Source organism: Periplaneta americana, chromosome 5 (assembly GCF_040183065.1).
Source record: "Periplaneta americana isolate PAMFEO1 chromosome 5, P.americana_PAMFEO1_priV1, whole genome shotgun sequence".
Lineage (NCBI taxonomy): Eukaryota > Metazoa > Arthropoda > Insecta > Blattodea > Blattidae > Periplaneta > Periplaneta americana.
Window position 1 is genome coordinate 152,150,285 of NC_091121.1, and position 72,089 is coordinate 152,222,373.

The window sequence follows — 72,089 nt, forward strand, 5'->3', positions numbered from 1 at the left end:
GTTGTTTTGATTCCACCAGTAATGAGTCTGAGAGCTTGGTTTTGAACATATTCTATTTCGTTTATGAAAGATGAAGTAATTAAAATTTCTCCACAGTATGTCAGCACTGGCTGTATAAACATTTTATATGTAGTGTTCAAAGTATTCCTAGAGCATCCCCATTTCTTTCCTGCTAGTCTTTTTAGAAGGGAGAATCTTTTACGAGCTTTTTCAGAAATGTATTTCAAATGGTTGCTCCATGTTAACTTACTATCGAAAATAACTCCAAAATATTTGGATTCATAAGTCCTAGGAAGGTGTTGGCCATTGTATTGGATATTGAATTCTCTTTCTTTTTTACCAAGTGAAAATATTTGGTAGTTACTTTTGCTTAAATTGAGTGTCATCAAATTTGATGTATTCCATTCATGTAGTTGATTTAGAGCTTTAAGAGCAGAATTTTGAATTTTGTTTCTATGTCTGTAAGATCTGGAAGTCCACAAAACTATATCATCTGCAAATAGTGCTGTTTTCATGTTTGATTCCTCTAATAGGGAGGGTAAGTCATTTATATAAATATTGAATAAAGTTGTGCTGAGGACAGCGCCCTGAGAAGACTTCGATATGTTTGCCTGTAACTAGAAAGTGAGTTATTTAATTTAGTGGCAATAAATCTTTGAGTAAGGAATTCTGATATCCATCTGAACATATTGCTGGAGATACCTAATTTCTGGAGTTTTAGTAATAATTTATTTCTCCAAACAGAGTCATATGCTAACTGAAAGTCAATAAATATTGCCAAGGTATCTTTTTTCTTGTTAAAACTGTCTTTTATTTCTTGGCCGAGGTGTATGACTTGTTCATTGGTAGAGTGTAGTTGTTGAAAGCCGGCTTGTCTTGGTGATAAAAGTTTTTGAGATTCTAAATACCAAGTTAATCTGTTGGAGATCATGGACTCCATGGTTTTTGCTATCATGCTTAATAGTGCTATTGGTCGATAACTATTAACATCATGAGCAGGTTTCCCTTTTTTGTGAATTGGTACAATGATTGCTTTTTTCCAAGCTGCAGGAATTGAGGTGTTCCACGTTAAATTGAAAATGGATAAAAGTACAGACTTGGCTTTTTCCCCCATATGTTTAAAAAATTCGGAATTAATGTTGTCGGGGCCAGGAGATTTCTTGGTTTTTAAATTTTGTATAGCTAGAGTTAATTCTTTGGAAGTAAAATTTTGATGAAATATTTCGGGTTTTGTACTAGTAATATTGTTTTTATTATTTTTATGTAATTGTCTTTTGATTCTTTTAGTTTTGTAATTATAGTATTTACAATTTATATTTCATTTTTTTTTTTAATTTGACAATAAAAATTATTATTCGGAGTAAAAGCAAACTTATACAAAACCAATACTTGAAACTGATCTAGGACATGGTATCTGTATCCGCAAAATTTCATAAAGATTGGCTAGTTTATTAACGCTTGCAAAGACAAACAACATGCATGTTTCGAATACACGTGATTTGACCAATGAAATACAAGCAAGTCTGGATAAACTTGAATTGACAAATACCGACTCCTCTGATCAAACATACCATCTTTACGAAAACTTCTACGTTGCCTCAGAAAGGAAAGGGAGTCATTCTATACAAAAAAATATACACCTGGTAATAAGTGGCTATCTAGACCGAATGGATTGACCAGCACTGAATGAAAGGACGCTATTAAGATGACTGCCAATGTATGCTCAATATGTGCTCTACCAGGTAGATCTCAGAATGGAACCCAATGCTGACATTGTCGGAGTGAGAAAGAAACACTTGCTCACATTCTGGGAGCCTGTCCTCATGGAGGAATAGTCGTCACAAGATTCGATCTCTCCTAGCTTCGGTCCTACTACCAAGTAGAAGAGGAGGTTCATGGTTTGTCCACAAATGGATCTACAAGGTGTACTGACATCATCGCTATTCCGAAAAGATCAACAAGCGGATTCATAACTGACCCAACTGTAAGGATGGAAACATACGGAAATCAACTTGCTGAGTACATCAGGAAAAATGCGATATATACAACCTCACTATACCATATTATAAGGAGAAATATCATCTAACATCGATTCAAGTTATTGGATTACTTGTTGGGGCTAGAAGGACTATGACAAAAAGATTCGCGCATTTTTGCAAGTAGTTTGGTCTAGGACAAACTCTTGTTATGAAATATCTCTGTCAGAAGTAAAGGGATTATAAAAATCCTAAGAAACCATCTCTGAATTTCAATAGACTGATCTCTTTTCTATTGTGATCTGCTCACTCTTAAGTTGGGTCCTGCAACTAGTGCTGAATAAATGACTGCAATCCCTTGATATGATGGATACTGGGAAGAATTGATGTTCCTACTGGTATCAGTTGTTTAATAATTTTCAGTTATTTGTAATTGTATTATTTTCTTTCTTTTTCCCCCTTTGCCATTGTTTTCTCTTTTCTATTATATTTGTTTACCTTTCATTTTATCTTTTTCATATAATTTTATGGTAAGCTTTGTCTTTTAAACAGCCTCCATGTGGAGGAAGCTGAATAAGTTAAGTTTATTCAAAATAATATAAAATACAGGGCAGCATCTGTACACACTATAATAATTTTATTCACAGTTGGGTGTAAATTTCTGCATTCAGTTAGTAAGAAGTAGTGGTGTCATTCAGCCAGGTTGCTCGAAACACTTGTTAAATTCGTCGTAGTTCGCAGAACCGATTGTTAAATCTGTTAAATTAAAAAAAATAGCTTTCTTTACAGAAAGAAAGAACATTAATTTAACAAGAAATGCTCCTACTTCTTATATTTCAATAAACACCACTCCTAAATGCAGAAATACAGCTCGAAGCAATCATAAAAAATATATTCTTACATTGTTATTTCTTGTCCAATTGTGTATTGCATTATGCTATGAAGTCAGTTCTGTGAACCACTTCGAGTCATTTGCTGACAAAATATACTGCTTTTATCATACTTTCAACAAAGAATAAAGGAATCAAAGAATATTTTCCAAGATTTAGAAACAGATGTCCCGAAAATTGGATGTGTGTTTGTACCTCGATGGGTGACATATAATACCAGAGCTATGAAAAGTATGCCAAACTTGTTCAGTTCTATATGCTTTCTCAAATAACAATCATAAAATAATTAAGAAAAAAATGGTGGAATATAAATTTGGTCTTAGACACACATACTAGAAGAACTTCCTTCACTATTGTTAGCATTACAGAGTAAGGAGGTAACGTTAATGGAATCCGATCGCCTGATTAGGTAGGAGGTGTATAAGATTATGCACTGCAATGCAAAGTATGAAAAGAGTCTACCCATAATTAGGGAATTAAAAGATTATAAAAACATTAAAGTTGTTTATAACAACAAAGATAAGAAAGGGAATAGCTGATTCAAAGTGTTATTTTTCATAACATGAACAGCAGATTGTTAAATTTAATAATGAGAATGAATCATATACAAATCTGCTACGGATGTTCAATGTACTGCACCCCACAAAGTGGCCAGCAGAGATTATTTTTCCTTGGAGGGATGGAGAAGACAAATTTAATTATATGAGTTGTGTAAGTTACTGAAGTACACCATACCTGTGAATGATTTTAGAGACTTGGTTGAAAAAAAGAGACATTGATTTCTGAAAGATATATACATACTGTGATTCTTAACATACTCCAAATATCTATCTGGAAATGTCCTTAATTCTCCATACAAATGATGAAATTCTAAAGCAGTGGTCGTCAGCACTCACTGAAATGTGCAATGGGTACACTGTGCCGTCCCGTGTGCACCGTCGTGGAACAGGGAGAGATAGAGAGCATACCCGCTAGCAGCTACGAGAGCACTATAGTGCACTGCGTTTTCAGCGGGTAAGAGAGGCTAGCCCCAGCGTGCTCTGTGCTGACGACCCCTGTTCTAAAGTTTCAAATCTCTTCTTAAATGGATGAACATAAAATTCTCATCCTTTCCTATTTTAAGCTGCTCTTTTGAGATAAGAATTGCCTACAAGCAAACACGGCCATGATCTCATTTCCATGCCACACTGTGCCACTCACCGACTCTGCGCTACATGGCCACACCAATGCTCTTTCCTCCCCACTCCTCAATTTTTCGAAAGTGGTAACGCTACTACTGTAGTTGCAGCCTAAGAGAGAAAGAGAATGTAACTTTCTCCTTTCGTATAACCTGACCCACAATAATATATCGAAAGAAGGCGAAATTTGATCGTATATTATTTCTAACATTACTCTTTCTTGTAGGTTTATAACCATAGGGACATTATTGCGATCACTGCCATTTTCCTTCAGGGTAGGAAAATCTACAGCAATTGTAATGGCAAGAGAAACACGTGAGGTAATCTAGAATGACCCAATTAAAGAATTTCTACCACAAACAAATAAAGAAAAATTAAACAACGTGGTCAGTGATTACTACGAACGTTGTGGTTTCCTAATTGCTTCGTAACAATCGAAGAACAGCATGGTCAGATGAAGGGTCCTGATAAACTCGGTTCCAGCTATTTCAATTTACGTAGTACGAGTATTACTACAGAGTATTGCTGGCGCAGACAAAAAATTTTAACCATTGATTTGGTGGAAAGAGGAAAACAGAGTGACGGAAGCATTTTCACAACTTTCACACTTCTGAATTTGTTGGAGACCAAGAACTAACAAACTCACATGTAAAGGTATCACTGGTACTTATTGGAGATAAAGCCTACCCTCTAAAACTTTATCTTATGAAGCAATATCTAGTGAGAGAACTAACGCCTAGAAGGGAAAATTTTAATTAACGTTTATCTAGTATTCGAAAAATATAATATGTGAAATGTGCTTTCGGAATACTGTGTGCTAAGTGGCGATTCATGAATAGAAATATTGAGACAAATGTGAAAAGAGCCAGCACATATTCCATTTGAGAAAAAGATTGCGACAAACAATGATCTGCATTATCATGAAACAGCTTTACAATTGACAGAAATTGATGATGTGCAAACTCATTAGAACTCCGATTGCAGGAATAATAGTTGCAGTGAATTTGCTAGACAAATAAGGGATAACTTCACTCATTATTTCAATCGGTCGCAGATGTTAATATAACATTATAATTTGTACTTAATAGACTGTGCTCTTTCATAACAAAAGTGTCAACATTCTTGTATGAGATTGTAAATAATTACTTTTGGCCTAATAGTTTTAATCGCACCAGTATTTCTTTGCATTAACGATGGTTTATTGTATCGTATCCCCAGCCAAAAGGGAAATGCCGGGTAATATTTTAGCGAATCCTCTGACCTCACCTCATCATCGTAGAAAATTACTAAATTGTAAAACTGTAAAAACTGTAAAATATTGTAAAAATTGTAATTGTAATATTGTAAAATTTTGGCTTGTTCCACTTAAAGCTTCATTGCTCATGTAAGATCTATGGAATATAATAAATGAATGAATTTAAATCATATATTTTACCTTTATTTCGGAGTTGGAATATATTTAATACTGCACGCCAGCGTTCCTCGAACTTTTTTGAAGAGGGGACCACTTTTTTTAAGTCAGAACAGTTATGCGGATCACCTTACTCTTGTTCCCTTCGAAAGCAAATTTATCATTTTTGTAGCATAATTTAATATCAGTATATTTATATTTTAAAACAAAATTAATTAATTAAAATTAATTTAATTTGTTTAATGTTATATTAGTATTAACTAATTAAATTAATCTCAATAGAAAAAATTCATTTTCGTTTTTTAATAAATCAAGGCTATTAGAGTTTGGATAATCTTTAACTTATTAACTAAACAAAATAAATAAATATTGGTACTCACATTAACGAGATGGACAAGCCTGTCGATTCTTGCACAGTCGTGCTATATTTTGATGTATGCTGGTAAGCTTAATTCGGAGATCGTCACATACATCGATTCGATTTCGGTACTTTGTTTTAATAGAGTTAGTGATGAAAACCCTTTCTCACACAGATACGTAAAAGCAAACTGAATTATAATCTGTAAAGCACCATTGTACAGTTCACTATATTCTTTTTTCACTTGTGATAAGGTCCAGAAATTAACCATACATTCCACTTGGAATTTCATTTTAAGTCTGGTGGCATTTGAGAGTTCAATTAACTGTTCTCTTTCACTCAATGAAAGTTCGTTATTTTCAATATCGCAATGAAAGGGGTCACAAACCCATGAAAATTCGTCATATTTACTTGGAAAATAAGTTTCAAATTGTGGCAGTACAAACACATTTTACAAGCAACAATAATGTTGCCTTTTTTTAACTTCCAACGACATATTTTACAGTGCTTGGAAGGAAAATACAGAACATTAATAAGTAACACAATTTAAAATTTAATTTTGATACTGGTACTCTTTTTTATACATATATTTGCCAATGCAGCATTTCGCTCTAATAATAATTTAACGTATTTAATGTACATATCGTTCACTTCAAGTTACTGTGATGGAAGAGAAGATTATTTTCATGTTAGGATGTTACTGTTCATAACAAATGCTATATCTGAAAAGTCGTAGTTTTTTGTATACCTAAAAAGGGTAGCTTACCGATGCAAAGCTGTAGTTTAGCTCCACATCAGAACAGAATAACATAATATATGTACAGCATAACTGTACAGGCCTGGATATGACGACACAACTTATCCTACTTTCGTAATTCAAGGTCAAGAATTAACTCAACCCAAACCCAGCCCCTGCTCATCTCCACTTTCATCCCAGTGCAAAAGCCTCCTATACTCGGTGTAACATAAAGTAAATTAGATTATTTTCTTAAATTCCGCTCATTTTTTAATCAGTAAATATTTTCTCAAATTAAATTTGAATGTGTGTACACGCGAGACAATAAATTAATATAAAATTCTGGAGCAGGACAATAAAGATAATTACAAATATTTAGACTTTACTGCTTTAAGTTAAGAATGACATCTGAACCAAAAAAAATACAGCCATGTTAGGAAAATTGTACTAGAGCCTTAGACCTGAGTAAAATAAATAGGCCTACCATACATTTGAGTTTTTAGGCTTTCATGGTGACTGTGAGCAGAATTAGGTACTCTTGGGTATTCTACCATGTCCTGGAACTTCACATTTCCAACATTTCAGAACTACATACAGGTTCCATCATCAGGGCAGACAGGTAAGACGAGAAGGGTTGCTTACTTTGATGGGCCGTTATGCCAGGCTCAGTTGTCTGGGTTAGCCTGGTATAATGAGCTCAACCTATCTGTCCTGATGTTGAAACCTGTATCTAGTTCTGGAATGTTGCAAATGTCAAGTTCCAGGACATGGTGAAATACTAAAAAGCCTAATTCTGAATACTGGATAGCTCATAAATTAAAAGACAAACTAAATATAAGCTTATTTCGTAACACCTTACTTACTTACTGGCTTTTAAGGAACCTGGAGGTTCATTGCCATTGGTCCCTATCCTGAGCAAGATTAATCCAGTCCCTACCATCATATCCCACCTCCCTCAAATCCATTTTAATATTATCTTCCCATCTACGTCTCGGCCTCCCCAAAGGTCTTTTCCCCTCTGGCCCCCAACTAACATTTCTGGATTCGCCCATACGTGCTACATGCCCTGCCCAATTTCGTAACACCACTGAAATATTTTATTATATTTATTTCACCAGCATTTTAAACACCTTAAAAAATAGAATGCTTAGAGAGATGAATAAGTACAAGACATTCACCAAAGACATTGATACAGCCCGCAGTGCAAGCAAGGGGCTTATAATGCCGACATCATATTGAATGAGCATTGCGAAGCACGTTGGCTTATTTGAGTCCCATTTGCCCGTGTCTGTTAGATGGTATGATCACAAGAAAAGAAATGGGAGACAAGAGTCGGACTAAATAAATCTTATATTGGTCTCCAGCTCGGACTGAGTGCTGCAAAATAATAAATGTCTTCACAGGTAGAAGAACAGTACACATTTCGATAGTACCTGGCACATTATGGCATCATTGTGAATCAGTAGCAGCTCGTGCCTGAAAAAGTAGGTGAAGCGCAAAATTGTTGCAAGGTTTTCAAAGCCCATGTAGTTAGTTGCATTGATAATAATCGGAACTCTATGCAACTAAAGTAATTCCCTCCCATAAATTTCCATTATATTCAATCGTGGAAAGTGATTTCATTGTATTTATTTCTGTCAGCTATCAGTGCACTTAACGGTATATGTAAATTAAGATATGCTTATTGCTTACCTATCTTTTGTACACTAAGTTGATTCCCCATTTCTTCAGGGCTGCGAACCTGCCAATAACATTCTCATGGAAGGGCTGTGATTCCATCATCTTGTCCAACGTATCTTTTTGGAGTGAAATATTCCCTAACGCTGACAGTCTCTTCTGTGATATTGAGTTTCTCTATTGTGTTTTTATTCGTTTTAAACATGAGGAGCTCCTCTCGACGGATACGCAAGTAGATGGTAGTATTAAAATGAGGGAATATAACTTATACACTTCTCCAAATACATCTTTGTTGACATTGTTGTCACGAAGAAGTCTAGCACTTTCTTAACTGGTATATTCCTTTATTCACTGCTCTGGTACAAAAGTTCAAGTTTAGTTTTTAGAACCTACGTCTTTTTTTTTTTTTTTTAATATGCTGAAATAGCTAGCTTACAGTGAAGAAAGCGGATCATGTGGGAAGTTTCTACTATACGTGTCAAATTTGGAAGTATCAGCCAGGCTGACGAAACGAAGTTATACATCTTGATTACACAACTTTTAACACTATATCACTTCGGAAAATGTATTATGTGTCTTTCTCGTGTTAAATTTACATTAAGTCGTTAACATGTTTCAGCCTGTTATCATCCATCTTCAGAACTGGTTGTTGCTAGTCTTGGCACCTTGTATTTGTGTTTCCTGTGGGGGGTGTGTCTGTGTAGTGTAATGTAAACTGCAACACCTGCAACAACTTCTACACAGGACAGACAGGCAGATCATTTCAAACATGTTACAAAGAACACATCACAGCCATAACAAAACTACAAAACACTTCCACATATGCAGAACACACCACAAATGCTAACCACATGTACAGAGACATCAACACACATGTAAATTCTACACATTTAACCAAAAAGCCAGAAACTAAACACACTAAAACAATACGAAATACATAGGCACATAAAAACACATCCAAATGAAATTCTCAACGCACAACTCAATTTCAGAACACACACACTCTTTGACTCCACATTACACTACACAAACACACCCCCACAGAAAAAACACAAACAAAAGATTCCAAGACCAGCTACAACCAGTTTTGAAGCTGGCCGATAACAGGCTGAAACATGTTAACGAGGTAATGTAAATTTAACACGAGAAAGACACATAATAAGTTTTCTGAAGAAACAAAGTTTTTCTAAATCCCCAAATCTTTTATCAATCTGCATGATGATGTCAATGATCTCAAAGAACAATATCTTGTAATTACGAACATGTTCTATATCACTTTTTCCACTATAGCAGCAGTCTGTACTTCCTCCCTGAGAATTCACTTCTACTTTTCTCTACATTCAAAATTCTAGCATGGTGCAGTATCTGAAATTTCCACGATTAAGCAAAGAAATGCTTTCGTCGTGGCTCCGAAATAATAATTCCTGCTTGCTTAAATACAAAGCAGTGTCGATGACTGACCACTTAACATGTCTGTTTAAACGAACATTTTCAATATATTGCACTAACAATAGCCTAGCATTTTCTTTTAGAACATTCCCAATAGTGTTCATATTCTTCTGTAAATGTTTGAACTGCAGCACACACTTTAAATGTTCCACTGAATTTTCATCTTTTTGTAGAGCATGACTAACATTATTTTAGAAAATCACTGAATCCGGTTTCATTCCACATATGTTTTTTAACTCCAAGTAGTAGGCATGACTAACAAAATAGTAATTCAATGTAGTGGCTCCCACACAACCACTCACTGATGCTTGCAGTACCATGAAGTTTTAAAATTAAGTTCGTATGTTTTGCCAGCTTGTGAGTTTAACTTTTTACAGTTTATGTCTAAAATTGGTTGAGTTATGTCTAGAAACAATAGATAACTCCTATCCTGCTCACACAAGCGATTAAACGAGGTTTGAATTGAAGGGCTCGGTGCAATAAGGTGCTAACCCTCACTTTTGTGAAAATTAAGATTTATACACAAACATACGTGGAATAATATTGTGCACTTTCTGTCAGAAGATGGCTCTGGTATGAGTATAAATTTCGCAGCAGTAAATGCATATCCTTTTTCTAATCAATGTTAAGAGTCATTTGTTTCGAGCAATAAGGCGCCAACCTATACCAAGTTGGAAGGAGAAAGTAGCCAAATGAACAGATTCTAAAAAAATAAGTTAAATGAAACGATGACGTGAGTAACTAAACTGATGATAGCATCGACGACCCAGATTATATTATATCTGACTGGAAATGAAGGCACATCGGAAGAGGTAAGGATTAATTTAATTTCTCATTATTAAAATAGTATTGAGGGATGACACCTTCTTGCATCAAAGGTAAACGTTATAAAAGTTACATATATATATATATATATATATATATATATATATATATATATATGGCAACTATGGTATCAACTATACGGTATCCACCACATTTCAGACTTCCAGTACGCCAATGGTTAGATCACCATTTTCGAAATAGATGGATTGAAAGGGGTGGTCCCAATCCCTGGCCAGCCCGGTTCCCAGACCTAACACCAGTGGACTTCTTTCTCTGGGGCTCCATGAAGGAGAAAATGTACCAAACGGAGATAGCAAGCAGTGAAGAACTCGTTGCAAAAATTAACATGACTGCAATGGAGATACACCAGCACGGATTGGATAATGTGCAGCGAGAGGTCAGAAGGCGTGCTGAAGTGTGTATTCGTGCGAAAGGGGGACATTTTGAGCATCTGCTCTAGACTACTGACAATTAGCCTACCTTCTCTCAAGCAGACAGGTCCATTAGGTGTGGAATCAAATGGGAATAGATACGGTACGTGATATTCGTGAAACTCGGAAACGGGGATGAAATGTTGAAAAAATATATTAGGATTTTTGTTGCAAATAAGGTCCTGAATCACCGCCTTAAGGCTTGACCTGACCTTTTGATACACCTTGTATAATCTTAAATGCTAATACAAAAAAGAAGTTTAGAGTAACAAGATGCATCAGTTGGACTTTAAAAATTTTCGTCCATTGACTTATTCAATACTGAAGAAAACAGTTTCAGATTCAAAGAAACCTCTCCAATTTTCAAATGCTTCTTTGTTTAAGATTGACTCAGCTTTACCAGGCATTTTAGATGTTGGTTACACTTACTAGCATGAACTGTCATTACATTCAGTACACTCTCAAGAAATGGGGTCGTCATAGTTCAACAATTTCAATTTGTGATTTACAACCTAAATATTCAACACAACTTCCTATAGAGAGTCGAAAATTAGCAGATGTAATGTTACTTCTGGAATAGATCCCACCAGTACATCATGTTTTCTACAGGAATCTCGTTACTCACGGTACTGCAGGTGAGAACATTAATCTGAAAATGTGGATATACTTGATGATAATATATAGTGCACGGTAAAATTGAATTGCTGTAATGCCATTTAAATTTCGGCCAATGTATGGGACCAATGCCCACTCAGCATCGTGATGCACAAGGGGAGCTGCAATAGGTAGCGAAATCTGATTACGAAAGCCGCTATAACAGCTGTGGAGGATCACCGTGCAACGACACGATACCTGCATTCTGGTTGGATGATCGTCCACCTCTGTTTCGGCATGTGGACGTGAGATCAGCAGCCGGCTGGACGATCATGGTCCTTCATGGACTGTCGTGCCACGCATTATTATTATTATTATTATTATTATTATTATTATTATTATAAGCAAATCTTGTTGTAAACACAGTATAATACAACGTTAAATTAGAATGTCCAAGTGTAGAGGACAAATTCAGATATTATTCATTATAATTCTAAGTTAGTTAGGTTGTATAAGTGTTCAGAATAAAATTATGTTTGCAATTCATTCGTAATCATTCTCAAAGCAGTGTCCAACCATCTGGTGCAATAAGGTGCTAACCAACATAGACATCCCCGATTATCAAATATGCCTGTAATATAGGTCTTCCAAATTCGGTAAAATGTTTCAAAATTACATAAATGTAACTTAAGAGTCACAGCTTCACATTGAAAGCAGTTTCAGCATTTAAATTTCGATATTTGGAATTATGCCTTTTTCTAAACTTTAAAATGCTCATATCTCAGAAGTAACTACGTGTGGGTTAACACCTTATTGCACCGAGCCCTTCAATTAATGTACAAACTGTGTTATTCAACGGATTCATTTTCACATTGCAACATAATAATACAAAAAATGATATAATAGGTCCTAACACACTTATTAGAAATTTATTAAAAACTGAAACGCACTTAATGTCTTCACCTAATAAAGTAATAAGTAAAATAAATTATATTTTAAAAATTATCACAACTGAATAGCAAGAGTCGAGAACCGACACAAAACACAACGAAAAACAGATTGAGGTACTGAGGAAAAGCAAAAATTCATTCATAACTTGCACTAACAAGGCTGTGTTCAGAATATCAAACTTTCTTTCCATTGCTTTCATAGTATTAATTTTAGTGGAATTTTTCTATGAGGTACAGTAAAATTGTAGCAAGAAGAATAAAAAATTAAAGGAATGAAGACAGCAGCACAAAAATTAAAACCCTAAAACATAATAGGATCTATATAGAAAGACTTGACAAAGCAGAATTTTAAGGAAAGAATTTTCTTTAGGATGGGCCATGTTGCTGGACAGACAAGTAGTCATAAATCTCCGTGTCACCTATTATAGAAAGCGCATTGACTGGGCCGAAGACCAAATACATGTTCATCACAGCAACACCCAATAAAACTCTTCATGATTGACATGGTTAAGTGCATGATCAAGGAGACTGAACAGTTATCTTCCGTGCCGCTTTCAAATGACAGAGTGGCTCGTCGCATTCAAAACATGATACCTTATGTCAAGAAAGAATACAGTAAAACCGTCGGCTCATATCATGTCAATTTGCACTTCAGATAGACGAGTCAAGTAATGTAGAAGAGCTGGCAGTTGTAGTAGTGTTTGTCTGTTACCGGTACCATTATGAAGATACTATTGAAGAAGATATACTATTATGTAAACTGCTGCCCGCTAATGCAACAGGATCTGAAAGTTTTTAGACATGTTAGTGAGTACTTTGCAGAAAATCATATACCCTGGGACAATATTGTGTTCATGTCTGCACGGATGGTGCAAAGGCAATGGTTGGGAAAACAACTGGTGCAGTATCGCACATAAAGTCAGTTAAAAAAATTGCAAAAGCAGTCAATGTATTTTGCACAGTCAAGCTTTGGCCACATCAAAAATGCCACTTTCCCTCAAAAATGTTCTTAATGAAGCAGTAAAAATCGTTAATTTTATCAAATCCAGACCACTAAATTCAAGACTCTTCAAAATCATTTGTGAGGACATGGTAAGCCTTCATAAATCTCGTCGCCCTGAGTAGCGCAGTTGGTATAGTGCTGGCCATCTGTGCCCGAGGTTGCAGATTCGATCCCGGCCCAGGTCGATGGCATTTAAGTGTGCTTAAATGCGACAGACTCATGTCACTAGATTTAGTGGCATGTAAAAGAACTCCTGCGGGACAAAATTCTGGCACACCGGCGTCGCTGATATAACCTCAGCAGTTGCAAGCGCCGTTAAATAAACCATAATTTTTCATATAGGCCTATCTTTACTGGGTACTTCTCCATACAGAAGTGAGATGGCTTTCTCGCAGAAAAGCTTTAAGTAGACTCTTCGAACTTAGGGCTGAGGTGATGACTTTCTTAATTGATCACCATTTCGAGTTGGACGATCGTTTGAGTGACAAACAATGGCTCTTGAGACTTGCCTATTTAGCTGACATTTTTGTCAAAATGAACGAAGTAAATGTGTCATTGCAGGGGAAAAATGCTTATATATTTACTGCAGCAGATAAAATCATGGCTTTCAAGAGAAAATTCTAGTTCTGGATGAGAAGTCTAGCCGGCCATGAATTTGAGAACTTCCCTGCTTTGAAAGATTTTCTTGAGGAGAATGAAGAAACTCTCCTAGAACTTGATGAATTAATTGAATTTGTAAAGCATTTGGAGGATATGCGCCATATGTAGAGCAGTAATTTCCAAAACAGAAAAACTGAAAACAATTCTCAAAACTTGTGCATCAATAATCCATTTGACATCAAAGAAAAACCTTCTTCCGTCGCTTCTGAAGAATACGAAGCATTACTGGAATTGACGTCTGATTCATCCTTGCAACCTCACCTTAAGAATCTCCTTATGATGGACTTTTAGCACAGCCTGAGAAGAGAGTATTCAGTGTTATCAAAGAAAGCTATTACAATTCTACTTCCTTTTGTAAGTACTTACCTATATGAAACTGGGTTTTCTGTGTGTACGTGTATCAAAACTAAATACCGAAACAGACTGCTTACAGAACCAGACATGAGACTTCAGCTTTCCAACAGTAAACCCGATATTAAAGAAATATGCAGGCGTAAACAACAAAAACACTCGTCCCAATTATCTATTTCAAACAGGTGTTCTTTCTGAAAAAAAAGAAGATTAAGTTCCTGAAATTTAGTGTGAATTACAGTGTTAACAATGCAAGTGGACGTAATTTCATTTATGCTTGTTATATATTTACTGATCTCTATAACAGTAGCAAATATATTTCAGAAAAAATTATAATTTTTAAATACGAGTATGTATAATGCGTGAGTTCAAAAAACATGTTTAATGTTAGTTGTAAAAATAAGCCAGGATTACTAATCTTTATAATAATAACAAATACAGTTCAACAATATTATTTATAGGCCTAATTTTTAAATATGTATAACATGTGACATCATATGTAATGTTAGTGGTAAAAATACATTTGGTAATTTAATATTTGTCTGTAATATATTATATATATATATATATATATATATATATATATATATATATATACACACACATCACTAATATTCCGCTGGGTTCCACAATTTAATTTTGGATTTAAAATGATCACATGAGTAGAAAAGTTTGAGAAACGCTGCTCTACACCATTGTAATTGTTCAAATGAATCTAGGATATGGACGGAGAATACTCCGTTCTAAATGTATTTGGAGGCCACAGCCACTGCCATCGTGATCTAGACCAGGCCGTAATGCAGGTTGTGTGACGTCACTCGATGAGTCGGGCTTTTCTATTTGAGTATACGGAGCTGAGTGAAATATATTACTTTAATGCGTGTCGGCGCTCAATTTTATTTAGTGTAATGTGTGCATAAGACCCCTTCACACTTCTTATTGCATAATATGTTGCAGAAATAATTACAAAACTGTGTTATTTTAATGTGAACGGAGTTTTACATGGTAACATAACCTGGTTGCATCAACATTTTAAGTTTGGAATGGAAGCTATTTTGAGATTTAATAAAGAAGAATTATTTATATTGTGATTTTAATTTAGCACATCTACCGTCCTTACTTGTAGGTACAAAATTTACCACAGTCCCTCCTATGAAATTAGTGTATGTACAGTTGTGTATTAATCTGGTAGGTTAGATAAATACAATTCATTACAACTCAGTATAGTAGGGAACAAATAAATAATACAATTAAATTTTTATTCAATGTAATATGTGCATAAGTGCCATTTATGTGTTGCATAATGTGGCAGGAATAATAAATAAAACTGTTATTTTTATGTGAAGAGAATTTACCATGTTAACATAACCTATCTGCGTCAACATTTTAGGCTTAAGTTGAGAACGATAACGGTTTTGAGATTTAATAAAGAAGAATATATTTTTAGGATAAACTTCAGAACACGGTTACCGTCCTTACTTATAGGTAGAAAATTCACCACAGTCCCTCCTATGAAATGTACATATGTTATATTACTTAGTAGCGCTGAGGTATAGTTCCGGTAATTTCTGAACTGAAAACAGTTGAATTTATTTTTTGTCGAGATGCGTTTGATCCTATAAGCAAGGCATATTAAAATCCTGAACGAACCGAACTAATTTGTATATGCAAGATGTATGAATACGAAGGGAACTACCTCAGCGCTAGTTTAGCCCTAGTAACATATTAAACTAATCAGACTTCAGACTGGAGTACCGTCTGAAACGAATAAATACAATTGAAGTGTAGACAAATTGCATTTATGAGTTATACGTAGCGTTATGCTTAATTATAATGCATAATTGCGAATATGGAAATAAGGCAAGTACTGATAGAATAAACATAACCTATAACTTCAACACATTAAAATATGCGTGCGATGCAACTGAAAATTGTTGAAACGTGCATAAATGAATGTGCAAGAATTTCGTAATGAAGCATAAGTGCTTTATTTCAACTAATTACAATTCTAGATACTGTAACAGTAATGAAAACTATAGGGTATAATTTTTCGTAATATACTAACTATATGTATCTCGTTTTTAGTTCAAATTGTGTATATTATCAAACGTCGTATTATTTACTCGTATAATGTAGGTTATTCACAAATAAAAAGGGCGCAATAATTTAAATTTAATAAGACAAATACGGTAAACTAGCAATAATGGATTAGACAAGAGTAACATCGGTAACGCTGCACTTAGGCCCAATCACAACTTACTTTACATGCCAGTCAATGTTTCACTTTCACGTATATATTATTACACATATTTAGCCTACTGTTTATAAGACCAAAATTTCACTTAACCACATTAGGGCGCAATATTTAATCGAAATAAATGCAGGTATTACACATACGAACTTTGCCTGCAACAACGTAATTTTCACACCAAAAATAATATACCTTAAATTGCAAGTAAATTGTGTCTCAAGTGTCTCACAATCACAGTTTAAAATTTTACTGACGCAATTACACTGCATTTCAGAGAAATATATGTTATTCTTCATGCACTGCAACTAATTCATATGGTTGAAAGACCGCCTTTCGCGATCAGCTGTTAAGCGAGTCACGTGGTCTGCCTTACGGCCTGTATTAGATCACGATGGCAGTGCCACAGCCCCTACTAATATAGGAACAGTTCACTATCACTGAGTTAAGCAGATGTAACACCACAAAAGGGCATATACACTAACACTACCACACACACAATAAAAGCATTGGTTGTAAACTTCAAGAGCACGAACGCCGTACGTCCTAACATAATGAAGCTCGACCCGTACTGACTTTTGTTTATGTTATTTTGTTTCCAAGGTTACCAACAAACTTTTTACAGAAATGCCAACACACTTATTTTCCCAATAGTTGAAATAAAATACCAGTATGAACATTGCCCGCTATATTCAAATTATAGAGTATGTCTAGAGATGACAGCAGTCAGCTTGGGAGCCATTTAATTAGCAAAATAGCATGAACGCGTTCTTTTAAATGATCATGTGACAGCTTTAAATGGCCACTAGGACGAAAATTAAACTAGATTTAGAATCTAGAGAGATTATACTTAATTAATAATATAAAAACAAAAAATCATACTTTTTTTAAGATTTTGGTCAATTTTCACCTATGCAATCCCTTAAGTAAAAACATTATAGCTTTAAAACATAAAAACAAGAAAACTGACAGTGTTATCTCAATTAGCAGCAGCAGCAGCATGCGTGCATGTCTCGTAACTTACATATGTATTCACCATACATTTTCACACAGAATGAATTCTGAATAGACAAAATCTTTCTACTTATATATTTTTATTATCCACAATGTCAAAACACCTCTGACTGAGGTTCTGGCTGATATGTACATCTATTATCAGACAGTACATCTCACTTGATGATAGGTGTCAGAGGAAGAACAATAATTATTGTATATATTTTAAGTCTGATTAGCGAAATATGTTACTAGTCAATGATGTATGAAATGAAGAAGGAAAGGAACTGGCCACCCTACCCCATTATCTCATAGCTTCGTTACCTCATGAGTGTTACCTTATTGGTGTCACTTATGAGGCTCCAACCTGTCTTCGGACAGTTGACTAAACTGACAACAATGTAATAAAATTCAAATTAATTCTCCAGAAAAACATCAAAGGAGGTACATCTTTCTTTCTCTTCACTACTAAATACCAACATAATACGTGAGAGATCCAGAACGAATTACTAGGAAAATGGTCCGTTTCCCTAGTATTGCGTCCTGAACTTCCTGTCTGTTTAACAAGAAGGGAGCAAATGCAGATGTGCCTTCTTCGATGTAGAGAATTACCAAATTCATTTCCTGTCATCAGTACATTTCAAAACCATGTACAAAGTATCAAGGCATATAACCTCAATAGGTCTAATTTATTCAAAAGTTGATTATTTGTATGTTTACAGCAAAACTCACTACTTTCTTTTACAAAACTTTCTTTTAAGTAGCTTACAAACTCTTTTTAACATATCAAGAATAAATAAAAAATATAAATGCAATTTCAGTTCATAACACTTTGGACTATAAGCTATCCCCATACTAGTCGGATGATCGTTCACCTCTGCTAGCAGTCGGCTTTGATCCTCTACAGGCTGTTTATTAATATTTATTAATTTTTAAACTTGAAGTTCAGGTTGTAAATAAACAATACGAGGGGCACAAATGACATTCTAAAAACCAACATACAGATGAAACCATTTTAAATGTAAAAAATATTCACAGTTTAAAACGTACTATTGCACTACACAATGAAAACTCAGAAAGAACAATGAGAAAGAATAGCCCTAAAAGAACCAACCAAACAATGTTGTTGTCTAGTGCCTTGCATTTGGCAATGAAGCTATTAGCAGACCAACCAAGCAATGAATTCACATATTTAATTATATTATACAAGTTGTCCAAAATATGGTCAGTAAGAAGAATGTGTACTTCAACATATCACTAGCACCATACAAAGACTGCACTATAGCACAAACATCAAAGTGAAAGTGAAGTAGTACATAGGAGCCACAGAACAATAACAAGCATGTCTCCTTTCACCTATTCTTTTTAATAATTCTATTCACGAAGTCACAAGGGAATTGTATAAACCTACAGAAAAGGAGACATCCAAAAGAATTCTTAAGCATACTTATGGCTTTCAGAGAACCTGGAGGTTCATTGCCACCCTCACGTAAGCTCACCATCGGTCTCTATCCTGAGCAAGATTAATCCAGTCCCCACCACCATACCCCACCTCCCACAAATCCATTTTAATATTCTCTCATCTACGTCTTGGCCTCCCCAAAGGTTTTTTTCTCTCCAGCCTTCCAATTAACACACTATATGCATTCTGGATTCACCTATATGTGCTACATGTCATGCCAGTCTCAAACGTCTGGATTTAATGGTGAAGAATACAATGTGTGCAGTTCTGCGTTGTGTAACTTTCTCCATTCTCCTGTAACTTCATCCCTCTTAGCCCCAAATATTTTCCTAAGCACCTTATTCTCAAACACCCTTAACTTATGTTCCTCTCTCAAAGTGAGAGTCCAAGTTTCACAACCATACAGAACAACCGGTAATATAACTGTTTCATAAATTTTAACTTTCAGCTTTTTTGGAAGCAGATTGGATGACAAAAGCTTCCCAACTGAATAATAATAATTTCCGATATTTATTCTGCATTTCGTTTCCTCCCGAGCGTCATTTATATTTGTTACTGCTGCTCCAAGATATTTGAATTCTTCCACCTCTTCAATTTTTATATTTCCATTTCATACTATGTTCTGGTCACGAGACATAATCATATACTTTGTCTTTTCGGGATTTACTTCCAAACTTATCTCTTTACTTGCTTCAAGTAAAATTCCTGTGTTTTTCCTAATAGTTTGTGGATTTTCTCCAAACATATTCACGTCATCCACATAGACAAGCAGATGATATTATATAGTCATTAAAATATATAGTTGTCGCATTACATAGAATATCCATCCTGGGGAAATGACACTGTTCTGCTCTCGGAGGAGAAGGCCTTTTGAGGGCCAAACTAAAATCTCTGTTGCCGAAGTGGTTCTGTTGGAATGTCTTGTACAGGTATCGAATCTCCGAAGAGAGACTTTCTTGGTCCGAATCCCCCTCGCCCTGTGCAGAAAAGCTCGTTTATGTGTCATTGATGGTGACTGGTTATATACTGGCTAGACATGGTCTCACAGCACTTGAATCCCTGAAGATGACACAGCTAGTCATCGAAAGCTTGAAAGCAACAATCCAACTCACCTGGCTGAGAATCCGAGAAAAAATTATTCCATAAGTTGTTCTCTCTCAGTAAGGAACATGTGTGCCTATCTTCTATTTCTGAAAGTGTATATTTCCTACTTCTGCTGTGTTTATTTAATTTGTGCGTAAAATACAGTGTGGTCGCGTCACACTTGATCCGAAGAATGTTCCCACATGGGTGGGAGCAAGCCTATAGAACACGAGGTAAAACATGACATTTTAGATCCGTAATCTTCAGCGTATTGCATTCACATAACTTTCATTAATTAATGACATGCACACAGTCATCATTTTATTTCATTAACCTGTGTTACAGTAGTTGCTAAAAGTGGTGTCCATTAGCATTCAGACATTCCTGATATCTTTTGATGAAATTTGAATGCACACACAAAAGTTCTTCTTTCATTATCCTTCTAATTTCTGTTATTATGTTGTCTTTCTTTCTTACCGCGTGCGATTATTATTATTATTATTATTATTATTATTATTATTATTATTATTATTATTATTATTATTATTATTTGTGGTGAACATCTAAAAAATAGAGTCTATAGAAATACGCCAGAGATTATGGATCTAAAATGCCGCGTGTTAACCATTTTAATGGACAGCACAAAATGAACAGTTAATCGAAAAAAAAAAAAAAAACATATAATACCGGTACTTATTATCAATTTTAATGGACATACATCTATCTGATGCCATTAAAATATTTTGAAAAGTCGTTATTTCTTCTGCATTTTCCTACAACTAATTTTCTTGTTGTATGTTCGTTTTAAGTTTATTAATCACTAAGAAATATACGAGCAAGTGGGTTACTTAATTTACTTACAAATGGCTTTTAAGGAATCCGGAGGTTCATTGCCGCTCTCACATAACCCCGTCATCAGTCCCTATCCTGAGCAAGATTAATCCATTCAATACCATCATATCCCACCTCCCTCAAATCCATTTTTATATTATCCTCCTATCTATGTCTCGGCCTCCCCAAAGGTCTTTTTCCCTCCGGCCTCCCAACTAACCATACATATCCATCAACTCATTATTATATCTTCTTCACCAGTTAACACCATCATGAACTGCTTCCAATATCTTTCTCAAAGTCTTTCTTTCAAAAACTGCTAGCCTGTTGCACATTTCAACATTTAACGTTCATGTTTCTGCACCATATAAAACAAGTATTAATGTTTTATATATGTTCTTTTCCACCTTTTCAAAGAATAAATTCCCAATTTGTATATTTCCATTTCGTACTACATTCCAGTCACGAGACATATACATATATACTTTATCTTTTTGGGATTTACTTCCAAACCTATCTCTTTACTATGAGCAGTATGAACAATTCAGGAACTAGAAAAGAGCAGTCTAAAACCATCACTCTATACCACTTAAAAAATCGCGTTCTTTCTTTTTGATGCAAATAACTCACAGTACAGTAGTTGAGATGGATAATGGATATTCTATTGTCCTCTCCAATGACAATCATAGTGAGCCTTAGTGCTCCCGACTGACTAAAGTTTGTGCTATCAATGAAGAAAAAAGAAGTTACAGTTAAGAGACAAATTCTTGATGACTAAAACATTTACTACATTTCAAGCAAATCAGCAGTCACTTTTTTTTTTTTTCTGAAGCCACAGTTTCTATGCATTCCCGTTCCGTAATTCAGTACCGTAAAGTGGGGTGACTTTGAACGCCGAGGTGACTTTGAACAGTAATTTAGCGCCTTTCTAAATTAAATGCTGTACCCAATTGCGAAAAAACTGAACTAATTTATTGACAAATTAAACAGTTTTTTCGCAATTGGGAACAGCATTTAATTTAGAAAGGCACTAAGTTACTGTTCAAAGTCACCCCACTTTACGGTACTTTGTTTCAGAGCTATCTGTTGCAATAAATCGATTCCAAGAAGTTTGTTTTCTTGAAGCATTTTCTGTGATATATAAGGCATATCCAATACAGTCACATCATGATCTTCTGTCAAGCTGTGGGGAACAAACCGTGTACAATCTGGATAATTTTCCTTTACATGTTTGACATCAACTGGCAAGTGTGAGTTGTTACTACTTATAGTTTATATTGTTCTGTGTTTTTTATTGTGATTTCAAATCATTCCATTGTTCCTATAAAGGGACACTGGGACTGAGCTGAGAAACTTTAAAAATGTTTTATCAATTGCTTTCAAATTCGTTGTGTTTCTTGTGTCTGTACATTTAAATGATAGTAACAAATTTCATAAAGATTCGTTAGTTCCTTAGGTAATAATTTTCACTTATTTTAATTAAATTATGTATAAATTCAAAACATTCCTCACAGCTTCAGATTTGTTAATTGCATTTTTTTAAATTACATCTCACGATTAGGAAAACTGTGCATGGATTTTTAGATTTGAGTATTTGTCAATGAGATAAAAATGTTAATAGAAATCATAATTTTTACTCAATAATATTCTTTGACTTTTTAAAGTTAAAAATCTATATCATGAAAAGTTTACACTGAAGAGCTGATTTCATGCACAACTTTGTGTACGGTACCCATTGGAGTATGCTGAAAAGTTTCATATAAATCAGAGCAAATAGAAGCCCCTAGGGACCTTCTATTGATCACAAACGTAGTTTTGAGAAAACACAATTTTTACTGGGTGTGACAGTTTAAAAGACCTGCGCATAGCATTTTAAAAATGGCTCTCAGACCTTTAAAAATGACAGATCAAGGCTAAATTTAGGACAGAATATTAAACAAATATATTTGCCTTTTTGTAAAAAAAAATTTCGTCCAAATGTTTTAAGTACTAGATCACACAGTGCGGCAACTGAAACACGGGACTAGTGTTACGAGACATCAACTGGTGTTGTCATCTACCAGAGGTGAATATGAATCCAAAGAGAGATTGTTCTTAAAAGTGCTACGCTGAAGGTCATCAAAAACTGACACCATTTGAGAAGGAAATGTGTGAGAAGAACTATAGGTCTGTGTGTGTGTGTGTGTGTGTGTGTGTGTGTATGTGCGCGCGTGCGTGCGTGTCATAAACCAAGAATGAAACAAAGAAAGAACATAAATTTTACTGTTTAGCCAGGCAGAAGTGTCACACAGGCCCTATTGTATGTCAAAAGCAGTTAATTCTGTCAATGTGATTCAAACTTCAAAGCAAACAACAGTTGGCTACAACGTTTTAAAGACAGACATGGGATTACTTTCATTAAAGTGGTAGGTGTAGAAGAAAAATCAAAGAGAGTGCTGGTAATCAAATTGTGAGTAAATGTTATTTCACAATATGTAAGGTTTCATAGTTATTTCTACTATACTCTCTCTTTCACAACAGAAAATTTGGGAAAAATTTCATAATCCTTCAATACAAAATAATACAATTTTTTCTAGTCCCCAGAAAACTGTTGTGTTGAGATGGTGAAGAATCGGTAGAACAGAGAAAAATTCTCTCTTCTCTCTGTGGCTTAGTGGATAAAGCACCAGCACATAAAGCTGGAAACCCGAGTTCGAGTCTCGGTGCCAGAGAGAATTTTTTTCTATTCTACCAATTTTTCACCATATGGAAATGCAGAATTACTGCACTGAAACTCCATATGTACTTAGCTCTTTCATCAGAATACATTTACTGGTTAAATTCTCAACAGAAATAATAGGCTATATTCTATATAATCCTTCCCATTGAAGGCTTTAAGGAACCAACCTGGACAAATACCCAACGTCCCATCCCTACCTTCCTGTGGTGCAGCTGTTAGTAAGCATAATTTTACAAGCTGAACTAAAGGAAGGGGCTACTCATCAATTAGCACTGGTCAGCTTGATGAGTTAATGACTGAATTTGGTATAATTTTCCTCTATTCAATACCTAATTCCCTCTTTACCCTTTCCTATCCAGTCCTCTGACTGAGCTCTTACTTTCTTCGACCCCGACAGCATTAGAGCATTCGAGGCCTAGGGGTTCATTTCCCTTTCCTTCCTCCTCTTTCTACTTTTCTGTTCCTACTGCTGACCTGCTATGGCACTAAAATCGTCCTCCAGTGGCTTAAGGAGGGAAAGCTGGTGATCAACAAGATCTCCCAGCTAGGTCCAATGGACCCGTCGACCAACAGCAGGTGTGGTCCTCCAGACATTCTGGGGGTTGTGTGTGAATGAAGTAGCCACCAAAACGTTAAAATATGGTGTTCACTTAAATCGGCTACAACTTGCCATTTAACACCTCAAAATCTGTGCTTCAGTGGTTGGCCATGATAATATCTTTGAAAAATATTGGAGTGCAAGAGGTCAAATGACTTTATTGTCAAATGCCTGGCATTAGAAAACAACAACAACTTTGGTAGATCATAGTAATATGTTGTATCGAGGTTCCGCTGTATAAAACATAAACAAGACTGTAAGTTATTTTGTATGACAGCAAAGGAGTTGTGCACAAAATGCTTGTGACCGGTGACCAAACAGTTACTATTATCTGGAAATTTTGAAGTGTTTGTTTCAGAGATTCCCTTGTTTACAGTGTAAGTGTCAAGAAGAAAACAGTTTGTTCCTATTGCCTGACTACACACTAAGTCATAGGGCTTTCATTACTAGGAAGTTTCTGATCAGCACAAAAAAAAAAATGTGTGTTGTCTCATCTATTGTAATTCGATAATCTTAGCACCATGCGACTTATTTTTATTCCCAGAAATCAAAGTAACCTTGGAAAGGTGTTATTGTGATGTGGATCAAAGTTCTGAGTAAAGACAGAACAGAATTCCATGGCCTTCCACCATTCCTTTCAATTGCTTCACGATCATTGTCTGCAGTGTGTGAGTGAAGGAGAAAGAATGAACTTAGTAAAAAATGCTTAGATTGTTCATACATGGAATCTTCACTTTTTAGTCCCTTTTTTCAGATGTCACACTGAGTGAAACAATCTTCACAATTAACACTGCGTAACAAAATTTGAGCAACTTTTTGTTTACCTTATTTTTTGGTGTTTATTGCTTAATTTGGTGATGTTGATTATGAATATAGGGGTGGTTTTTTTCCCAATGTCGATATTTTGGATGTAATAATCCATTCTTCAATATTCTTAAAAACAACCAAAATTACATGTTTACTTAATATAACTAGAGAAATAAAGTGAAATCTAATATACAATACATTCTATAGTGGTTAACACAAGTTCAAATAATACTGAATAACACTGAAAAAAGGAAAACAACAATACCATCATTCAGAAATGTACACGAGAACAGCTTCTCCTTTTATGTTCTGTTGACTCCTCTGCACATACGATGCTCCATATATAGTCTCCCATCATTGCACAATCTCAACGACCCTGATACCTTCTTTCCATAAGCTGAATGTCCTGGTGAAACCGTTCCCCGTGTTCCTCGCTTACATCTCCTAAATTTGGTCTAAAGAAATTAATATGAGAAAACAAATAATGCATTTTGACTGACATTCTGCACCCTAGCACACGGTAATTCTGCATCAAATTCTTAATCAGTTTCTTGTAATTGTCACTTCTTTTGTTGTCAAAAAACCATTGCACTACCATTCTAAACACTTCAAAAGCATTGCATTCGTCAAGAGTCATAACATCTACAAGTTCTTTAGACTGTAACATCACTCGAATCTGTGGCCCGGTAAAAATTCCACCTTATATTTTTGCTTCAGATAACTTGGGGAACATTTGTCTGATGAGAGCTAGAGCCTCAGAGTTACTGTTCATACTTTTGATAAATTGTTTGATTAGTCCAAGTTTGATATGCAGTGAGGGTAACAGAATCTTCTCTGTAGACACAAGAGGTTCATTTATTACAATGTGTGTGCCTGGCTTCAATTCTTTTCCTTTTGTCCAGTGTTTCCTGGTGTAATGCTGACCGTCTGCCCTGCTGTCCTATAGGCAGAGGAAGCAGGAATATTTGGTGTAGACACCTTGAAGCCCAAGAAGAAACCCCAACATTTTAAAATCATCACTAATATCCCACTTGTGGCTTCCATAGTTGAATTTTTCCAAGAGCAGCTTGACATTTTCATACGTTTCTTTCAGCTGTGCAGAATGAGCCACTGGAATGGAAGAAAATTTGTTCCCATTGTAGTAGGACAACTTTAAGACTACTGCTTGAGCTGTCTATAAAAAGACGCCACTGGTCTGATTTATGAGGAATCTGGATATATTGAAAAAGAGCATTAACATTGCTACAAAGACATAGATTTTCAGATATTTCATAGAAGCACTCAAAATCCTTATGTCTTACTCTATATTTTGTTTATTTTGTATCCTTTAGCAATCAAGTTATGTTCCTTAAGACAGGATGCAAGGAGTTCGGCCTTTGATTTGGTTAGTTCCAACTCCCTTATAAGGTCGTCCAATTTTTGTTGAGTGAAGAACTGTGGTTTATTTGTTTGTCTTTCGTCATTATTGCAGAAATCACTGTCATCACTAGGATTTTGTACATCTTCATCTTCAGATACATTCTGTTGTGGTGGCGATGGAATTGGCAACTCCTCAGAGTGCGGTACTGGAGCAATAGATGACTGTATGCTAGGATATGGAATGTGCTCTGTTCTTTGTACTTTTATAATGTGTAATGTCAACCATGCAAAAGTAACAGTTGTCGTGATGGTTGGTTGGCTCTCTCCATATTCGAGTAACTGCAAAAGCCATAGATTTTCTTTTTCCATGTAGCCAACTCTCTAAGGTAGACCTACAGCTATCGCAAGACACATGAGAAGTCCATCCAACAGTTTGGTCTCCAACCGCTACACTGAAATAAGCTTGGTAAGCGATACAGAACTTTGTCCCAAACACAATTTTATGTTTCACTTTTTTAGATGCGATATAATGTCCACAAACATAACAAAATGAGTCTGCAGGCAATTTACAACGTCTGGATACTGACATATTTCACCAAAAAACAAGAATCAATCGTTTCCATAATCACTGAACTGCAGTAGTTGCAATTTAGAATTTCACAAACAACAGCAAGACGTTTTGTGCAAAATATCGATATACATAGATATGACAATTAAAGATGTCGATGTACACTGATGTTACTAATGAAAAACGCCATTGCCATCTACTGATAATCGCTTTGAACTACTAAGATTATCACAAAAGAGCGGAAAATTCAAAATTACAGGGTTGGGCAGATAAAACCGGCCCGTCTCATCTCATTTGATTTGAAAGAACTATTCTTATTCACAAAACAACTCTTTACATTGCAACAACAAACAGAACAGTTTATAAATCATTTGTAAGTTATAGCATGTAACAAGCAACAATGTAACTAAACATGCGGAATAAAAGATAGACAACATAATTTGAAATCAAATGAAATGAGGCGGGCCGGTTTTATCTGCCCAACTCTGTATTAGCAAATTATTAAAAACCATAATAGTTGTTTATTTAAAAAAGTATCGACATTTGGAAGAAACTAATGGTATAGCTATTCGTGTTCAGCAGTCGAATTCATCCAATAAACACTAAGAAATGAACATAAACAATTTTTTGTTACGTATTGTAATTAGAATTTCTATGGTTCAGGAATAATTTTTATTATACATAACAGAGAAATGCTACAAATGAAAGATATACTTTAAAAAGTCATAAAGTACGATCTTTTTTATCCACTAGAACCAGTGCATCAGGCCCTTCATGTGATATGTTGACTGTTTCAGAGAGTTACCATCTGGACACCATGTGCAAATGGAAGTACAAGAAATAATGAAAATTTAAAACAATATAATTAATAACAGTGGTGACTCGTGGGTATTGAATTCAGAGGGGCTGCATACATTATAAATCATGCAACTTGCCTTATTTAAAGATTAGTTCCATGTGCCTTGTCTTGTAGGTTGCAAACTTTTGAATCACCTTCTTATTAAATTCTGAGATGTCGTTTAACATAGTCTTTTCAATGGACAACATGGCTAATGCAATCAGTCTCTCTTCTCTCATCGTATTTCTAAGATAGGATTTTACTCTTTTCAAATAAGAAAAGCAACGTTCTGGTTTGGAAGTTGTCATTGGTATGGTGATAGTTATGCGTAATAGTTTCACAACTTCTGAAAATGAGGCCTGCAAATTCTCAGATAGAAAAAACTGCAAGAGCTTGACTGCGTCACTGATATTTCTGAATTTTTGTCTCTGATACAACACAGTGAGGTCCGGTTTTTTAGTTTGTCTTTATCAGACATTGGAAAAAGCTTCATATATACATTTAGGTTATTTTCAGGAAATGATCTTTGGTAGCATTAAAATTTTTCTTGACACAGAAGAGAAGGTACTATAAGATGATCTATGAATTGCAATCGAGTGTTAGCTTGTGTGATAATGAAGTCACACACTCCTTGGCTGCCGCAACCCTTGTCTGATTCCCTTTGACCTTACGACGCTTGCTAGGGTTTTCATTTTCACAGTTTTCGCTGCGAGCCTTTGTATTTTGTTTAGCGGCTCTTTCCATTATGAGATTCAACCAATGGGCATAGCAATGCACAAAATATGCATATTTGTAACAATCTCTAACTTTTGCTTGTGCTGCATTTAATACACCACTCATCATAGCTGCTTCATCGTAGCTCTGTCCAATAAGCTTATCTTTCTTTGTTTTAAAATTGTTTCTAGCTCTGATATTGCATTTGCATCTTGTTCGGTTGTGTTAAAGAAACCCCAGAACCTCTCCACAGCTTTTTCTTCTTTGTTACAATACCGAACTACAACCACAATCACAAATTTCCAGATATATCTGTGATCTCGTCAGCAAGAACAGAGACAAATTCGGCTTCCTCAATCTCTGCTAAAATTTCCTCTCTGAATACGTCCAATATACATTCCAATAGCTCATTTTACAGGCCTATAAATGGCGAAGAGGTCTCCAAATGGACTTGAACATCGAATCTATTTCACTTGTATATTTCACCAAATTGAGGAATATTCCTTGATTGTCAGACCCTATCTTTTCATTATGCCCTCATAATGTTAACTTGTTGGTTCCACAAAACTTGATACAGTCAATAATTTCTAGACAACACTTCTTTGTTTTTTCTCACGCTGTTGTTGTTATGTTCAACAGCTTGTTTATGAGTTGAACTTAAACTCTCCTAAATATTCACTCTTCTCAACCCAGCCAAGTTCAAGGAGTTACTTATCTGTTTCGCCGAATTTACATGTTTATTAATCTTTTCATTTCTGAGTCCAGTTAGAATCGCTACCAAACAAAAGACATGGAAAACAGAATAGCGCATTTTTAATATCACAGCCTTTCAACCACACAAACTTCTTATACACATCACAATTAAACCTCCTCGTATATTCTTTTTGTCGGCTTGTCAAACAGAGTTTTATATCTAGCACAGGTGTAGACTTCTACGGCACTTAATTTCACATTTTTCCTGAATTGTTAAGGTACTTAACTGAATAGACTGTAAATATTGTACCGGTACTTCACATTTTATTGTGACTTTTAAAATTAATTTTTATGTACTTTTCACCATATGAATTCAAATACTACTCATTCTGTACTCGGTATTGAAATTCAGCTGACCATCAACCACACATTACTAATTATATCATCACTGTGCCTCCAAAATCTGCTGTGTTTTTTTTTAAATAATTTGCAAGAGAAAAAGAAAAGCAAATGTCACTTTTAATTTCCTTGATTTTCAAACCTATTTGCGGTATAATTTAATCATTTTTCTTGCATTTATTGAAGTTATACTGAAAGCAGCTTTGAAAATCAAGAAAATTAAGAGTAACGATGCTTTTTTCTTTCTCCTACAAAATCGTTTTAAAAACACATAGAGGATTTTGGAGGTGCAGTGACGATATATGGAAAGCACGATTTTTAAAGTTTGAATCTAACTTTGTCTTCAAGAGAAAAAAAGCGGAGGAAATGAAATAATACATGTTGAGGTCATTAGTAATGCTGAAATCTGCTTGAATGACTTGACAACAGAACTGGAGGCAAGTAAATGTAGTCATTTAATGGTTTCAACAAATATGATTTCTTTTCTCTCTCTCTTCAATTGAAGACGAAGGTAGATTCAATATAGACTGGAAGAACCTGGTTAAAGCCCAGGTGAAGGAAGCATTTAATTTCGTCACAACTTCCAGAATGGTTCTGGTGTTCAATGCCTGATTGAATACCAGATCTTTCCAAAATATAAAAGGTGGTCAAAGCAATATACTGACTATATTACCTCTTAATGCTGAGGTCAAGCATGGAAATTATATCTACGTGTATCCTATGGAATGCACATAGGAGTGTGTCGTTGGTATGATGTGGTGCATTATAATGTGCATACAGAGTAGCTCACATAAAGTGTTACAAGTCAGTATCTCTTAAATGGATCAATAAAACTAAATGCTTCGTAACAGGAAGAGGATCTGTGAGAAATTCCATCGACAACTTTTCAGTAGTGTTGAACCGTCACTGGGTCTGGTTGGTCTTCTTTGTTAATAGAATAAAAGATAAATATCTTAATAATACCAAATAACCCTGCCATGAAACGTTATGATCAGGATGGTAATCTACGTGTCAAGGTAGTTAAGTAACAACACACACTCCCTATGTTAAACACAACCATTTATTTAGAATAAACAACAAAATAAATTCCTAGCACAGAAAATATCTTCTTCACAGAGTAATGTTAATCAAATCCAGCTAATTACCTTACATAGGCAGGTACTCCCCATCGCTGGCATCCATCTTGTCATACAACCTTGATGTAACCAACACTCAGCACACACATAGCCGTTACACTCAAATTGGCCACCCCTCAAACGTCACACAACAATGGGTGCCTTCATTGTGAATTTCATACTCGTCAAATTCGTTCTGCTGCAATAACTAAGTAAAACGTAAACCAAAACCATCTCACTGAACTCCTTCTAGTTTGTGGTAGACTTTTAGTTATATCACAGCTAGAGAAAAAATAACCTGAAATAAAAATACCGACCGGTATTTAACCAGAGTTGACTGCACGCTAGTCAGACAGAAAAATGAATGCAGTTCAAGATAATTAGTACATCACAAAACTCTCCGCTAAACTCCACATGAATATCTTCTGCGATACACTCGCAGGATCCCACAACACGTTGGACTACGCAGCTACTAGTAGACTTATCGAACCCAGTTCGATCCCCGGCCTACATAGGAGCTCGTGCCCTTCACAACACACGTTCTACCTCCAAGCCATCCCTCTAGCGTACTGACGCCACTGTTGCAACCTCTGCGATACACTTGCAGGTTCCCACAATACGTTGGACTACGCAGCTACTAGTAGACTTATCGAACCCAGCCTACATAGGAGCTCGTGCCCTTTACAACACACGTTCTACCTCCAAGCCATCCCTCTAGCGTACTGACGCCATTAGCCCGAACAACTCGCTTCACAGGCGAAATACCAAACGGCGTCTCTATCTTAACCAATCAGATAACATAATGAAAAATACTAAATTCTCCCCAGGGTATCAACCAATCAGCAATAAATACTAATTCTCCCCAGGGAATCAACCAATTACTCGCCAGCCATAGGCTAGGCCCTTGTTTTCAACTCACCACAGATTACAAGAAAGAACACCATAGACTACGGGAAAACAGAAAGGTGAGAGAAAAGAAGTCATCTACGAGAAGTAAGAAGAACTAGATCAGAAACAAAAAAACTACCAGTCATCTATGAAGAGTTGGAATAATTAAAACTAACAGAGAAAAGTATAAAGATAGAAAAATGTAAAAGAAATAGAAAGGAAAAGAAAGACGTGCCGAAATAAAACAGCACAGACTCCCCCCCCCTCCCAAAACTGGCGCAGTTCCTGAACAGCGCCAACTCCAGGTCCAAAGACGCTGTGTGGACAAGTAGGCTACCAAAAAGGGAACTCATCCCCAGCTATGTCCCATCACAAGCCACTAGGTACTGTATCTTCCAAGTGCACAACCAGCACTGACGCCACTGCTGCAACCCATCCAGACGGTCGAACATAAATCGTTTAGGCACCGAGTGTCCACGGGTAGAGGCGGTATCCCCACCGTGCTCCCCCGCGACCCACTTGGCCCTTCGGAATGACTGCAGTCCGTCGCAGTAACCCCAACCAACTAAATTCCTTCGATCCACGGACCTCTGGGTTATAGTCACAGCACACTTCCACCTTTGGCGCAATCAGTAAATATATCCACCACAAACGTGATCGATGCAACAAAGCCAAACAAACATAAACGGCAACATCTTAAAGTGACAGAAAGGAAGAAGAGAAACAAGTAGAGAAAAGAAATTAGAAAGAAAGTAAGCTACAAATGATAGAGGACACGAAAGAGAAGAAGATAAAACATATAAAGAGAGAAGAGAAAAAGGAAAAGATAAATTTTGCGAATAAACGACCCCCAAAATAACTAGCTCGAGCTGTGATGATACATAAAAGCCAACCTAGAACTAAAAACACACGTAACAATATAGAACTCAAAAACATAGAAATACTTAATAATACAACAATGTCAAAGTGAATAAGATAAACTTGAAACGAAGGAAAACACGTGAACAATACAAACTTTTAAGTGATGTCTATAACTTGCTCCACATATGACCATTTCTGGTATAATAGTCTTTTCAGCCATTTTATCACTTCCTCTTGATGATATGCACAATCATATATGTGTCCACTGCCCGTTCATGAATATAAAAGGTAACACACTCCTTCGTGACAAAACCAGGTTAGTACACAGTACTCATCACACCGTCCACTCATGATACACTCTAGTACAAACTTTTACTGGGTAGTTTTAGTAAATACCACCGTTTGGTGCAATGTACCTTACTATTAAAACAACCCTTAGCTCACTAAATGAGACATTTAGGCATACAGCTCTGTAATAACAGAGTTATCAGAAACCCAAACCAGTTCTGATCTGAACACAAAATTCCGTCTGCAGTGTCGTTTGGCCGTCCGTTACAATGAAAAACCTGGTACGGCCAAACTGACCAGATCTCACTCACGCAACCTCTCTGACGTCACTCCCAAAATCCGTCTGCAGTGTCGTTTCGCCGTCCGTCACAACGCAAAACCCTGGGACGGCTAAACTGACCAGACCACACTCACATAACTTAACCTAACCTAACCTTTTCCCCTTTTACATTCCCTTAGGGGGAAAAGGTGCCCATTTTAGAAGACTCTTACTTCATGCATGGGCTGCAGTGGCGGTATTCTGACCCGGCGCCACACAGGTGTTACATTCATGAGGAAAAACCCCTGACCATGTGGTTGGTGCCGTGCACCCCGCACTTCCTTAAGCAGAGAATCGTGGACGTGGAGAAAGTCTTCTTGGGCGCCACAAAACCCAACTTTAAACGGGGAACTGACACAGCGGCTACAAATCCCCTGGTAACCCCTGGCTTTGGTTCCCGATAACTTTTAGCGGTATAACAAGTTATACCCTTTCCCAACTCGCAAGTTATCCTATCCCGTTCCTCCCGAAAACGTTCCAAACTGACTCCGGGATCTGGATCGTGGTGTAGAGACTTCGTAACTCCTGAAAACGGCAAGGGAACTTCACTCAACTCCGGAAGTACAATTGGAGAACCACTCAGTTCCGGCTGACCAACGCAGACCCGATCTTTCCCCAAGGAACTCGAATCTACTTCCTGACTTTCCCCTTCATCCCTATGAGCAACAAGGTCCACCGATGCCCCAACTGGAAGCAATTTGGGTGCCTTACATCGATTAGCAAAGTGGAATTTGATCTCCGAAGCATGTTTAAAATAAAATTCCTCCTGTGGGATGTCTACAATAAGCCCCGTCTCCACCATGAAATCAGCGCCAAAGATGGTGGGATTAACCAAACCTTCGACAACCCAGAAACTAAATTCGCAAACTACCTGTCCAACCTTAACTTTCAAACTGACACGAGCACTGGCCGAAAGAGACTGGGAAGTAGCCGAGAACAACACCATGTTCCCGGGTATAATCTCCCATCCCTTCTTCCACGCTAATTCTAAACTAACCAAAGAAACGACACTGCCTGTGTCCAACAACACCTCCACTAACTCTCCACCTAACTGAGCCCTAGCAATGGGGCACTGACCGCGAGGGGGCACTTATCTCACGAGACACAACCCGAACAACTTCTTCACTCTTTCTCTGATTTTGCTCCACGTGACCCCGTCGATTACATTCACGGGCAAAATGCCCTGCTTTGTTACAAACAAAACACCTATTGCCCTGTCCCAAAACGACGGATCTAGTCGGGGTGGTTCCTGCCAGGGCACCACTATCTAGTATCGCCTGATTCCGCACACATAACGCATCGAGCTGAAGGAAGATCTGCGGCCGGTTGGCACTTAGATATTGAGCCCTGACCTCGGGATCGCGCGCCCCTGACAACGCAGCATCCACTATCTGACTTTCCGTCAACCCAACTACAAAAACCTTTTCGATGACTTTTAACTCTTCCACGTATTCAAGTAGGGTCTCACTGTCACCTTGTTTACGGTAGAAATACTCCCAGAACAGAAGATGACGAGTCTTGTCAGGAATGAACTCGTTCAGGATACCCTTATGAAAATCTAGCAAGGTTTTTTCGTCTTCAATGGCCGCCAATACTCTGTTAGTTAACACTCCATTAGCAAAAGGGAACATCAGATGTAATAGCGAGGCCTCATCCAAATGAAAAGCTCTACATACACCCTTAAACTGCACTAACACCCTCAGAAAATGCATGACTGCCTGTATACTACTAACGGAGAAAACCATCCCTTTTTTCAGAACAGATTCAAAAGGATTAGGCATGTTAGAAAAAATCAAGCTAAGGTAGTCCTTCTTCCTGTCGAGATTGGAAACTTTCACAGGGACTTGAGCTTCATTGGCCACCCCTGAACCCTGTTTCTGCTCTCTCGTGGTCTCCTGGCTCCTACTCTTTTTCAAATTCGTTAGTTCCATTTTCACTATCCCCAATCTCTGCATTTCCTTCTCGAACTTTTCCCTATCTACAACTTCCAACTTAACCTTGAGTATATCTTTCAGTCGTAATTCCCAGTGAATCACCCTGTTCCATATTCTTCTAAAACGATCCTTCTGAAAATCGACCCTCAATTCCTCCAGAAATTCCGAAAAGGACTCCACGATTTCTACAGATTTGAAAAGTTCACTAGCGATACAGTACTGGGGGTATTTCCGCGGAGTCTGCTGGGAAACGAACCCCGGTTCCCTAGCTTTGGCTAGGAGAGTGGTGACATCCGCGTTCGAGTAACCTCCGCACCATGTGCTCTCAACTCATATAGCAACTCATCTTTATGGAGAGCGTGCCACTCCACCATTCCAGCATCCATCTTGAAACACAAAAAACAACAAAACAGCACAATCCCAAGTACCTCGGCTTTGAGATTCCAAACGCCGATCATAACCACGCAATTCTGCTAACACTGAACCGTCGCTGGGTCTGGTTGGTCTTCTTTGTTAATAAAATAAAAGATAAATATCTTAATAATACCAAATAACCCTGCCATGAAACGTTATGATCAGGATGGTAATCTACGTGTCAAGGTAGTTAAGTAACAACACACACTCCCTATGTTAAACACAACCATTTATTTAGAATAAACAACAAAATAAATTCGTAGCACAGAAAATATCTTCTTCACAGAGTAATGTTAATCAAATCCAGCTAATTACCTTACACAGGCAGATACTCCCCCTCGCTGGCATCCATCTTGTCATACAACCTTGATGTAACCAACACTCAGCACACACATAGCCGTTACACTCAAATTGGCCACCCCTCAAACGTCACACAACAATGGGTGCCTTCATTGTGAATTTCATACTCGTCAAATTCGTTCTGCTGCAATAACTAAGTAAAACGTAAACCAAAACCATCTCACTGAACTCCTTGTAGTTTGTGGTAGACTTTTAGTTATATCACAGCTAGAGAAAGAATAACCTGAAATAAAAATACAGACCGGTATTTAACCAGAGTTGACTGCATGCTAGTCAGACAGAAAAATGAATGCAGTTCAAGATAATTAGTACATCACAAAACTCTCCGCTAAACTCCACACGAATATCTTCTGCGATACACTCGCAGGATCCCACAACACGTTGGACTACACAGCTACTAGTAGACTTATCGAACCCAGTTCGATCCCCGGCCTACATAGGCACTCGTGCCCTTCACAACACACGTTCTACCTCCAAGCCATCCCTCTAGCGTACTGACGCCACTAGCCCGAACAACTCGCTTCACAGGCGAAATACCAAACGGCGTCTCTATCTTAATCAATCGGATAATGTAATGAAAAATACTAAATTCTCCCCAGGGTATCAACCAATCAGCAATAAATACTAATTCTCCCCAGGGAATCAACCAATCACTCGCCAGCCATAGGCTAGGCCCTTGTTTTCAACTCTCCACAGATTACAAGAAAGAACACCATAGACTATGGGAAAACAGAAAGGTGAGAGGAAAGAAGTCATCTACGAGAAGTAAGAAGAACTAGATCAGAAACGAAAAAACTACAAGTCATCTATGAAGAGTTAGAATAATTAAAACTAACAGAGAAAAGTATAAAGATAGAAAAATGTAAAAGAAATTGAAAGGAAAAGAAAGACGTGCCGAAATAAAACGGCACAGTGTGCCCCCCTTCACCCCCAAGGGGGTTTACTTTAGAATTTTAAATGGTATAAGTTAACCACTCTTATCTCTCAATGTAAGAACAGAAATGCGTTACTATACCCCTTTTCATGGAGGTCGCAGCTTTTTAATCTCCTGGAACAACAGGAGTCATTTGTGCTTAAGCAACATTGCCTAGCTCCTAGTTGTAATATGACTCAATCGTTGTTAGTTAAATATTACATGCTCCTAAACAAAATGTTGTAGCCACAAAGAATAAGAGATGTATGAACTAAGTCAAGTGAAAAGTGATTGATGCCTCACCACATTTTGCAAGATGTATGCATGAACTGTTAAATAAGAAGTTAGATTACATATGAATTGGAAGTGCTGGACCTGTCACATGGCCAGCCTGCTTACTTGATTATTTTTTATGAGGTACATAAAACAAAAAGTCATGCCTACAGCACCTACAACGAAAGAAGATACAAAGGAACAAGTATGTTGTCAAATGTTAGAAAAAACCTTAATAAAATGTTATTAACAAGTATTTAGATGTTAATGTAAGTCATTATTATTATTATTATTATTGACCATTAGGAAAGTTCAGGATAATAGACAGGGTTTGGAGTTGAATGGGTTACATCAGCTTCTTGTCTATGCGGATGACATGAATATGCTAGGAGAAAATCCACAAACGATTAGGGAAAAAGCGGAAATTCTAGTTGAAGCAAGTAAAGCGATAGGTTTGGAAGTAAATCCCGAAAAGACTAAGTATATGATTATGTCTCGTGACCAGAATATTGTACGAAATGGAACTATAAAAATTGGAGATTTATCTTTCGAAGAGGTGGAAAAATTCAGATATCTTGGAGCAACAGTAACAAATATAAATGACACTCGGGAGGAAATTAAACGCAGAACAAATATGGGAAATGCGTGTTATTATTCGGTTGAGAAGCTTTTGTCATCTAGTCTTCTGTCAAAAAATCTGAAAGTTAGAATTTATAAAACAGTTATATTACCGGTTGTTCTGTATGGTTGTGAAACTTGGACTCTCACTTTGAGAGAGGAACAGAGATTAAGGGTGTTTGAGAATAAGGTTCTTAGGAAAATATTTGGGGCTAAGAGGGATGAAGTTACAGGAGAATGGAGAAAGTTACACAACGCAGAGCTGCACGCATTGTATTCTTCACCTGACATAATTAGGAACATAAAATCCAGATGTTTGAGATGGGCAGAACATGTAGCACATATGAGTGAATCCAGAAATGCATATAGAGTGTTAGTTGGGAGGCCGGAGGGAAAAAGACCTTTGGGGAGGCCGAGACATAGGTGGGAAGATAATATTAAAATGGATTTGAGGGAGGTGGGATATGATGGTAGAGACTGGATTAATCTTGCTCAGGATAGGGACCAATGGCAGGCTTATGTGAGGGCGGCAATGAACCTCCGGGTTCCTTAAAAGCCAGTAAGTAAGTAAGTATTATTACTATTGATGCTGCCACCAGCACCACCACCACCACCACCAGTATTATTTTGAGCACTTAATGAAGTGACGTAAAATGAAATCTCTGAAATTTTTACTTCTTTCGTACTTTTACCTAGTATGCCTTCGAAATTTCAAATGCCTAATACTGTACTTCTCAATATTCTACTGTACTGTGGAGGAAAATATTTTGGATGAAAGTTACATAATAAAAAAGAAAAATCAGAATTTCCAAAAATTATAGTAATTTCATTTGAAATTCTAAACTTACCCTCCTCCCCCTCCCAAATTCCTCATGAAGAGTAAACACTGAAAAGTTTCCAATGTAATTTTTTGAAAGGTCTCTTGCTGTTATAAAGATTGAAAAAAAATCAGCATTTAGTTTTATTTATCCATTTAAGAGATATTGGCTTGTAACCTTTTATGTGAATCACCCTTTATATTCTAGGCCTACTTAACTTGATTTTCTCTGTGACAGATTACCTGAAGAAGATGGCTTTTTGAAAAGCACCGAAGGTCTTTTGTCCAGTCTTCCAGCTGGAACGAACTCAAATGGAAACACTGGCACAAAGAAGAGGATCTATGTTCCTGTGGTGGGAAAATTTAAAATGAAAACTGACATGCAATTTTCTGGAAGAAAATATAGTAGAAATGTTACAAGGATGCAGAAACATGATTCGAATTCAGATGTAAAAGAATCTGAAAAACGACAGAAGGGAAATTCTGTACAGCCCACAACAGTTAACTTTGCGAAGAATTCTACTAAGAGATGGCTACCTGAAAATAAAGATTTAAAAAAAACTAAAGCTTCTAATGAAACTTGCTTACAGGAAGACAACTGCATAAAGGACGTTTCGAAAGACATTTCGAGTAAAGTCAGTTTTTTCCTTTTCACAAGTTCCAGAACTATCTATAATTGATCCTGAATATTTAAACTGGCTGACATTCTTAATTGTTACACCATTTACAACCAAGTTCTCTCCTTTCCCTCCAACAACCATATATTCTGTCTTCATAAAATTCACTTTCAATCCGTGTAGACTCTACTCACTTACAAGCTTGCGGAACATATACTCAATATCTTACTGATCTTGTCCTACTATTACCTGGTCGTCGGCAAATAGCAAGGTATGCAACATATGGTCATTAATATTTATGCCCATACCTCTGCATGAGTCATTCCATTTCTCCAAGGCATTCTCTAGGAAGATTTTAAATAAAGTTGGTAACATTCCACGCCCTTGCCTCAAACCTTTTGTAGTACAAAATTCTGCTGATAGATTTTCCCTCATTTTGACACATGCTATACACTTATACATTCTCCTCATGAGGTCTATGAGAGGATTTGGGACTCCAGTCTTTTGTAGGGTAGTCCAAAGTCGATTAACTGGTACTGTGTCATATGCCTTTTCTAGATCAATGAAGATAAAATGTATCTCTTTTCCTTTGGTTAACATTCTTTCCGTCATCTGTCTAATTGTAAATATATGGTCTACACAGGATTTGTCTGTTGTAAACCCAGCTTGCTCTTCAGATATCTTATTTTGTATTAAAGATTCCAATCGCATCTTGATTATTTTACTGAGTATCCTACTCACTGATGCCAAGACATTGATACCGTGATAATTAATTGGGTTCCTCTTTGTATATTGCACTTATATATGATAAGGTCCATTCTGGTGGAATAGTATCACCCTCTATGATCTGGTTGAAGAGTTTGGTTAATATGGTACTGATTTTGAGAAGTGAAAATATAAGACACACAAACTATACATTTATCACACTTGAACTTGATTCTGACACATGTACTGCTAATTCAAATGCCAATTAACAATGTTAACAATACTGACATACTCACGTGGAAAGTTAGTGGTACAGTATGTACTATCACCTTAGGAGTTACGCAGGAGGAAAATTGGGCAATGTTGCCAACTTTACTCAGAATAAGCCACGTACCCATATTTTTTACTTGTATATTTCGGAAAGACATATATTTCGGACATTTAATTATGTGTGCGGCACAATAAAAAGATAACTTAAGAATACTGGAAAGGAAACTAAACTAAAACTGTATGAACTAATGGCAGTTAAAGTGAAGTTCAGAATTATGGACATTAAGCAAGAATAAGGAAAGAAAAATTGAGGCCGAAGAAATTAGATTTTCAAGAAATGTTGCTGGATATATTCTACTAGACAAGAACAGGAACAAGGATATCAGGAGAGAACTCAATATTTGTACATCAACAAAAAAAAATATACACCAATACAGAAATGCTGGAAGGAATATGGAGGTCAGATACAGGAACACCACATTATGAAATTAACATTAAATTATAACGGTCTTACTAATAAAAACTCTATATACAGACGTTTAACTGTCTTATACTTATACAATGAGTAGCTCGTTTATAAGTCGTGTGTAAATTCCTTACTAATAATCACTACATACGTCATATATAACAGTATAACTGTTACACAGCTACGTCATAGTTTCGTCATTACTTCGTTACGAAAGGTAATAGAATATCTGAGGTTCTCTACTGGATCCGGTAGAGTGCTCTAGTGTGGCATGTTAAATATCGATAGTACAACTGGCTCTAATCGATTACCACACTACATTTTAGTCAAAGAGTACAAGCTACAGCAATATTATTCTAATAATTCTATGATCTTTGGTTTGTTCTTCTGTGGTTACAAGGCAAACATCATCATAAAATGACAGTCGTTACGAACAACTGTTAAAGGGGCGGCCATTTTTTCCCTATATACAACACTTAAACAAGGGGTTTCGTGTATATAACTACTGCAAAGCAATTCCCATTGTATAGTTACAGCCTGTTTATACGTCCATAGCTTATTCACGGTTTATTAGTAAAGTTTTCTGTCTCAACTCTGCATAAGTCTCGTATAAAAACTATACACGGTTTATTAGTAAGACTGTAAGGATATAAGATATGTTGGCAGACAGAAGAAGAGTGGGTACAACAATTCTAATTCATGAAATTTGGAACTGGCCTTGCAAGGCTTAATCCCTGAAAATTATGATGATGACAAGGATGATGATGATAATTAAATTAGTTTCCACACATTCAGCAATATCGCAGAAATTATGAAAGGTATAAAAAAATATACCCTTACTCTTTTTTATTCTTTATCTTATTAGGAACAAAAAATTTTATTAGGACAATTGTTGTAGAACCGACCTGAGACAAGTTACAGAGAAGAAAAGAGATAAGTGTCTGTTACATCACACATCTTGAAATGGCGACTTCACACAGGCTCTCTGCCACAGATTCAGACAAAACACCTCTCACTCATAAGCTGTACATGCGCAGTAGTCATGCTATTCCTTCATTTTAAATTTTACGGACTAGGATATATGAACTTATACCCCTCCACTATACTGGGTGTAAAAAAATATATGCTACAAGGCTCGGTGGTAGGTAGGTGTGTACTATGTGATCATATTTTGTTAATAAACCCATGCTAGCGTCTCTGAAATATGGATGAGAATATAGGCAGTATGGATCACAAAAACTAGGAAAGAAGTACAGTAAAAAAGACAATTGAAATTGAAATTGCACCCATGTCCAGAGACCCATGCCCAATAGTCTGGCCCCCTCGCTCACCTGACCTGACACCATTGGATTTCTTTGTACATGAAAACCCTGGTGTACAAGACTCCCATGGAGACACAACAAGATCTTGTGGCACGAATTCAGGTAGCAGCTGGAGTCATCCGAAATATGCCAAGAATATTTCCAAGAGTTCGACATGACATAACCACGCAATGCACAAAATGTATCGAAGTTGGTGGCAGCCATTTGGAGCATATTCTGTAGTTGATTAAAATAATGTTTATTTACAGTATTTCAATTGTCTTTTCAACTTCTTTCCTAGTTTTTGTGATCCGTACTGCCTATGTCTTCCTCCACATTTCAGAGATGCTAGCATGTGAACAAATTGTTTCTGGACATGGGTTTATTTAACAAAATATGATCACATGGTACTCATCTACCTACCACCGAGGCTTGTAACTTTTTTTTTTTACATCCTGTATATGTTGTTAAAAACTTGCTACACTACATTCATTTAATGTTGTTGTTTTCTAATGCCAGGCATTTGACAATAAAGTCATTTGACCTCTTGCACTCCAATATTTTTCAAAGATATTGTCATGGTTAGCCACTGACACACAAATTTTGAGATGTTCTGAATCCATTTTTTTATTTGAGTTGCACAATGGACAGTTAGGAGACTGATATATTCCAATTCTATGCAGATGCTTGGCCAAACAGTCATGGCCTGTTGCCAATCTAAATGCAGCTACAGACGATTTGCGTGGTAAATTGGGAATCAACTGTGGATTATGATGCAGAGAGTTCCATTTTTTCCCTTGAGATTGTGTTATCAAATTTTGTTTGTTGAAGTCTAAGTATGTAGATTTAATAAATCTTTTCACAGAGGAATACGTAGATTTAGTAACAGGTCTGTAAGTAGCAGTGCTGCCCTTCTTTGCTAAAGCATCCGCATTCTCGTTTCCCAGGATTCCACAATGGGATGGTATCCATTGGAATACAATTCTTTTATTGATTGTTATTAGTTGAGAGAGCATTTTATTTATTTCTGCTATTTGAGAGGAAGGTATGTGTCTAGAGACTATTGACAGAATAGCTGCTTTGGAGTCTGACAATATAACTGCATTTTTAAATTTATTGATGTGGCAGAGAAGATTCCTGAGACTTTCACTTATTGCAGTGATTTCTCCATCAAAACTTGTTGTTCCATATCCAAGAGATCTATCAAGTGAGAAGAGACAGCATGTAACACCTGCACCTGCACCTTGTTCCCTGGAGATCAAGGATCCATCGATGTATAAATGAAGCCAATTTTGTGGAGGGTACCTAATATTAATTATCTCTAAAGACAATACATTCATTTAATACAGTTGGTATTAGCATTGTGTATTACAGACGCTATGTTTGGTTCAAGTTTGTCAAGTACAACGAAGTTCGATATATGCCAATGTTCACTCTGCAGGAGGAGGCTGTCGTGTTTGTTCTATCTTGTTAAAAAAATATTCTCTGTTCTCCCCTCCCACCCATTCATGTTTTAACTGCTTAAGCATTTTAGTACAGATCTTGCGATTAGTTTTTCGTATGAAATAAGGCAAAATTTTTAATGTCTTGTTGTCTCTCTTATGTTCATACATTGCAGACACTAACTGGTACAACTTCTACAAACTGAAGCACCACAAAAGCAGTATGATTGTCGCACGTGATTTGAGAACAATGCTCAACTATGATATGATTCCAATTTTAAATCTTATTCACATTTTTGTAAATAATTCATAAATAACACCTGAACCACATTACTGTGAATGGGTATCTAGCATTCAAACACTAAAACAAAAATTATATCAACACATTAATTGTTCATAAATGATTAATTAAACAGTGACTATATATACACAATTCTCCCACCATTCAGATCTAACAAATATTTAAATATATTAATTTAAAAAAGTCAAATATTCCTAACTTAAATATATTAAGCTCTTCATCAAACTATTCCCTTATTTACCTATCACAGCAGGCCATAATATATCTTCACCTTGATGTGATGAATATTGGTCAGCTGCGCACGAGCATTTGGTGTTAATAATTTTTGGAAACGGTGATAGTACTGTACCAACTGGGTGAGAGCCAACTGCAGAAGTGAGGAACCAGTCACCAAATTGGGAAAAGAAGACAGGATCTCTCGATTCAACTCCTCCAAAGATAGTTTCCATCCCGCAGAGAAAGACTGAACAAGTGCCAATGCTTTTTCTGGAAAGAAGGTATAAACTTTTAACCTTTCAGAACATTTTGCAAAATATACAGTCATTAGGACTGGCTATGTTTACTAAATTTTGAGCTCTCAAGTTCCAGTCATCACTCATCAGGAAAAATGAGAGAATTCAGAAATAGGTGGCATAACTCTTGTTGTATAGGTCTATGCTTTCTGTCACCAAATCCTATCATCGGAATTTCAATTCTCTCATTTTCTGTTAACATTTGAAGGGTACACAGGAATAACGATCAAGGTCTATTTTAGAAAGTTTAAAAAAAAACGAGTTTTAAAGTTTTAGTACGTAGTTATATGTGCATTTAATAGAAATTGACGTGGTGGAATGTAAAGAACGATTATTTCTTATCAATTATACAATGCCATTTTGTTCTAAATTTGCTTGGCAACAATGGAAAATGCAATATAAACAAACAATATGTAAACTTCCAAAATAAGAACGATCAAGGTCCAAATAGGAAACTTCGAGATACATGGGATACAGCATGCATTATAGTGAAACACCACTTCTACCTCAGACATTTAATTTGCTTTTGATCGTTTTATATATAATTTCAAAATATAATTCTCGTTTTCCTTTCATTGGTCTTGTACTGCAGGACTGCAGAACTGCTTCTTTATTTGAAAGTCATTGAATGTTGCCGTTTTCAAATCTAATAATCCTTGGCGCTACAGCTCATGAAGGGCCCAGACCGACCAGCCAGTTGCTGGCCTCACGTCCACATGCCGAAACAGAGGTGGACGATAATCCAATCAGAATGGAGGTACCGTGTGGTTAGCACGATGATCCCCCAGCCATTATAGCTGGCTTTCGCAACCAAATTTTGGTACCTATCGTAGCTCCCCAAGTGCATCATGATGCTGGGTGGGCACCGGTCCCATACACTGGCCGAAATTTCATGAGAAAATTTCTTTCCCCATGAGGACTCAAACCAGCACGCATTCTGTAACGCGAGTCTTAGGCAGAACGTCTGAGACCACGACGTCACAGTGCGGGATTTGAAAATGTCATCATATAAAGCGGTTGAAATTTTCAACTCTTTCGCATTGTTCTTCTTCTGATATCTTTTCAGTGGCTTGAAATATAATTAAAATAATGTTAGAAAATGACTATTATAGACTAATCTGGGTGTTTAATAGCATTTGAAATTAAAATGCGATAAATAAAATTAAAGATAAAATAATTTTGACAAATAAAATAGAAACTCACTATATAGCTTTCATATCATCCGATTGATGATAATCAGGAACACATTTTTAGTACTGTATCTTATTTTACATTGTAGATTGCAATGGACTTCTAGGCGAAAGGGCTTTCTTTTTGCAGTAGCTATTCAGAAATTCTCCCCATCCATAAAATACTTCTTTTTTTTTTTACTGAGTTATTTTACGATGCTGTATCAACATCTCAGGTTATGTAGCGTCTGAATGAAATGAAGGTGATAATGCCAGTGAAATGAGTCCAGGGCCCAGCATTTGCTTGTATTGGGTTGAGGGAAAACCCCGGAAAAAACCTCAACCAGGTAACTTTCCCCGACCAGGATTCGAACCCGGGCCACCTGATTTTGCGAACATACGTGCTGACCATTACTCCACAGGCGTGGACTAAAATACTTCTTCTATCTTGCAGTAAACTATGAAGAATGGTTCAGGTTTCTTCCCAGGATTAGCAATCTCATGCCACTAGTCATCAGGAAACTCACATCTTATCTTCTGGTTTATAAATTCTACATTATTATTGCACTTGAGGTACAAATGGCCTTTTTTTGGAAATGTTGCCAACAAACAAAATTTCTTCACTATATGCACTAAGAAATGGAAAAATCGAATCACAATAAAATTTGTTATTCTGTCATCAGCAGGATTCACAGAACATATTGAATTCACGCATAGTCAGGCAAAATTCCAAAACAGGAATACCACAACATTAAGCATACTTCATCATGCGCTTTGTTCGAAACCTTTTCATCATGTGTACAAAATACAGATTTCCAGTAGAAAGTCTATGAACTTAGCATGAAAAGACTATAGTTGCCTGGAGTAATATGCTTCACTTGTTGAAAGTTTAGGAATTGAAAGATTCTTCCAGTAATCCATAGAAATTGCTCCCTTAATCATAGACTTTCTGGACTTGAAAGGTATCCAAACATTCAGAACACTTTACCTCATACAAAGTATCTCTTTTCCTCTTATGTAGTTCATTTTGAGTCGCTGTCATTTTTGCCTATTCAAATTGTGTATCTGAGTTGCATCTTTATCATTGTTTATTTCTAATTCAAGTTGAGATATATTGGTTCTAAATTTATCGCAAATACATGCGTCACTTCTGAAATACCCAAAACTTATGCTGTACTAATTAAAAAAAATCAATTAATATTTCTTGTAGGACCTCATAGTATTTACAATGATAAGTCCTGTCAGGTGAGCATTCTATGTAGCACAGGAAGCCATTAGATTTCATTCACTCATTAATCTACTCCTTTCTATAAGTAAAATATTCTGAGAACATCTCAATCCTCAACACTTAAACAAGCGTCTTCTGTAATTTATTTGACTCATGATCTGTATTCTTTTCGATTAGTTAGAAGTACATCAAAAAATTTTATTTTCTTTGTACTAGCATTCTGCATAGCTATATTCTCTGTTATTTCTGATATCTCCATTTCACTTATGACTTAATTTTAAGACAACATCTGGAACAACTAACACAAGTCTGAAAGAATGTCCATGAAACAAGCTGCAAATAAGACCTTGTTTACTTTAGTGCAAAAAATAATCATTGCATTCTTACTCAACAGTGCAAAAAGTAATGAAATTGTCGTCAGTGGCACAGCCAATGGGTGGGCCAGGTGGGCCTGGGCCCAAAAAAAATTAGTGAATTTTTAGTTTTTTTTACGGAAAACACTCAACATCAAAAATAAACCATGGATCCAGAGCAATAATTAAGATAAGAAGTCAAAAATGTGTTCATTGACACCTATTTTATTTGGTTTATTTAGACCATGTTCTGGCTCTTGCAAATTCATTATCGGAAGCACCTCAGTCTTCAAAAATGGATATTAGTAAATGTTCGTCCCTCATTAAGGCAATGATAGAAAACTTTTCAAAGCTCCGAAATGAAGAAAAATTCGAAGAATTTTATTCTAGTGCTGTTTGTATGACAGAAGTTTTCGGAATCAGTGTCTCTGTACAAGAAAAAAGAAATCATTGATCATCTCAAATGCCACAGGGTCATGTCAGTAGATTTACTGGCATGTAAAAGAACTCCTGCAGGACAAAATTCTGGCACACTGGCGATGCTGATATAACCTCTGCAGTTGTGAGCGTCGTTAAATAAACCATACCGTAATTAAATTAAATCGATCACCTCAGTCTCTGGTAAGAGACTATTTCGTTACTGATGATGGTGACACTATGCTGAAGAGTTTCAATTCAGAACAACAAGATAAGATTTTGCTGAGAGCAAGTTTATATAATATACTTGATAAAGTCATATCAGAAATGAAAAGATGGTTTGAAGAAAATTCTGTTTTCTGCGAAGCAGTATCAGTTGGTAATCCAAAGTCTTCTGATTTCATGAACTTCAAGATGCTGCCAGAACTGGCTGACTTGTATGGATCTTCAAATTTTGTGTTAAACATAAACAAGGAACTTCTAGAGAAACAGTGTTCCCTGTGAATATTAAATCAAAACATGTGTGTGACCTATATTCTAAACTACAGAACATAAGCATGGGTTTGGCATTCCAGGAACTACTCTAAGTTTTATAAATTATAGGCCTACTGATCTGTCCCATCACGACTGCATCCGCAGAAAGGAATTTTTCTGCATCATGACGAATAAAAACTTACACCAGGACAGCCATGTCAAGCACAAGGCTTTGTAATCTAGCAATTTTATCCATTGAGAGGAAGAAAAGTTGGAATTTGTTGAAGGACCCATCACCAGTGGTCAACAGATTCGTGCTAGGAAATCTCAACAGCTCCAGATCAACTTATGAAGCGTTTGTATGACTCGCATGATTGTTTATCATAATTTTGCATGTTATTAAATAAGACTTCCGAGAATGAGTTTCAAAAGAGTTGACGACAGTGCCATTGTCAGGTACTTTATAAGATCCTGTCTTGTAAACGCAGTACCAATCTAAGATAATAGCTCGACCATTACCCTTCTGATTATACAAGTAGAGCCACAATAATTTTGGTGTCAGAACTGATCATAACAAAACTGATGAACACTAGAACTAGCCATAACAACATGTTGGAAGTATCTAATATCTATAGTGGCAGTAACAAAATTAAATGATATGCAACAAAGATACTCACTTACATGATTTTTCAGTTCATCTGCTTGTCCCTTGTCAACCAGCACTTCACCTTCCTTCACAAACTGCAATATGCCACCAAAGTGAGGTGACAAGATTTCTTCCACATATTCTGCACTGCGAGTATTGAACTGTTCACGGAAGCTTTCTGCCTCTTTAGAATTGTCCCGAGTGCGTTCCCTAATGCAAACATCAATATTTTTTAATTTACATTTGTTTGTTTATCAACTGTCAGAAGACAGGTCTGAACCTCTTTAGTGACATCAATAAAGGTGCGTACACACATAGGGAACGAACAATGAACAAGTGATGAAGCGAACTTTCACTGTTTGGAGCAACATACAAATAATCAGCAAATGGTCAGGGAACATTTGCATTTGCTGGTTATTCGCAATAATGGTAGACGATTTATTATAGTAAATGCAGCAGTTATTATGGGCTGTCTAACAAAAATAAAGGGTGATTGTGACAGATTCCACTATACAAAAGTCGCAATTGGTATAGAATAGAAGCATTGACTTGTTTAATTACTTACGTTAAATTCAGTGGGATAGTTTTAAAACTTCTGTTGAATTTCAGCAACAGACTTTGAAATGTTACTATGCAAAATAGACTAACACTTTGCAAGAAAGACAGACTGATGAGAAGCAATACCTGTTCATGAAAGATTAGCACTAACAATTCAATATCTGGCAACAGAGGATTCATATACAAGTTTTATGTATTTATTCGAAGTTTCCAAACAGCCGAGTTCCATGATTTTTCCAAAATTTCCTGGTCCCGATATAATTCAATAAGGTTGATGCGGGACTGTATTTAAAATTTTTGCCACTTCAGGCAACTAAAGAAATGTTGCCCCCTCTACATAAATAACGAATTATGAAAATTAGTCAAAATTAAGACAGAGAATCGAATAATCAATATTCAAATGGAATTAATTAGTAAATAAGGGAAAATAATACAAAAGAAATAAAATTAAATATAACTTTAAATGTGAGTATTGTATTACAGTACATTCAGTGATCACCGCCCTGCTTTTTGTTGGATCTGAAATCTTCTAGAGAGGCCTATTGTTTCACTCCTTGACTGGTGAAATAGTCTCTAGTTACTTCATTTATTGCTCAGAATGCTGGATCTAATTTTATTTATTTCATTTCCATACTCATCAGTCATTATTTTAATTACATGGGTGCTGATCAATACTGCCATTCATTTCACTTTCATTATCGTACTTATTGTTAGTTTAGAAGATGTATCACATAACAGTGACGATGTACTCACATCAGTTTTTGAAAGAATACCTCAGTTTCATTTTGAACAACTCGATTTTGTGTGTCTTACAACATAAGCACTTTTTATTTCTTTTCTAAATTATTTTAAGTTTTCACTGTTTTCTATATTCAGCCTCAATTCTTTTCGTATCCGAACTTAATAATACTAATAATTTAAAACTTCATAATTTAACAACTGCAGACAGTCATTTTAAACCTGTAACTTGTGTACTAGTTCATTTCAACTGATAATAATAATAATGATGATGATAATAATAATAATAATAATAATAATAATAATAATAATAATAATAAAAATAAAATGTCAGGTATTTAACCAATAAGTTACCAATTTTTGCATAGAACAAGTATTATTTTGCTTTGAGATGTCATGAGCTGCCATGTAAAATTAAGTACGGTAACTTACAAGCTTTAATTATGTGACGCACATGTGAAATAAAGCTTGACTGGTATATTACAATCAGACAACCTTACTACCTTTTACTAATTAGTTCATTAATTACATCCTGTTCGCATATAGTATATATATAAAGTAATGTAAAATGTTTGTCATAAATGCACATGTGTATAAAATTTCTCAAATTTTCACAGCTTGAGTATGGTACTAATCCCAAAAATTTGCCATCCAGTGCCATGGCTCATGTTGGTCCATGCATAAATATGGCCCTTTGTTGATGACATCTTCTTCAATCCATTCCAGTTTTGATATACTAGTACTGGTTTGTGAAATTAGGTATATTAACCACTGCGGTCTGCTGCTACAACAAACTACGAAAAAGTGACAAATCCCATCCACAGCGAATACCAATTTCCTTTGATGTACTGACAAGCAATGGATCACATACGAAGCAAACCAAATGACTGGTTTACCTTCACTGTACCGTCCACATGTTCTGAATTCAGTCAGCAAATGCATTTGTTCATTGTTCGGTCGGTATATGGGCTTAAAACTAGTGTTGTGGGATTTAATCAATTAATCTAATCGATTAATTTATCAATTTCTGTTGTAAGATTAATCGATAAAAAATATTTAATTAATATTCCTCTCTCGGAAATTGCTTACTTAAAAAGCACAATAATACTGTTATTTTTTTATTGCAAAGCAGGTAGCGTAGGGAAAATCTTTGCACAAACACTTCAGAAAGAGATGGAAATATGGGGACAGTGACCTAGTCTACCTCTATTGAAAGTTGAAACACAATGCAAAACCCTTATTAAGTTTTATGGTTTTCCAAGAAAACTTCCACCTTGTTGTCAGCTCATCTTCCTAGCATATGAAATACATACTTTTCTGGGCTTCGTCTCCCTCACCCATTTCAAAATAGCCATGTCTATACTGTGTGCAAGTGAGAGCATAACTACCTTCTTCTCTTTTTAAAATCTGGTAATTCGATTACAACAGGGGCCAGTCTTCTGTTTCGACCGCTGTACTTTTGCAGTTGCAGTTTCTGTACTGAGTTGGTATATGAAGGTTGTGTGTTTAGTTTGATAAAGAAAAAAAAAATCAATTTTCTGTGGTTTGTGAAAAGTGTAAACTCCATTATGTCATATGAGAATTTGAGAGGTAAACTTGGTGAAATGTTACGATTTAAATTAAACGATCGTGGAGAAGTGCTTGACAGAAAAAGAGTTTTTTCGTGTTTAGTGATGCAGGAAACATTGTTACTAAACATAGAGTGGCACTTAATTTGGAGTATGTGAATGCACTCACATGTTTAAAATCATGGATGAAGCAATATTAACTAGGTGAGTCTTCGTACTTTTTGTTATTTATGCTTGTCTCAAAAATTCCCGGAGAAATTGACACAATAAATTATAAGCCTCATAATAAATATGTTAACAAGTAATTAAAATAGTTGTTCTGTAATATAACGATACAATATATACAGATATACAACATTTAATACTTATGCTAATCACCTAACACAAGTTAAATTTAACAATAATTGAGTGGCTCAGTGCTAGACTTGCCTAAACCACAATTACACTGAAAAGAGTTATTCAAGTCTAAATTTGGACGTCATTTTTTTAAATAATCACATGTCAAAATAAAATTATTTCTCTTTTACTGTAATCTAGTATGTATCTATAATAATAATAATACGTGGCGCTACAGCCCGTGAAGGGCCTAGACCGACCAGCTGGCTGCTGGCCTCACGCCCACATGCCGAAGCAGAAGTGGACGATCATCCAACCAGAATGGAGGTATCATGTGGTTAGCACGATGATCCCCCCAGCCGTTATAGCTGGTATGTATCTAGTCCATGTAAAAAAGTAAGTTGAAAAATATCATTAACCCAGAAATGTGTTAACTGTAAAATGAATGATAGACAAGTTTAGCCCTAAAACAAATTATATTTCAAGCCCAAACATGTGGCATAGGAGTCATTCCTTGTCAAAGGACCCTGAATGCAAAAAAATTAAAATATTTCAAAGTAATTGTAATATTCATATTTCTAGAGTAGATGAACCTTTATACCAGATAAACGGTTAATTTTATGAAAATATTATATTATTTAATATCTATGCATATTTGACTTTAGTATTAATAGTACTGCTGACAAAAGGAAAAATACACCTCATTTGTTGCCTGCTTTGATCATCTTTGCTTATCTTCTGATTTTTTGTTGCGTGAGAAACTTGCTGTGTAGATGTTCCACAATCTACTGTGAAATTTTGAAGCAAATCAGATGAGTTTTTCAAGTACATGGGACTAAATCAAAATATTACGATCATATGTCAGGACCGCAACACAAAACATGATTTTATTTATCCCCATAAGAAAGTAATTAACTTAGCAAAGTAAAACTTTCAGAAAGTGAGGTTATCCACAAGATCTAAATTTTAACATATAACAACTTTTTTGGTAGCATGACTATTTTGCACTCAAAATTGCGTTGCGTGTGTGACATTAGCCTCATATTATCAAATGTCACACCCACAACACAAAACATGAAAAAAAAAACAGGGAAAGACAAAAACAAGCTCTTCAAACTGATGAAATAAAGTTAACGCTAAAGCGCAAGATAGAATAAGACAGAGGCGGCACAGAGAAAAACTAAAGGAGGTACCTGAGATAAATAATGTATCTCTAACAAGGGGTTCATATAGGAGTAACAGATCACTAGGGAAAGCAGTTTTTTAAAGTGAATAGAGGTTTACCAAACAGCCTAAAGAAAAGGAAAACAGTGGTATCGAAATTTATATTTGAGGAATTGCCGGAATTTGCAAAAAGACTAAATCTGCTACAAAAATTAAAAACAGTACCGTAAAAGATTGAATGATGAAACAAAAGATAACATGGTGCAGTTTTATCTTCATGATGACATAAGCAGGACTGAGCTAGGTAAAAAAGACAAAGCCACCATAAAGAATGTTCAAACCGGCAAGAAAGAAGTGGTACAGAAATGTACTATGATGATGACGACCATTGCTGAAGCCTATGAAGAGTTTGTGAAGGAATATCCTGATTGTGTGATAAAGAAATTCAAGTTTTTCGAGCTTCACCAACCATTTGTATTTCCCGTTTCCTCTATGACCCATAACACATGTATATCATTACCATGGGAACATGCAGTTTTTGGTGGAAAGTGTAGGAAAGAAACTGGTGTATTTCCACGTAGTAAACAAGATTTATTAGCCATCCTTGTATGTGACACTGAAAGCTTTGAATGCATGTCAGATACATGTGAAAATGCAAGTCGGCCTGCAATTCTGTTCAAAATATCATTAGTGATGAAGAAACAATTAATAATGAAATGAAATGGCCTCAGTGTAGAGATGTGGAAGGACATCCTCAAATTGTCCTGGAAACTGGGACTGATCTGAATATGTCAAGAAAATACAAATCCAGTTGAACGGCATTCAAGCTCCATAGTTACGTGAAAAGAAAACAGTCCAAACACTTTGAAGAGGTGAAGAAAAAATTTCTAATTCATGATGCAGTCATCCAAATTGATTTTGCAGAAAACTACATATCTTTGAGCCAAGATGAAATTCAAAGTGCTGACTGGAGTCAGTGACAAACCACCATTTTCACTGCTGCTGTTTGGTTGAAATGCGGGAAGAACTATAATTATGTCATTATAAGTGATGACTTGTCACACAGCAAATATTCCTTAAAACCCTTCTCTAAGACTTGAAACTGAAACAAGTTCCGAATATTCAACATGTGAAGATATTCTCTGATGGCTGTGCTGCACAGTTCAAGAATTGCATCGCAGTGTTGAACCTCACACATTTTCAGTCTGACTTCAATATTTCTGAAGACTGGAATTTTTTTGCCACTTCCCATGGCAAAGGAGCAGTTGATGATGTTGGGAGAACTTTGAAAAGAACTGTTTAGAAAATGCTGAAATCACGCCAAATGATTATATAAATTCGCCTTACGAATTCTATGAATGTACCAAACAGAGTGTAAAAGTGTAACAACATTATTTACATCTGCAGAAGAAGTGAATTCATTATCACCATTCCTGGATAATCGTTGGAAAAATGTACAGCCAATTCCAAGCCTGCATAAAGTTTGCTTTGTGTCTCCTATTAAAGAAGATTTGGTGAAAGTTTCTGTAAGCTCTCAACAAGAAGAATTAACAACAGTCCAATTATTACATCTTGAAGAAGAAGAAGAAGAAGAAGAAGAAGAAGAAGAAGAAGAAGAAGAAGAAGAAGAAGAAGAAGAAGAAGAAGAAGAAGAAGAAGAAGAAGAGGAGGAGGAGGAGAAGTCTAGATCTTCATGCAACAACAAGGACAATACCAAACTTGAGCCAGGGGACTTTGTACGGTAGTTGTATCTTTAACTGCAACAGGAAAGTCTAACAGGAAACAAGACGTCTTCTTTGCTATTGTGATGAAGTATGAGGAAGTGTTGGGTGTTGCCAATAAATGAGGACAAATTTTGGGAGGACTTGTCAGTGATCCTGAAGAAAGTGAAACCTCCTAATTTGCTTAATAACAGGAGTCAATTTGCCTTTAGGTGACTATGCTATGTTTTAGCCTACATGAATGTTTGTAAAAATTTTTTTAATTTGTATGTGTTTTTTTAATTAATTTCAATAGCAGTGGTATTATTTTGGTTAGTTTGTAAATAAAAAATATCTATGTCACATTCCTGCTGATAAAAATATGTAAACTTAACATGTCTTCAAGTGTCACACACGCAACATTTTCAAATTAGAATTTATGTTGAATGTTAATGTTCCTCAGCAACTTCTATTATATCATCTCAAAAGTATACATTTTATTTATGTCACCAGCAAGTTACAATCATATTCATAATCTAAGAGAATAGAATTGTAATAAAATCTTCACTTGCATGAGCAGGAGTTGTATCATTTTGTCACACACGCAACAAAGATTGACATTTTATTTCTGTTAAGTGTATTCTTCTTAACCAACTCAAAACTTCATAACTCTGATGGTTAATATAATATATAAAAGTAAAAATGTTAGCTCTTAAAACATTTAATCTACAGTGTCTTTTGTAAGTGAATCTGCTGTTAAAATGTCACACACGCAACCATGGAATGACCCATAGGCAATGTTAGGCAAGTTTGGCTCTCGTAAAAAAAAATTTGAAACCCAAATAAGTAGGATATGCAAGTTAGGTTCAAAAGTATAAGACATTAAAATCCTTGCAGGTCAGTGGTATGATGACCAATTTATTGGACTAATTAACAAAGTTACGAACTATAAATCTTTGGAACACAAAGAAAAATATGGAACTCTTTATTTATTATCCCCGTCAGTTGCTTCCATGTCTGGATTGTTGAAACCTTCTCCTTCTACTTTCAGATTTCGGTAATAATGGTGGTAAATTGGAGGGATATATTTGAGTAGTGACATTAAATCTTTCTTCTTCTCTTTCGTGATTGGCCGACCTCTGGGATACAGGAGGTTCAATTTCTGAGAAAAGTTTCGTGATGGGCGACCTTAGATCCCTTTCCATGCTATATCGACCACACCAAAATCTATGCAGTCAGACACACTGTATGTTTTGTAGAAAAGTTTCTTGGGTTCATCTTTCCGAAACTGTAACCATCGAATCTTGAGCCATTCCACTTTTTGTTTATTTTCGATATCTTTCTGTTTGTTATTTCATTTTCTAAAGTATCTCAACTATAGAATAGTTCGCTAGTCATACGATGGACCTGAAATTTTGGATTTCTTTTCTTCACATCAGCTATTGCTCTTTCCCACTTTTCAGAAACATATACTTCTTCGTGATAGCGTTTAGACCTCTCGATGACTCCAAAGTCTATGTCACAGATATCAAAACTGTGGCCAGGAATGAAACATTTTTGATTGAGCACTTCAAGGGTTGGATGGTTTTGCAATGCGCAAGATAAGAAGAGAGCTGTTTTAATATTACGATTCTGCCCTCCACAGCTGTCACTATAGATTGTAAGAACTTTGGTTGTCTGTGGGAGAAAATTTTTGATATGATTGAGAAGGCGTGCCATTCCGAACTCCATAGTCGTCAAAAATGACAAAATAAAATGGTACATGTGGTGACATAAGCTGTAAATTTTAGCCAAACAACAACAATTATTCGTACTTAGCACTAAGCTTGCCTAACCAACCTCATCAAGGGATTTTAATAGATTTGATTTCGTAAAATACTACCTTTAATTATGTTTCATACGCATGCAAATAGAGCTAAACTTGCTTACATTATAAAATATTAATTGAAAATATAAACTAAAATATCCACCAAAAATAGTGCCTAACCCTCTGCATTTCTTATGGGTTTTGAAAAAAATGTAAGAGACAAACTTGCCTAAGCGTCACATTATATAAACTTTGCAAAAAATACAATTAAAAATAAGAAATCATCCATTAAAATACACTTATTACAAAAATAACTTACCTGATGAAGTCAGATCACCACAATTGGGTTGATAATCTTTGTCAGAATCACTGTTACCTTCAAACATGTTGTGAATGGACTCCAGGTCTGACTCTTCATATCCCAGGTTTGTTTGTTTGTTGCTTAGGCAACTATGTCGCACAACTTGCGTCTAGAGCCTAACCTATCAAAAGCTTCCACTTGAGTAAATAGTTAGAATTTCATTCGCCAGGTGGCAGTGGTGTTACAGTTTTCGTATTAATAGAATCTTTTGACGCTAGATGGCGGCAACACTAAAGCCGAAAAATAGAGATGTGTCTTGTTTTATTAAGTCTTGCTGCTTTACACTCTATTCCCTACTCTATTCAGTAAATATGTTAAAGGTTAATAAATAATTGGCAAAAAATATTAATTTACAAGCTGTCCGACAAAGAATATGATTATTGTAGGTCTGCTAATCAAAACCAAGTAATTGCAAATAGAAAGAAAAACCATAATTCTGATGACAAAATGTAGGCCTATTCTGATTTCCTGAAATATAATGATTTAACATAATATACTATTTTATGAGGTCAAACATTGGTCTGAAAATGTCGATTCCTCAACATATTCTCAAATACTTCAAAACAAAGTCTCATCTAGCTCTGATAGAAATTAAAAATCAGAAGAATTCAACACAAGGCAGTAATACCAAGCCGAAAAGTTATGTTTCCAATAATATTGTACAATGCAATACAGTCTCATAGCAGCACTTTAGTGGAGAGGAACAACATTTCAAGATATAAATCTCATAAATTAGATTCTACTTGTGTAAAAGTAGGATCCCATTATGTAAAATTTATCCTTCAACAATTTGATGAATTCTGGAAATGAACAGCTAATGAACAGCTTTCTAAAACAAAAAATACAACAATTAAAGGATATAATTAGCCACCCTACCCATTATTTCCTGGCTTAGTTGCTTTATAGGTGGTGCCTTGATATCACTTGTGACCTGTCTTCAGACAGTTGACAAAACAACAACAAAACAAGGGATCAAGATGTAAAAACAAGGGATATAATTATGTATTTACTGAAATCAGACGTTTTCCCTAGGACTGGTATTTCATTTTAATATTACGATAAATTACTATCTTGGAAATTTCAAGCTCATAGGGAACTTGCACTCTAAATATCATTCAGTCGAATACAGGGGCGTTTTAAATGACAATATTACTAATTGATCTTATTTCTCATTACGAATGTCATAATTCTAATAACAATAGAAACTTGTTAAAACTAGGGTTGCCATAATGAAAAAACAAAGAAACCAGTACATGATCCACAAGTCAATATGATCGACAGGAAAAAACGTACGAATTTATAAGAAACTTGTATATATCATCTATTTTTCATAGACACGAATACTTTAATATCACTTGTTTACTTAATGTGAATGAGACTGGCCACTTCAGTAATACACTTTATACCTTATCTAGCACATTATTTGGCATGCAATTTACATTATTACCATTTATTTTAGCACCACACCATTCATGTCTGTATATAACCACTCTTATCTCTCAATGTAAGAACAGAAATGCGTTACTATACCCCTTTTCATGGAGGTTGCAGTTTTTTAACCTCCTGGAACAACAGGAGTCATTTGTGCTTAAGCAACATTGCCTAGCTCCTAGTTGTAATATGACTCAATCGTTGTTAGTTAAATATTACATGCTCCTAAACAAAATGTTGTAGCCACAAAGAATAAGAGACGTATGAACTAAGTCAAGTGAAAAGTGATTGATGCCTCACCACATTTTGCAAGATGTATGCATGAACTGTTAAATAAGAAGTTAGATTACATATGAATTGGAAGTGCTGGACCTGTCACATGGCCAGCCTGCTTACTTGATTATTTTTTATGAGGTACACTTAGCGGCAAAAAGAATGGGTCGACTCTTGGTCGATAGAAATGCTAAGTTCTATCGCGCAGTTCACTCGTGTAAATGTAACCCAGTGCAAGGCATTGCTGTGGTGTCTCTTCATTGAAAGTCATCCGTGTATAATGTAATAAACCTTACGAGCAGTGTGTGGCCCAGTGGTAAGAAGTCTGACATTCGTGCCAGAGGTTGTGAGTTCGGCTCCTGGTACGGTAAAATTATTATTTTTTTTTATTTTAACTTTTACTTAATTTATTAGTTTAAATGTGAAATGGCATTTGTTAACAAACTTCGTTATGCCTGCCTTGTAAAAATATTATTGCCCATCATCTGTGGGCTATTAATAGGTGAGACCTGGCCTGTATAAACAAAAATACTTGTTTCACATCCTAAAAAAACGGACGCATATCAAATACAAATAAATAATTAAATTAACAAAAACAAACAATTTGTTAATATATTAACAAAACAAGGCTGTGGTGGGGACTAGCATCTCGTCCACAAACCACCTGCGTCAACATCTGCCCTCATTATGTGCGGCATGGAGTACACAAGATTATGAAACAGGTCTAAATTCTTGGCCATCTTCTCCCTTGCATCTAGAACTCTGTCCCAGAATTCCTCAGGTGTCCGAACGGGTGGTTGTTCTGCTCAATTAGAGCATAGGATCCTTTTGACTGCAGCCCACAAATTTTGAAACAGATTCATATCTGGTGAATTTGGAGGCCAGTCGACTGGGTCGACATCACGCCTCCTCATAAACCATCTTTGAATCCGGTTGGCGGTGTGTATCGGATGATTATCCTGCTGGAAGAAAAGTGTTCCTTCTGGATATCGTTTTCAGGCGGAAGGGATCATTACATTTGCCAAAATGTGTTCGTAGACTTCTGCCGTAAACAGACCGTGGATGCGTTCCAGAAGTCCTGCCCCATCGTATGACATCCACCCCCAACATGCGACCCTCACGCGAAGCATATCAGTGGTCATTCATACAATAAACTAGGGCAATACTATCATTGCTATTGGAGACAATTACCTCGTCGGAGAAAATGACATTTCTCCAGTCAAAGTCCTGTTGGAGAGTAGCATACACAGAATGTTACTGGAGACAATTACCTGGTCGGAGAAAATGACATTTCTCCAATCGAAGTCCTGTCGGAACCAGGGCAATGAATTATTGTTTCTGTGCCATCTTCAAGCGTAATGACGAGACAGAACGTTATATTAACAGAAAGCAGTATTGCTTGAAAGAGAGAGGGAGGTTTATTATTTATTAGAGTTTGGGCATATTCTAAGATATATCGCCACATAATTATAGCTTTGCAAGACATATATAATGGAAAATTTGTAATAAAAAAAAGAAGATTGGGGGAGATTCGAACCTTGAGCTACTAGTACTAACATGTTCAATATACCAATGCCGTAACAACTTATGCTACTGCAACTGTTTATATTAGTTCGGCATAATACATGGTTTTCCTGTTCATATTCGCTCCGGTCGATTTTGTATTTATCAATTTTATTATTATTTCACTCTTCAAGGGCCCTGATGTATCTAGAATCAACCCGCCATTCGATTTGATTACATATTTTAGCCTCTTAAACAGAATACAGCAAATTTAAATGGTTTAATTATGTGTTACCTAGTGAACTATGGCGTTGACGAGACGAGCATGTGCAATGTATGTCTCTGGAACTCAGAAATTGTCGGCCGGCCCATTCTTTTTGCCGCTAAGTGTACATAAAACAAAAAGTCATGCCTACAGCACCTACAACCAAAGAAGATACAAAGGAACAAGTATGTTGTCAAATGTTAGAAAAAAACCTTAATAAAAGTATTAATAAGTATTTAGATGTTAATGTAGGCCATTATTATTATTATTATTATTATTATTATTATTATTATTATTATTATTATTATTATTATTATTATTGATACTGCCACCACCACCACCACCACCACCACCACCACCACCACCACCATCACCACCACCACCACCACCACTATTATTTTGAGCACTTAATGAAGCGATGTAAAATGAAATCTCTGAAATTTTTACTTCTTTAATACTTTTACCTAGTATGCCTTCGAAATTTCAAATGCCTAATACTTCTCAATATTCTACTGTACTATGGAGGAAAATATTTTGGATGAAAGTTACATAATAAAAAAGAAAAATCAGAATTTCCAAAAATTATAGTAATTTCATTTGAAATTCTAAACTTACCCTCCTCCCCCTCCCGAGTTCCTCATGAAGAGTAAACACTAAAAAGTTTCCAATGTCATTTTTTGAAAGGTCTCTTGCTGTTATAAAGATTGAAAAAAATCAGCATTTAGTTTTATTTATCCATTTAAGAGATATTGGCTTGTAACCTTTTATGTGAACCACCCTTTATATTTTAGGCCTACTTAACTTGATTTCCTCTGTGACAGATTGCCTGAAGAAGATGGCTTTTTGAAAAGCACCGAAGGTCTTTGGTCCAGTCTTCCAGCTGGAACGAACTCAAATGGAAACACTGGCACAAAGAAGAGGATCTATGTTCCTGTGGTGGGAAAATTTAAAATGAAAACTGACAAGCAATTTTCTGGAAGAAAATATAGTAGAAATATTACAAGGATGCAGAAACATGATTCGAATTCAGATGTAAAAGAATCTGAAAAACGACAGAAGGGAAATTCTGTACAGCCCACAACAGTTAACTCTGCAAAGAATTCTACTAAGAGATGAATAAAAATTTAAAAAAAGCTAAGGCTTCTAATGAAACTTGTTTACAGGAAGACAACTGTATAAAGGACGTTTCGAAAGACATTTCGAGTAAAGTCAGAGTAGAGGAGTTACAGACACAGCCTAAACCAGAAGTGGACAGGAAGCGATTCCTTTGTCATGATTGTGGGAAAATTTTCACATTAAAGCATCAGCTTCAAGGCCACTTACGGACTCATACTGGTGAAAAACCATATTGTTGTTCTGTGTGTGGAGAGTCGTTCGGTTTTGGTAGCTGTTTGAGAAAGCACATGAGGATACACACACTAGAAAAACCGTATCTATGTACTGTGTGTGGGAGGAGCTTCAGTCGTGGTGATATGCTCACTAAACACATGTGGAGTCACACAGGCAAAAAACCCTACCATTGTACTGTGTGCGGCAACAATTTTGGACGTCGTAGTACCCTCATTAACCATTTGAGGGCCCACATGGGAGGAAAACGTTATCTGTGTACTGAATGTGATTGGAGATGTGTTCAGAGTTATGCATCCCCGCATGTTCACTGATAATCACCTCTAAAATCCAGGAAATCCGTCGCACTTTTTTCTAAACTTACTTTTTTGGTACCCAATAATATTTTAGTCTCTAATCCCGGAAATAATGGCCATACCGAGGAACGGGATGCCGTCCTGTATTCCCCCTTGACTTAGTTCTTACACGATAGCATCAAAATGGGAATCCCAGACACAAGCTGATTTTCGAGAAAAGAATGGGAACCACTATTCCGCCGACATTCTTTCCGCCATAACTCCGCAGTACGTGTAGTGAGAACAAAGCTGATAAGTGCGTCGAATAGAGCTCCTGAAACTCTATCTTTAGCACAAAGAACAACTCTCTGTCCCCGTGCGTTTGGACAGTAGAGGCTGGCAAAATTTCCAAAAATTGGTCATGTTGACCTTCCAAAACAGAATTTTCTCTACACAAGGAGAACGAAGCGGCTCAAAGACCCGACCTTTAACTGTAGCATCCCCGCATGTTCTCTAATAATCACCTCTAAAATCCAGCAAATCCGTCGCAATTTTTCCTAGACTAATTTTTTCAGTACCTAAAATATTTCAGTCTCTAATCCCGGAAATAATGGCCATACCAAGGAACGGGATGCGGTCCTGTATTCCCCCTTGACTTGCTTCTTACACGATAGCATCAAAATGGGAATCGGGAACACTAGCTGATTTTCGAGAAAAAAAGGGGATGGGTTTAAACCACTAGCCGACATTCTAGCCGCCATAACCCCTCAGTATGTGTAGTAAGAACAAAGCCGATGAGTGCGTTGAATAGAGCTCCTCAAACTCTATCTTCAGTGTAAAGGACAATTCTCTATCCCTGCGCGTTTGGACGGGAGAGGCCGGCAAAATTTCAACAGATGGTCATTTTGACCTCCCAAAACAGAATTTTCTCTACACAAGGAGAATGGAGCAGCTCAGAGGCCCACCCTTTTAACTGTAGCATCCCCGCATGTTCACTAATAATCACCGGTAAAATCCGGCAAATCCGTTGCACTTTTTTCTAGCCTTATTTTTTGGGTACTTAAAAAGTTTTGCTCTCTAGTCTCCGGAAATAATGGCCATACCGAAGAATGGGATGCGGTCCTGTATTCCCCCTTGACTTACTTCTTACACGATAGCATCAAAATGGGAATCCCAAACACAAGCTAATTTTCGAGAAACAAATGGGAAGGTAAACCACTATTCCACCAACATAACTCCGCAGTACGTCTAGTGAGAACAAAGCTGATAAGTGCGTCGATTATAGCTCCTCAAAGTCTAACTTTAGTGCATAGGACGGACAGTAGAGTCTTTCAAAATTAAAAAATTGATCATTTTGACCTTCTAAAACACAATTTTCTCTACACAAGGAGAGTGAAGCGGCTAAAAACCCCGCTCTTTTAACTGTACCATTCCCGCATGTTCACTAATAATCACCTCTAAAATCCAGAAAATCCGTCGCACCTTTTTCTAAACTTACTGTTTGGTACCTAAAATATTTTAGTCTCTAATCCCGGAAATAATGGCCATACCGAGGAATGGAATGCGGTCCTATATTCCCCCTTTACTTGGATCTTACATGATGGCATCAAAATGGGAATCCCAAACACAAGCTGATTTTCGAGAAAAGAATGGGAACCACTATTCCGTCGAATAGAGCTCCTGAAACTCTATCTTTAGCGCAAAGGACAACTCTCTGTCACCGTGCATTTGGAGGCTGGCAAAATTTCCAAAAATTGGTCATTTTGACCCTCCAAAACAGAGTGTTCTATACACAAGGAGAACGAAGCTTTTCAAAGACCCGGCCTTTAACTGTAGTATCCCCGCATGTTCTCTAATAATCACCTCTAAAATCCAGCAAATCTGTCGCAATTTTTCCTAGACTTATTTTTTCAGTATCTAAAATATTTCAGTCTCTAATCCCGGAAATAATGGCCATACCGAGGAACGGGATGCGGCTGGAAAAATAAAAAAAAAATAGTCATTTTGACCTTTCAAAATAGAATTTTCTCTACACAAGGAGAATGAAGCAGCTCAGAGACCCACCTTTTTAACTGTAGCATCCCCGCATGTTCACTAATAATCACCGCTAAAATCCGGCAAATCCGTTGCACTTTTTTCTAGCCTTATTTTTTGGGTACTTAAAAAGTTTTGCTCTCTAGTCTCCGGAAATAATGGCCATACCGAAGAATGGGATGCGGTCCTGTATTCCCCCTTGACTTACTTCTTACACGATAGCATCAAAATGGGAATCCCAAACACAAGCTAATTTTCGAGAAACAAATGGGAAGGTAAACCACTATTCCACCAACATAACTCCGCAGTACGTCTAGTGAGAACAAAGCTGATAAGTGCGTCGATTATAGCTCCTCAAAGTCTAACTTTAGTGCATAGGACGGACAGTAGAGTCTTTCAAAATTAAAAAATTGATCATTTTGACCTTCTAAAACACAATTTTCTCTACACAAGGAGAGTGAAGCGGCTAAAAACCCCGCTCTTTTAACTGTACCATTCCCGCATGTTCACTAATAATCACCTCTAAAATCCAGAAAATCCGTCGCACCTTTTTCTAAACTTACTGTTTGGTACCTAAAATATTTTAGTCTCTAATCCCGGAAATAATGGCCATACCGAGGAATGGAATGCGGTCCTATATTCCCCCTTTACTTGGATCTTACATGATGGCATCAAAATGGGAATCCCAAACACAAGCTGATTTTCGAGAAAAGAATGGGAACCACTATTCCGTCGAATAGAGCTCCTGAAACTCTATCTTTAGCGCAAAGGACAACTCTCTGTCACCGTGCATTTGGAGGCTGGCAAAATTTCCAAAAATTGGTCATTTTGACCCTCCAAAACAGAGTGTTCTATACACAAGGAGAACGAAGCTTTTCAAAGACCCGGCCTTTAACTGTAGTATCCCCGCATGTTCTCTAATAATCACCTCTAAAATCCAGCAAATCTGTCGCAATTTTTCCTAGACTTATTTTTTCAGTATCTAAAATATTTCAGTCTCTAATCCCGGAAATAATGGCCATACCGAGGAACGGGATGCGGCTGGAAAAATAAAAAAAAAATAGTCATTTTGACCTTTCAAAATAGAATTTTCTCTACACAAGGAGAATGAAGCAGCTCAGAGACCCACCTTTTTAACTGTAGCATCCCCGCATGTTCACTAATAATCACCGCTAAAATCCAGCAAATCCGTCGCACTTTTTACATATTAATAACCACATAACACAGAATTTTGGGATGAGGAACTTTACAAATTAATAACAAGCACACACAGCTATCTTTCCTCACAAATACCCAATCACTGTCCAATTTCAATTTAAAAGTAAGTTCATCTAAAGAATAAAACAATGTCATTTGCATTTGTTTATTATACTCAGTTAAACTCTCCTCCATTGAAGCTTTAAGGAAATTGTTTTCTAGACGTTCCTTACAATCACCAGGATTCTCCCTGGATGACATTGCTTCAGAAAGATATGAAGGACAGCCAGGAAGTTTTCAAGACACAGCGTCTGAAATAAATTTTTTATATGAAAACTATCTTAGATTATGGTGAAGACTTTGGAGAAACTTTAGACCATTTACCACTGACATTCGCCATGTTGCCTTTTCGTGCGTTACCAAACAGAAGTAATTATACCATGCCAGTTTGAAATTAATGTAGGGCGTGGAAAAAATTCCTATACTCCATCTATCATTATTTGTTATCAGATTATTCGAATGAGAAACACGCTCTAAAAACCTTAACAAACCAAACCAAACCTAACCTTCGTCATATTAACCAACATTTCCTACCGAATTTAGTATTTAGAGAATTATTACTAAGGAGCGGATTCCTGTGATAAAACACAATTAACAAAGTTATAAATTCCGAACATGAAGTTTCAAGTTTAGAACCCGAATTTTATTTCACATAAAAACACACATTTTCACAAAAAAATTATTTAAATATATATTTTTAGGAAACCTATTATAAACACATAAATCCTGGAGTTTTTTACTTAAATAATTTTTTACAAGAACTTTTAAACATTTTAAAACTAAATCAATTATATCACTCAGAAGTACGTTATCTTTTTAAGAATTCTTGGTTGCTTCGTGTTTCTAAGCACCGTGCGGTGTATCCGTGTTCCATTTTTGTAATAGTATCGCCTTAAGTTCTGAGAACTGTTAGGCAGCATATCAGTGTTATTATTACAGAATAAATTAACATGGACAAGGAGGAGAGATCTTGCAACACATAAGTAGAAATGTTTATTGTTGCTGAAGACGATTTCATTCCACGCTTTGTTTGTGAAAAACAAAAGATAAGAGCTCAGGTATGAACATTATTTAATTTAAACAAATCTCTCGCCTCTCGCTCATGTAAGGCAATATATCTTGTTGTGATTCCCTGTTATCAGGTTTCGTCAATCCATATCCTTCAAGATACCGTATACTGAAAGATGGTTTTTTGAAAAACGATTTGGCCTTCCTATTACCAAATCTAAGCTTTTTTTGTGACGCCATAAAGAATCTCGAAACATCCAAAAACCTGTTGTCTGAAACAGGGAGGTGCATGCTGTGAAAACTAAACTAGAGTCGCTACCAGGTTCAGAAGTACAAGTACTAAGGGACAAATTCCAGAATGTGTTTGGGAAAAACAGTGGATATAAAAAAATGTGTAAAGTTGCTCAAGTATTGGAGGATGTGCCTGTAGGTGAAATTGACGGTGTTCGTATTGATTAAGGCTGGTTGAGTGGAAGAGAAAGCCTTATGGCCTTAACTCTGCCAGCGAAAATAAAACATTATTATTATTATTATTATTATTATTATTATTATTATTATTATTATTTGTGTTTGTGACATTCTTTGACGTCCTGTGATGTGGAAAGATCTTTTTCACAGTATAAGTCGTTGTTCAGAGATAATCGGCATGCATTTGTGATGGAGAATTTGGAGATGACCTTTGTTGTTCACTGCAATTCTCGGCCAACTACTAGCACTCAGGTGTAGTTGGTGAGTACCTAGTAACATTTTTTTTTTTCCCAAGCTAAGTAAGCTATTTTTGTCATATTTAAAAAATATAGGGAAAATTTTAGAACACGGATTGCACCTACCAAATTATGTCTTAAAATACTAAAAAGAGCAGATTTGTCTGCGTTTGTCGAATGCGCATCATTATATTTACGAAAAGGCACTTTTCAGTGCCAATAATTTATTTTGTGTGCACAAGGTTGGAATTTTGAAGTAAGAGGGAAAGGGTGCAATCCATGTTCTGGAGTTTATCCTATCCCAATACTGTACTAACAAATTACACTAGCTTACAGGAAATTCATTTTTCTTTGTACAAACTGCATCTTACCTTTCTCAAGACGAGGACGTTGTAATTGTTGTTCTTAATCTCCTAGTCCTCGGATCATCACTGATGCTTCTCTTTCAATATTCTGGGTTTCAAAATGTAACTCGCATATCTGCGAAATAAATTAGTACTAAATAGTTATTGTTTCTCAAGGTATACAACACATCTCCTGATGTTACATAACCTCTTATTTAGTGGCTGGTGATACGCATTCAAACAATACTACTTACAAGATAGGGTCTTGTATTATGTTTGCACAATATTTATGTAACTTTACTTATGCCTATTAGATTCATTAATTACCAGCTAGTCCTAAATACTTACCTCACATTTAGTTGGGACAAAATTATCACGATCTACCGACCTGATATATTTCCGGCGTAAATCCTCTTCCATAGGGAATAAAAATACACTGACTTTCGAACCAGTTCAATAATTGCCTTTAGAGGTAGGTATGCAACATTAGCGTGGCATATTCGTGTATTCACATGTAAATATACACACAGTACGTAACATAATTATAATAACAAAATTCCATTTACGCGCTTGAAGTAAGAGCCAGTATCGCCAGGTTTTTACGAAAGAAAATCCCTCAGATGGGTTGAAAAATCCCTCAAATTTAGAAAAAATCCCTCTTGGGATGGTATGGTCTCGTCTAAACTCCAAAATACACATTTTAAAAACGAATTAAAATAATAAATTAGAACAAGATAACGTTCCTAATAAAATAATATCACAGTGCAACAGAGTACTCACCCTCAGATCGGCATATTATTGATGATCCTGTTCACATTCTTCTTCTCCCTCTTCTTCTGCAACCAGCACCCCAGCTATTTTGTTGTCTCTTGAATCCATGTTGTAGGCTACATATTTTCATTGAACAGTTTCAACATTTTGTCGGTGATTGGATAGTTGTAATACTTTTTGTTCATGTTGCTCATGTCAAGTTTCACCCGCACTAGAGACGACACTGTTTTTGCTAATAGTTTATTTCTTTTCTTCGTTTTTATATCACTTACCATTGAAAATATGCGCTCTACAGCTGAATTAGAATGGGGCAAAGAAAGGCAAATTTTGGCTAGTTTTCCTCAACTTTTTAACAAAAATTCAGAATTGAAATTGTGACATTCTTCTATTCGCTTCCAAAATTCTAGTACAGGAAAATTTTGATAAGCAGTTTTCTCTTCAGAAGGAAAGTAATTGGGTAAAAGACTCCATTCATTTAATACTGATTCTTGGTTTACTTTTGTCTTATATTTATCAACTAGTGAAGTATGTGTGTTACTAGACCTTTCAACAATCTTACTGACACCTAATGCAATTTTTAGATCTAGAAAAGTCAAATTACTTATAACATCTTGTTGAAGGGACAATCTTTTCAAAGACTCATTGAAAGCTACTTGATAGAACTCCAAACATCGTAATCTGAACTTTTACTTTGTCATCAGATGGCTTTCTTGTAAAAACATTGGTAATCCTGGGGACATGAAATTATTTCATATTCGAAAAATAAAAATATTTTGAAAAATATTTAAAAACAATTAGAAAAATTGGAAAGGTGTGAAAATCCCTATGTCGTGTCCCAGGCTGCAGTCCCAGGATCGACGGACTTCCTTCGAAGACGTAGGTTGTACGTAATTCTCGATGTACCGGCGACGACCCCAGATGTTGGAAGATGAGTAGAGTTGAGTTGAAGAAATAAATAGAAGGATTACTGTGCTACCTCACGTTTATTAACGGTTCTAATGATATCAGGCCGAAATGATAGCTGAAGCTTAGTCACAGAATTTAAGTCTTAAATGAAAACAGATACAAGTTACAAAAATGTTAAATATACAAAGTTACAGAATGTTAGCGTCGACCAGCGCAGAATACGCAAGTGAGCGCGGAAACAAGAAATCACAAATGAGCGAAGAAACACAGAATACGCAAGTGAGCGCGGAAACAAGAAGTCACAAATGAGCGAGGGGTCAGGGCGAGTCAAAACTTATATAGGGAACAACAGCCATTGAGGGGGGAACACCTATTTCGTTAGCGTCCCTCACGCTTTGAGTTATGTGACATGGGACATGTTCCCTTCAAAACATAAGAACTGTGACAATTAGGGCATACAAATCCCGATAAGTTATGACTAGCCCAGCCCCACCTGTGAGCTGTGAGGCAGCTTGAATTACCATTAAGTTACTTTCAAAGCCTTTTCAAGGTTTCTGTACAAAAGCTGAAATACTTTTCAAAACATGTGAATGCTCCTTAGAATTGTTTCTCGTAGTCTGTCAGTTTTCCATTCGTCTTCATAAATGTCTGTCACACTAAAACGATATTTCACTTGAAATGTTCCAAACACACAATAACGTCAAATATATTACCCTACAATATAGAACCAGTGACTTTTAATCCAAAGAAAGGGGAAACAACTATTCTAAACTTTAGACACTGAGGTCACTTTCTGAGGTATTCACTACACCTACATTTTGTGTAATTCTGTCAAAATATCCCTCAATCCCTTTTCGACCTATCCCTACCCCTAGGGATGCTTGAGTTTTGAGGGTGATAGAAACAATAGACTGTGACGGCACTATTTTGCATTGCCTGTAATGAGGCGATATTAGCGATCCTAGTGGTGAGCAACTATCTAATGTTTGCATATTTACTACATATTGAGCTTCGCGACTGTATATACTAGATTGTGGTGATACCACAGTCTATATAGTAGTAATTATAGTACACAGATCGCTATCTTCGAGGAACGGGATGGGGCTTTGTATTCCCTTTTGACTTACTTCAAACATGACAGCATCAAAATGGGAATCCCGAACGTAAACTGAGAACAAAGCGGATAAGTGTGGCGAATAGAGCTCCTCGAATTCTTTGGGATAAACTCCAGAACATGGATTGCACCATTCCCCTCTGCCCCCAGGCATATGGACGGTAGTTTAAAAAAATTGTCATTTTCACTCTCCGAAATAGACTTTTCTCCCCACAAGGAGAACGAAGGGACTCAGACACCTGCCCTTCTCACTGTATCATCCCCTTATGTTTACTAATAACCGCCAATAAAATCGAGCAAATCCGTTGCAATTTTTTCTATACTTATTTTTTGCCTACCTAAAACGTTTCGGTCTCTTATCTCCGGAAATAATGGCGATATCGAGGAACGGGGTTCGGCGTTATATTCCCCCTTGACCTACTTCGAACACGACAGCATCAAAATGGGAATCCCGAACGCAAGCTGATTTTCGAAAAAAATTTACCAAATATACCTCTATTCCGTCAACATTTTCGCCGCCATATCTGCTGTATGTGCAGTGAGAACAAAGCTGATAAGTGCGGCGAATTAAGCTCCTCGAATTCTATCTGCAGTGTAAAGGACAACCCTCTGCCCCCAGGCATATCGATGGTAGAGGCCGGCAAATTTTCAAAAATTGGTCATTTTGACTTTCCAAAACAGACTTTTCTCTACACAAGGAGAACGAAGGGGCTCAGACACCTGCCCTTCTCACTGTAGCATCCCGGAAATAATGGCGATATCGAGGAATGGGATGCGGTGTTGTATTGCCTCGACTTACTTCTGACACGAGAGCATCAAATTGGTTACCAGTATCCCAAACACAAGCTGATTTTCGAGAAAAAAATACCAAGGCTTTAAACCTCTGTTCCGACAACATTCTCGCAGCTATAACTCCGCCGTATGTGTAATGAGAACAAATCTGATAATTGGGGCGAATAGAGCTCCTCGAACTCTGTCTGTAGTGCAAAGGACAACCCTCTGCTGCCAGGTATATGGACAGTAGAAGCCGGCAAAGTTTCAAAAAATGGTAATTTCGACTTTTCAAAACAGACTTTTCTCTACACAAAGAGAACGAAGGGGCTCAGAGACCCGCCCTTTTCACTGTAGCATTCCCGCATGTTTACTAGTAATCACCAATAAAATCGAGGAAATCCGTTGCACTTTTTTCTAGACTTTTTTCTGACTACGTAAAATGTTTGTCTCTCATTTCTGGAAATAATGGCGATATCGAAGAATGGGATGCGGTGTTGTATTCCTCCTTGACTTACTTCGGACACGACACAATAGCATCAAATTAGGAATCCCGAACACAAGCTGATTTTCGAAAAAGATATTCTGCGAACATTCTCGCCACCATATGTGTAGTGAGAACAAAGCTGATAAGTGGGGCGAATAGAGCTCCTCGAACTCTACCTGTAGTGCAAAGGACAACCCTCTGCCCCCAGACATATGGATGGTAGAGGCCAGCAAATTAAAAAAAGAATAGTCATTTTGACTTTGACTTCCCAAAAAAGACTTTTCGCTACTAAAGGAAAACGAAGGGGCTCAGAGATGGGCCCTTTTCACTGTAGCATTACCGCATAATTACTAGTAATCACTGAAATGTTTCAGTCTCTAATCTCCGGAAATAATGGCGATATCGAGGAATGGCATGCCGTGTTGTATTTCCCCTTGACTTACTTCGGACACGTTAGCATCAAATTGGGAATCCCTAACACAAGCTGATTTTCGAGAAAAGAAAATACGAAGACTTTAACCCTCTACACTGCCAACATTCTCGCCACCATAACTCTGCCGTATGTTTAGTGAGAACAAAGCTGATAGTTTGGGGCGAATAGATCTCCTCGAGCTCTATCTGTAGTGATAAGGACAACCCTCTGCCCTGAGGCATATGGACGGTAGAGGCCGGAAAATTTTCAAAAAGTGGTCATTTTTACTTTCCAAATCAGGCTTTTCTCTACACAAGGATAACGTATGGGTTCAGAGATGCTAATGCTTTCATAGCATCAACTACAGCACTTCATATGCACTGTCCCGATGAATCTATGGTTTCATCACTAGAAATCCAGATGTTTTTATGCTTCAGTTTATCCCGATTATTA

At 36.4% G+C, this 72,089-nt stretch overlaps 1 long non-coding RNA gene across 1 annotated transcript; it reads right to left on the reverse strand.

Moving 5' to 3' along the window:
* Nucleotides 1-40,685: 40,685 nt before the first annotated feature.
* Nucleotides 40,686-57,613, reverse strand: LOC138700218 (uncharacterized). Its single transcript, XR_011332306.1, has 3 exons — nt 56,693-57,613; nt 48,534-48,712; nt 40,686-44,189 (listed from the first exon to the last, which is right to left on the reverse strand). It is a non-coding gene; the product is annotated as an uncharacterized lncRNA (long non-coding RNA).
* Nucleotides 57,614-72,089: the final 14,476 nt, after the last annotated feature.